Source organism: Helianthus annuus, chromosome 13 (assembly GCF_002127325.2).
Source record: "Helianthus annuus cultivar XRQ/B chromosome 13, HanXRQr2.0-SUNRISE, whole genome shotgun sequence".
Lineage (NCBI taxonomy): Eukaryota > Viridiplantae > Streptophyta > Magnoliopsida > Asterales > Asteraceae > Helianthus > Helianthus annuus.
The window spans coordinates 85366806-85438644 of NC_035445.2; the positions used below are offsets into that span (position 1 = coordinate 85366806).

A 71839-nucleotide genomic window follows, 5' to 3' on the forward strand; every position below is an offset into this window, starting at 1 on the left:
TTAAAACTTTTTGTTTTCAAGATTATGATCCCAGAATGATGGATACGAAAACAGAACTGATTTATCAACACATGCTCTGATACCACATGTTGATCAGTTCTGTTTAAACATAATGGAAAACATGAATAACATAACTGTTACAGCATAGAATCCAGTCAGAGATGCAGCCATTGAGTTCGACATACTTGTCAGGATGATCTGGTTCCTCCTTAGGGTGTAAAGTTATGATGGTGATGAACCAAAACAAGGGATGGTTTCGGTTATGGAGAGAGAGCCGAGAATGATGTTATGAGGGTTGTGTAAAAGTCTAATCGTCTAACCCTTAAACTCTATAATAATCTTCTTATATATACACCCAAGAGGAAACCTAATTAGTTAATAAGGGTAATATGGTCCATCAACAATTACCAACTAATTATTAATAGGTTATTAATATATTTTGATCTATATAATATAAATGATTATAATGGCTACAAGATTAAATATTATAACAATAATATATTTAATCTCACATCGATGCATGCTCAAATTCGTGATCATCTAAGCTTACCAATCAAGAGGTATGTTGTAAAATTTGAGTTGATGAATTTCATGTGAAGAGGAACTTGGAGGTAATAACCTTGAGTTCAATATTATTGTTAGTTTGGTGAAATGGGTAATATATGGATGTTCACACTAACATACTTGCTAGAATATGTGAAAAACTTAAACTATTTATATATTTAAGTATATACTCATTCATAAAGTAGGTTTTTGTGATATGATGAAATTTGTATTGTTTTGATGTCCATGATTATCTTACTTGCTTGTATGTGTAAGATACTTGAACAAATTAGATATTCGAGTAAATGTTCAAATATGTCATGAAGTAAGTTTTGATGTCATGATATTGATATGATCATCATGTTTACTAGTTATGTGAGAAACTGAATAGTTCGGATGTTAGGATGAATGTCCAGTTGTATGATGAAATGGGTTTTTGCATAAGAGATGAAAACCCAAATTTTAGTATGATTGTTTGATGAATTAGCATACGATGACTAAAAACTGTGTTAAGATGATGTTAATAATCATATGAACTTGTTGAAATGAAAGAAAATAGATGAACTGGTTGAGGAATTTAGTTAAAATGGTGTCCTAAATATGATGCCCACCAAATGTTTGATAAAGTGCCTAAATGGGGTTTATTGATCTTGTTAATGCAAATACGTGTCAATTGGCAGTATAATAGATTCGAATGTGAAATATGGTATCAAAGTCCATAAGGATGATAGTCATGGGATTCATGACTAATCTAACCATCTTGTAGATATTGTATTATAGTTTGACTCTTGACAAGCTAGGTAGAAGCTTGTAATGGAATGGGTCAAGCAGAACAAATGCGCGAGAAAGGATGAACGGACACAAAGTAAGTAAAGCTTACACCTCTTAAATATAATCTTTACTTGTGTAATCAGTTAAGAACAATATGAACTTTTGAAATAAGATGTTCTGACACGAACCGATGCGGGTCGAATGAATAAAATGGGAAGTTTCCATATATTGATGGTAAAAATGAATTTTTGGTAATAAACACTTCGTGATGCGAGCCAAAACGTGTCAAACAAGAAAAAAATGAGTTTTGGTGAAAAACACTTGCTGACGCGAACCAAAACGGGTCAAACAAGAAAAAAAAATGAGTTATGGGCATGCGGGTCAAATGGTGATCACCATTTGAACCCGATATTTAATGCTTTGTTTGTTAAGTTTCATGCTTACAGGTTAGATGTATGGCCATGATTTACCACAAGTTAGAAAATAGAATCGCAAGTATTGCTAACGGGTCATTGCTTTGACCCGCGCTAAGTTTGTGTAGTGGTCATGCTCTCTGTGAGGGCTTGCGATACGACTAAAGTTGGTTGAGTCAAGGGTGGAGATTAGATCACCTCAAGTGAGGTATGTCTAGTATTTGGGTTAAACGACCATTAAAGCCAAGACATGTTCATGATGCGAAAATACGACTAAATGACTTAAAAACACTAGACTATTGGAAAAGTTTTATGTTCTAAGAGACATAATAAATTTAAATGGGTTAAGTGCCCACTAGTTTTAAAAATAAGCTTTTAATAGCCCTTCGGTTGTAAAAAGACTAAATTTGACTAAGACGCCCCCGAATGATAAATTGGGAAAAATATCTTTAAGGGTAGATTAAAAATGAGTCTTATATTTGGGTTGATTTTTCTTGTAACGTAAAAGTGGGAGGCGCAAGTTTTTTGGCTTAAAGCCTCCTAAAGGGTCGTTTTGCGTAAAATGCTATACCGGAAGATAATAATGAGATGTTAAGGTTTTCCTAGTGTAACCAGCTATAATTAAAGTTGTTGTTGATATAAATGATGAAAATATTTATAAGAAAGCAGGAGGCATGATTTAGAATGCGAAATGCCTTCTAACGGGTTGGTTGGGTAAATAACTACTAACCAAACGAATGATTTAAAAAGCTAAAGGATCTGGGTTCGGGTCATGGGTTTGAACCTATATTTATGGGGGGAAGTTCTAAACGTGATAAACTTGAAGTTGGGTCAAGTTCGGTGTAAAAATGGTGAAATTTTGGCAAAAATCTGTGCAGGGGTCAAAACTGCGAGTTCTGGAAACATGCTGGAAACAGCTCCTCTTCGCGCCACACGTAGGGACATGTGTGCTCCATCGCGTGGCGCGATGGAGCCCTGTTTCCACAAACTTGTTTCTCTTCGTTGTTTTAAATCGCGTTGACCTTTTAACTTAAACACTAATGGTTTTTAGTGTTTATGATAGGTTTTCTCTAAGGCGGGAACGAGATAGAAGGACGACCAAGCATGCGAAGAACCGAACACTCCGAAACGGCCATTTCCGCAGGAGCGTCTTTCGGGAAAGCTTAAGCTATGATCACGTGTGACAAAGTTTTATGTGTTGAAACCTTATTGTTTTTGGCAGTAACTTATTTGTGTAATAACCCGTTAAGTTGGTTTGTCCGGGTTATACACGATTACGGATTAGAGTGTTACATTTAGAGTATCTATCATGTCATCAATAAATTACCACCAGTTTACAAATACAAAAAAATTACAGAGAATTCACGCATGCGTTGAATTTTTCCGTTAAACAAACATTTTATTAATCATACGCGATTAAAATGTGATAACCGCCCTCTACCATTGGGTCTAATATAAGGTGATACATGACACATTAGTCGTGCAACAATGGACTATATCGATTTTTTTCTCCAAAATACCATAAGGCTATATGGTGTGGATTTGTGTCCACTTCCACATCAATGCTTTGGCTGCTTGCGCACTGTCTCGGGGGCGCCAAAGGGGGGAGGGCATAGTTAAATCCGTTAAAGCCTTAACATGCACTATAGGCATATGTATATAGAGAGAGAGAAGAGGGTGAGATAGATATAGATATAGATATAGAGAGAATGATTTTATTTTTTAACCAATCATGTGGTGCCATCTCAACACCTCCGTATTTATTAAAAGTGGATTAATGAGGACCTCACTGCCTACGTAACTGTGACGTGACGCTTTAACTCGCGCTACAAGCTATAACATTGATGCTAGTATCTTAATTCTTGTTATGTATTTTTTTTCTTAACTAAAGTATACCGTTTAAATCTAGGGTTTCTCTCCATCACTTTCTCAACATGCTTGCTTCCCCATTCCAACTATAAATACGACTTTCTCCTTCTCACAAACCCTCTGCCTCCTCACTATCTCATCACCTCAAACTTCAAAGCTTCAAAGTTTGCAGAAATGGCCGTTACTTTCTCCGATCTGCACACCGAGGCCGGCCTCAAGTCTCTCGAATCCTTCCTCTCCGGAAAAACCTACATCTCCGGGTCTGTATCTATCGTTTTGTTCAATACTCGATGTGTTTTGGACCTTTGGTTTGAATCTGGTTTTAATATTGTGTTTTGTGTTGCAGAAATCAAATTACGAAGGATGATGTGAAGGTTTACGCTGCTGTATCTGAGAAACCTAGTGCAGATCTCTATCCTTCTGCTAGCAAGTGGTACGATTGCGTTGCAGAGAAGCTTTCATCAAGGTTTGTGCCAATTGATGTTGTTCGTATTTTGATTTGAGAGTTATTTGTGTTATAATGCGATTTGTATATACTTTTGTGTGATTAGTGTAATATTAACGGCATTTATATAGTTATATAGCTGTTTTATTATTATTATTTGTATGTTATTGGTATAAGGTTTAGTTTGGGCATTGATATAGTTTTGCTAGAATTAGTAAATCCTGATGTGTGGTGAGTCTTAAATTGGTGATCTTACCTACGGCTTTTAGTCAAAATTGGCTTATTATTGTAGAAGGTTTTTGGTAGCACGAATTGCTTGTTTGAAACACTGTGGTGAGGATAGGGGGTTTGGGGCCAAGAAGTAGTTATTCTGAAATATTAGGCATAGTTGTCAATAGCGATCGCTATAGTGCGCTATGTAGCGTATAGGTATAGTGTCGCTATTGGGATTGTATCGATGGATAGCGAGAATAGCGACACCTTGTTTTTTATTTTAATAGGACCTATATGGATCTGATAAAATTCAAACGCAGAAACAGGGATATGAATCTAATCAATGTATATGATTTAGTCAAGATCCTTATAATTGAGATGAATAAAAAAGGGTTTTCAGATTCAAGGGTTTTAAATGATGAATTGATGATCAATTGACTTGACTCAAATCAGACAAAAACTTTACCTTGCCGACTAAGAAAACCTTCAAGATTGATAAAGAATATGATGGTGGTTGAGCGCAAATCTGATTTCATGTCTGCTGTAGAGGCAGATGAACCTAAACGCGCCGCCGGACTTCCTCTTGTCGTCGTCTTCTTCAGCCTCAGGAATCGCCCCAGCCGTCTCCTTTCCTCTTCGTCTACACCAAAGACACACTGTCTCTCGGTCGCGTGAATCCTCTGGCCAATCTCATCAATGAATGCGCTTTGCCCTTTCCATCACCACGGTGGTCTGGCGGTGGATGATTGTGTTGAAGCCGTCTGAGTGTTTTGATGAGAGAGAAAGCAGGGTTTAAGGTTTTATACGGTAGACAATATCAACATAGTAACGACGTTACCGTTAAGTAACTATTCATCAGTTATGTGTTGAATTAATATATATATATGAATAGCAATTAAATATAGCTATAAAATAGCTGGATTTTAGGTTTTTGTTAAATATACATGTAAAATAGCATATATACCAGGGTATTTTGATATAATATACATATATATTTTAAATTTTTTTTTTCTAGTGTGCCGCTATTTATAAAATAGTTGTCCGCTATTTATCGCTAGTAGCATATAGGTACCTTAGGGGAGGGGGGGGGGTGGTCACTAGTGATAGAATTCTATCACTCCCAATATCCAATCAACTCATGCCATGTCATCACCCAATATTCTATCACTAGTGATAGAATTGTAGTGGGGGTGGTATCACTAGTGATGGGATTCCAATCTACAAGTATTAATACACAATGTACAAGTCATACACATTCATTCATCAATATGTTCAACGCGTGATAATATCAACGCGTCAAAACTATCACTCGTGATATGGGTGGTGGCGGCGGTGTTAGTGATACATCAACAAGTGATGGGGAGTCCATAACGGACCGCCCCCTCCCTCCTTATTGCTATTTGTCACTTCCCCATTAAGAAGTATGCGGTGAAGTCATGTAACTAATTCGATATCTATTGCAAACTGTGAGATAATCACGTGTAGCATAATGTTGTATAGTTGTGATGCATTATGGAGTTATCTTGGTTTTAAAAAGCGTGAGGCGCTCTGAGATGTTAAGACCTTGAAAATGTGAGGTGCACGCTTTATGTACGCGAGGCAATAGATAAACTTAATGTACAACAAAAGTCTGTATCTTTTTAATTTTTTTACATATCAGCCTTTTTATCAAGTAAATCACTTGTATTCTCTTCACCTCTTTGATTGTTTCTACACATCATCCTTCTACAGACCCCAATTTTGACCATTGAAAAATTTTGACGTGCTGCTCCACGGCCCTGAGGTGTTTTCCCGAGCGCCTCAAGCCTGAGAAGCGAGCCCTTTTTTAAAACCAAGCGTTTTATACAGTTTGAAACCAAGGAGTTCTTTTTGGATTTCTTTATTGGTTCCATCAATTGAGACGGTTTTATTTATATTAGACAGAACAGAAAAGATATCCTTTTTCTTATCTTTTGATTATTAATGTAGTTTTCCTGGTAAAGCAACTGGAGTTGGAATTTCTGCTCAAGCTCCATCAGCAGAAGCTGCTCCTGTTAAGGAAACTGCGAAGGTGTGTATGGATGTTTGCCATTTCTGTTTTTTTCTTTTGTAATTCGGGTTATAACATAGGGTTTCTATAGTTTGTTTTAAATGTTATTAATAAGGCAAAAGTGAAAGTGCACCAATTTTAACGTTATTTTACTAATTTCGTGAAAATAATGTTAAAAGAGGGGGATGGTTAATCATGCATCATGTGGTGGTGTTGATAGCCGAAAGACAAGGGAGTACATGCACTAATTGGCCTTTGTCTTAATTTCCGATTGTTATGTGCCTTATGTCCAAAGTCTGATACAAAACTACCATCGAGCCGGGGGGTCTCACTGGAAGCAGCCTCTCTATTCCTACGGGGTAGAGGTAAGGCTGTCTACATCTTACCCTCCTCAGATCCTACCTTAGCTTTGCTATTGGTGGGATTTACTGAGTATGATGATTATGATTTTTATAGTTTATTTTTAAATTCAACTTACTGAACTCTATCTAGCATGGGGGTGTTTTGTCAACTTTTTAGTGTTCTTAAACTTCTCTTTATTATCTCAGGAAGCTGATGCTGCTGACGATGATGACGACCTTGATCTCTTTGGTGATGAGACAGAGGAGGAAAAGAAGGCAGCCGAAGAACGCGATCAAGCAAAAGCATCAGCAAAGAAGAAAGAAAGTGAGTTTATTGCATATATCATAGTATCACTCAAGTTTAATGATCTGAAATTGCTGCGTGATAATTAACAGCCATGTGATTTTGATTTACTTTTTAGGTGGCAAGTCATCGGTTCTTATGGACGTAAAGCCATGGGATGATGAAACCGACATGAAGAAACTGGAGGAGGCTGTCCGCAGTGTCGAAATGCCCGGCCTTTTGTGGGGTGCATGTACGGTTTTATCTTTTAACCTCGTATTTTTTTAATTTAGTTCTTTTGTGACCAATGATTGATGTCATTGTTGGTACTGTTATTTTACAGCAAAACTTGTTCCAGTCGGTTATGGGATCAAGAAATTGACGATCATGCTGACAATTGTGGATGATCTTGTTTCTGTGGATTCTCTCATAGAGGAGCGTCTTACTGTCGAGCCCATTAACGAATACGTTCAGAGCTGTGACATTGTTGCCTTCAACAAAATCTAGAGGTTTTGTTTATCTTGTTCGAATCGGCAAATTTTACTTGGATGTGGTGGTGGTGGTGGTTGATCATTTTGTTTTGGCTTTTGTTTGTTTTATGGTCGTAACTCAGTACTAATATATTCATCAATCACAAAGCTTTCATGGCTTGTTTTTGAGATGTTGAGTTACTTGGTTAGATTGGGTAGATTGAAATTCACTTTTTGGGGTGGAAGGGGTGCTCAAACACATGGGTAGTGTTAAATTCTTCACCTAGCCAATCAATAGCCAATCAATACATGTGATGTCAACTCCCCTCTTCACTCTCATTTTATAGTTAAACACTAGGGAGTCAATTTCCTTTTTTTCTTTTGTATTTCTATAAATTATGCATTAATAAATAAAACATATTTTAAACAAAATAAAATTACATTTGATTGATTAAAGAAAGACATTAAATTAAAATAAAATGACATTAAGATATAAAAAGACATTCTAAAACTAAAAGTAATTTAACTATTTGCAGTCGGAATCCCAAAAAGTATGGTAAATCTTGTTCTCGAAGATGCTCCACGAGATCATATTTTAGGGGGTGTTTGTTTTTTTGTAAAAAGCTCTTCAGAACCTTTTATGTTTGCTCCACACAGACCACGCGTAGACTTTTGAGTCTACAGTGTGTTTGTTTTCTCGAAGACCTTTCATTAAAAATGGTCTGCGAGACCTCTTCTTGGGGCAAATATTGACTCCCCTCTTCAAGCCTCTTCTCCTCTCCTGTTCCATTTCATAACACAAATCCTCAACCCTAACATCTTCTCCTCCACCCCTTCCTCCTCTCATCCGTCACCACCACATCTCTGCCACCACCACGTTGCCGTCGTCACCTCCCAGCCATCTTATTCACGGTGCTGCCCTTTCCCCCCAATTTTGTTACCCACAACAGCTTCCCCAACTCGAATCTTGTCATCCTTCTTTCCAAATATCGGTTACACGAGTCTAAACAAGCAACTGCAGCTTAATCGGTTGTGGGTTTTTAGTATTCGTTTAAAGATCACCGGTGCACACCAGGTGTTTGTGAAATGTCCCCTGTGAAGTCGCCTGGAGAGTTTTGTGATCTGGGTGTTGGGAAACAAGATAAGGTGAGTCTCTTTAATAGGTTGCTTGAAAGCCCCAAATTTGTTGATGAAATTAGGGTTTATCTTTAGTAGTTTTTGTTGGTTAAATTGAGGAATCCTAAATCTTGTTGATAAAATTTGGGTATGTATTATCAATTTAATATTTATAATAGCCTGCAAGAAAACCTTGAATCTTGTTGTTCAAATTGAGGAGTTTAGTTGGTCATATGTGAATGATTTGAGTTAAAATCTTGAAGATGAAAAAATAAACAGTCTTCTACTTATAGACTGTAGAGGTTTGGTCCACCTCTTCTCGTGCAGATGTTTGCAGATGTGGTCCGCAGACTGCAGACCTTTTGCATCTGAAAAAACAAACACCACCTTAGTCTCCAATGCGTATCTTCATCAATGAGCTCGTTATAAACAATATCATCGAAAACGGGCTCCACTGGATGATCCCGAATATGTACCGGTGCAATCGCGTTTCCGTCGTCTTTTAAAATCATGTTATGTATTATGCACGTGTTTACACTCATAGCACACATTGGTCGATTACATATGCCCCATTTTGACTTTAAAACACCAAAAACCCGTTCCACGTTTTTTTTGCCGCCTTGTGTTGCCTCTTAAACTTCTTTTCTTTCACAATGTGAGGATACGAAAATGATTTCACAAACACGGACCAAGTAGGGTAGATTCCATCGTTAAGATAGTATCCACGCTTGTACAAGTGATTGTTCACGTAAAATATCTATTTTGGTGCAGTTCCATTTCGTTGAGTAAGAAATAACGAAGATTGTTGGAGCACGTTGATGTCCTTCTGTGAACCTGGTGGACCACAAAACGCATGTTAAATCCACAAATCTTGAGAGGCCACCGCTTCGAGCATAATTGTCGGGTACTTGTGACCCACCTCATATATTGGTCCCGCAACTCTGTTGGACACATTCTCTAAACAAAATGTGTACAATCAAGACTACCCAACATCTTAGGAAGGTGATGTTTCTCCTCATGATCTTGGTACAAAAGCGCAACATCGTGACTTGTTGGTATACGTAAGAACTCGGAAGCGTATAAATTACATACTGTTTCACAAAAATATTCTAGACAGTCACGGGAAGTCCTTTCGGCCATATTTCAATACTCGTCATTCTCGTCTGGAGGGTTACCGGTTGCAAGTTGTTTTATCGCCGATGTAACTTTTTGCAACGGTGTAAAACTCTTCCTCATTCTTCCATCCACGTCCTTTTGAAACCAATCTTTTTGACATACGAAACCTATGGCGAAAAACTTCTTCATTGAATTTGGGCTCCTCGACAAAATAAGGGTCTCGTGGCCTTTCTCTCGATCTCGACAGGCAACTTTCTTTTTCTAGATGTGTCTGTGTCTTCTAGTGCGACTGCTTCATCAATAAGATTTTGGAAAAAAATTAAGCTGCTATCGCTTGAGGAAGAATCATCGTCTTCACCAATATTGAATGGAATGAATAGTGGTATTTCATCCGCCATATTTTAGAAAATAGGGTTAGATTTTTGGAATGTAAAAGAAAGGATTTGGTTGATAGACGTTTGAATTGAGAAGTGAAGTGAAAAATGGTGTTGTTATAAAGAAAAGTTGTAATTTTTTTATTTAAATGATATAACGGCTAGTTTGCAATGGTTTTTTTTCACTCGATGACTAGTCACAGTGCGACCCATTCACCAATCACCGAAGGTCCATTTGACAATGTTCCGTCGTACCAAATGACTAAATCCTAGTGACGTGCGACTAGCCGGACACAAAAGCACTCCCACAGGGTCTTGGGGACCAGGAGTGGAGTTTGCCCACACTTAATAGATCTATCCAATTGTTCCACGGTCTGTAATGTGACTAATGGCTACTAATGTATACACTTATTCGCACAAGATCTAGTTGATTTCACTCCATAACTATCATACCATTGTATAAACATGTATCCCCCCCCCCCCCCGAATTTTAAAAACAAAATATTTAAAAGAGGGGTCGTGAAACTCACAGTTTGCGTTTCGTGCAATTATTCTAGCAATCTACTTTGTTTCCCTGAATTGTCTCTGACCTACAAGTGTCCTAATTCGTTAAGACACCTAGGTCAAATCGTTTGTTTCATGTACAAGTCTTTCACCAAATCCTTGTCAAGACTTAACCTTGTTTCGTTTGTTTAAAAACCCTTGTTTGTTTCAACACGTTGGTGGCTGATTATCCGAATGATCATATAAGTATATTATTACATATCTACACATATGCTAATATATACTTCTTCAACAACATCTAGGCGACGTTGAGGGGCTGTTGGTTCAGGATGCAGTAAAGGCAAGTGAGCTCCTGAAGATTAACAACACCCTCGATATCTCTCCTCTGACACATTGTACCGCTTAGGACCCGATGTGTGGCACCCGAGCAAAATCCGCAGCAATCTTGATTTTCTCACTTCACTCCTCTGTGCTTACTTATCAAATTTCAGGACGAAATTTATTTCAAGTTGGGGATGATGTGACAACCCGAACTTTCAAGGTTAGTAACGTTAGTCTTGTGATTCTAACTTCTCGTTATTTAATTCTCTTCAATGCGTTGCGTTGAACTTTCGGTGTGGTATTAACTTGGTTATTCTAACATGCTAGTATATTGGGCCAACACACACACATACTTGGGCCGGCTACAACCAAACACACGTATTTACCCAAATGATAGCTGGGTCGGCTACCATTATTAGTGTATAATGAGCCCACTTCTTATGGACTTTGCATATGTGGATTACCTAAACTTGTGTTATTTATTGGCCCGGTCTCACAAGCCCATACCGAACCAAGTCCACCTTAAAACCTGATTAAATTCTTGTTTACGTACAAGTTGTATAAGAATATTTGAATGTTTGCAAACCCTAACCAACCTCACGTCCCTCTTCCCTGATTGCGACGAGCAGTAGCAGAAACCCCCCCCCCCCGGTTCGAGATAGCACTTTGATCAGTCAAGTTCTGGTTAGTGATTCCGAATTATCGAATTTCATATTTGTGTGATAGTGTTTATGTGTGACAGTAAATGATTAGGGTAGGGTATGTTGTGTTCTTGCATGATAAACAATGTTTAAGGTTCATGACTTTGATTATGTATGCTGTAATGGATTAGATTATATATGTGTAAATTTATGATGTTATCTATGATTAATGAACATAGTCTTGAAATAGATAATTATGGCTGATAATTGGGTTACGCAAATTGTGGATTAGGGAATTGATTATAACGACACACTATATGGGTATGATGATCATGTGTGAGTAATATGTGAGTAATATTTGATTGATTATTATGTTTGGGTCAAATGGGTATGAGCCGAGAGATCCCTTCTGTTGTGATAATTTCATATGTATACGGTAGCATAGTTAATGAATAATGATGAATAATTATTGTGATCTGATCATACAAAGCAAACAAATGGCGAGTGTGACTTGATTATGTAATTGAACTAATAAACTCATGTAATTTGGTTTGGCCAATGTGATAGAAAGTTGCTGTTTGGGGATCTCGTGAGTGGGCTGGGAAAGACTGGGCCGGATAGTTAAGTGGCCGCATTAAACTTTACAAAACAAAATAGGTGGATTATATGAACATAAGTGTTTGAATGTATGTGTAGTTGATTGGGCCGAGGAGGGTTGCTTAGCAGCCACGAATAGAATGGGAGGGGGGTGACATGTTTGTGAATAACATCTATGTGATAGGTAGATTGTGAAGCACCCCGACTGTTATGTTATTTCATATTGCAACTATAGTTTGAAAGATTATTATGTGAATACCATTAGGTTGCATGTATAGCTAGGATGTAAATCACTAGTGTAGAGGCCTTTATGTTACATGAACAACTGTCAATACATGTATGAAACTAAGTGAGTGCCATTTGTGTGATAAATATATGTATATACACGGAACACTTAAGTAAGGGTTTACAAAACTAATTGTTATCGGTAACTACGATAAGGTTTGGTAGACCAACTTGGGATACGTGATTTAATCTACCGAGCAAATCTAAGGTGAGTTCATCTCTTGAGCATGCGTCCCGGTGGTTGGGACAGTCTTTGGGTATCCCTGAGAGGGATGGGTTTTTGGGTAAATCACTGGGTATTCCTGAGAGGAATACAACTATTGATTAATACGTGAATGTTAGATAATACACCTTTTCCTATCACTTTAAGTCCCATCTTATACCGAATAGTTACCGGGGAGGTAACGGGGTGTTAGCTGGTAGCGCTATTAGGCTTGGCAACCTCACACCGTACCTGCGAGGACAGGCGTGAACTAATGACCTTAAAACATGACCATTGCTCAGATAGGGGGCAATGGGGACGGGCAAAACAAACTGGTAGCCATCTTGTATGGTACTCGGGTTATTATCAACATTACATGCAATAAACTGAACTAAACACTTGGTAACTAACGTTTTCACAAACTATGAACTCACCAGCCTTGTCTGATACACTTGTTGCATGCTCGCAAGTCCTTAGATGTTTTGGATCTGGAACTTGCTGTCTGGAGTAGCTGGAGTGGTCATGGGTCGACCGAAGGGATTCATGTGATTGATTTCTTGATACTATACATTGGTTTTGAAACTGTTTAACTTTGGTATATCATTTGCTTCCGCTGAACATGTTGGTTTTCATTTAAACTTGTTGATGGTATTTTCATTAATAATGGGGATTTTCTTTATAAACTTGTATGGGTTCAATGTAATTAGTGGCTCGTTATTGGTACGTCACACGCCTAGCAGGGATATTTCCTAGGTGGTCTTTTGGGGGTGTGACACGATGAATGTAGCGAATGAGCGGGTCCCGTATTTTGGTACTCTTTTCGGCATCTCGATAATGCTATCATTGAAGATGGGCTCGCCAACCTCTTCTTTGATGTAGATCCCACATCTACACCGAATTGAGCCACCGAAATACCATACCAAGTACCACCACATCTGAATATAACCGCTTCATTATCGAACATGTCATTGATATCTTTCTTGAGGGCAAATGTGCTCAAGAATTCAAGGTCGAACTCATGAACCGATTGAAGTGGTGCCTCAAGAAAGACACAAGGGGTCCCGTCACTAGATTGTCATAGCGTTCCCTCTGCCCCACGGTATCCAAGGTGTTATAGCAAACTTGTCTTGGCAACTCTTCGTTGCGTGCTTTGAGTATTTCCATTCGCTTTTCGCACTATGCATGTTCTGTTTTGAATCTGAGTCATTTGTAGGGGGCCATTTTCATGTAAAGAACGATCATTTTAAACAGTCAAGTATCGTAAAAACTGAGAAAAATTGAGAAACAGAGGTCTGCACATGGCCTCGTGCCTCAAAGGCACGACCCTGCGTTGCATAATTTTCAGGGGGCACGACCCCGTGCCTCAGACGCACGTCCCCAAGTAAAGCTACTATTTTGCCAAAACTCCAACTCTTTCGAGCCGGCTTCGAAAAGTCCAAAAGTTTGGTCCCCTTTGTGCGGTATACCCTGAAAACAAACTTCAAGCATCAATTTCAAGTTACCAACCCTTTTTACCCTTTAATTTTAGTTTTTCGGTTAAGAACAAGGGTTTACTTAAAATCGGTTGAAAATTTCTGATTTTTACACAATGGTTTGATGATTTACTCCTTAAAACACTTATATTAACTACTACTAACAAGATTTAAGGAAAAAAATTCGGATTGACACGGGTTAAGTTCAAGAACCCTAGATTTTTGTGTTTTTAGTCCATTGCGTTTTAGAAAAAAAAAAAACACTTCCTTTTAGGTTTTTGTCTATCGCGTTTAAGAAAAACACATTTTTATGTATTTTTTTGGTCCAATGCGTTTCAGAAAAATACATTTTGAAATGTTTTTAGTCCATTGCATTTTAGGTAAAGCACATTTTTTTTAGTCCATTGCGTTTTAGAAAAAAAACCACTTGTTTGTGTTTTTTTTTCTATTGCGTTTTATGAAAAACACATTTTATGTGTTTTTTTGGTCTAATGCGTTTCAGAAAAACACATTTTGAAGTGTTTTTAGTCCATTGCGTTTTAGATAAAGCACATTTTGATTTTTTTAGTCCATTGCGTTTTAGAAAAAAAAAACACTTTTTTGTGTTTTTTTCTATTGCGTTTTAGGAAAACAATTTTTTATGTATTTTTTGGTCCAATGCGTTTTAGAAAAACACATTTTGAAGTGTTTTTAGTCCATTGTGTTTTAGGTAAAACACATTTTTAGTGTTTTTAATCTATTGCATTTTAGTAAAAACACTTTCTTTTGTGTTTTTTGTTTATTGCGTTTCAGGAAAAACACATAAAAATGCGTTTTTTGGTCTATTGCGTTTTAGAAAAACTCATTTTGAAGTGTTTTTAGCCTATTGCGTTTTAGGTAAAACACTTTTTTATTAGTTTTTAGTATATTGCATTTTAGAAAAAAACACTTACTTTTGTGTTTTTAGTCCATTGCGTTTTAGAAAAAAATATTTTTTTGTTTTTTTTGTCCATTTCGTTTTACGCATTTGGGTTATCGAAAACTTTTATTTCAAAAGTATAACAAGAGTGTACTTGTTTTAAAGATAAAAAAAAACTTGTTTTAAAGATAAAAAAACGTTCGTTTCATGGTGCAATTTTTATAAAAAAAATAATGTCGTATGAAAAAGCTATTAACGTTTTAAAAACAAGGAGAACTGGAGAAAAGAGAAACAATTGATTTGAATGGACTAGAACACCCTTAGAATAACCCATGTGTCTTTTTTTTGTTCAAGATTATTTCCTATCTTCTTACATAAAACGTACTTTCTATTATATTGTGACCTTAGTTATTATTAAATTATTTTATAAGAAGATGATTAATCACTCGGATGCCAATGAAAAAATTAAAGGGTCGTTTGGCAACATCTGAATGGTTTAAGTGGTGAACCAGTAAGAGGTCTGAACCATTAAGAGCCTATATAATGCTAACCGTTCAGAGGCAAATGTTTGACCAATTTAGATTAGAGGTCTTAACCATTCAGACTCTGTATAAATTTTAACCATTCAGATGCAAATGTCTGAAACATCTGCTCGTGAAACAAACAGTCTGAACCATTAAGTGCTGAACCAGTAAAAATTCTAAACCATTAAGAGCCTCATTAAGAGGTAAACAAAGAGCCCCTAATTATTGATTAATAGCATATGTTAAATGGGTTGAGATCCTGTACAAACAGTGCTAATTATAAGAACCGTAAGAACAGATCTGAACCATTGTTAATTTAAATCAAGGGTTGATATTGATTATAAATAAAACTCTTATAATTAAAAATTACTACTAACAAATTAGGGGTAATTTTGTAAAATTGCTAGTCATTTGACCATTTTCTATTAAATACAAATTCCACCAAGGTTTTTTAAACTAAAATAACTTTTATATACTTCATTATTTTTTTTAAAAATATATACCATAAAATCAAGTATTTTTTTATCTTTAATATGAGTACCATATTGCTATACCTTTTTGTATTTATAAAAGTGTTTTTTAAAAAAAGTTAACAAAAGGTGTTTTATATTTGTGCTAATAAGGTGCTGATTATGTGTTAATTACAAAATAATACAAACAAACACCAAAAGTAGATATAATCAGCACATCTGGTGTGCTGATAATGGAGAACGATTGAAGATGTTGTGCTAATGTCGTTTATGTTGATAATGGAGAACGATTCGAGGACGATGTGCTGATAATGAAGAACGATTAATGATGTTGTGCTAATTATATAGTGTTGTGCTGATTATATTTTTTGTAATTATTTTTAATTAGTTATAAATAAATATGGTCAAAAAGTCTAAATTACCCCTAAACTAATTTTTTATTGATGGACACTTGTCAATTATGTATTGGTTCTTATGGTTCTTACAAACTTAAGTGTTTGTATTTGATCCCATTCCTATGTTAAATTATCTAATAACAAAGAATTAGTTTTTTTTTAGAACACGAATAAAGAATTAGTCAATATCTAGAATAGTAAATATAGTTGATTCGGCATGTTTAATATTTAAACCGTTTGTTTTTTTATACTTAGTTGATATTTAAAAGCAAGTTCTGGTTGTGAAGAAAATGTACTCTAGCTACTAATAGCACAACTCTTCATATAAACTTCAAAACATTATTGATAGTACCGATATTAATATTATCGAAATTGTTATTGATATTTGTTTTTATGGTTTTCAATTGTCGTAAAAAACGTACCACCATTCTCAAGGCCATATCACAAATTTAATTTTTAGGTCTACTCATTTGGTTGCTAAATCAAGTATCGGTACTAGATCCATAATATAGTGAACCACTCCCAACTGAATTCCCGTCGCAATGCGCGGGGGAATTTACCTATATATATACACAAGAATTTAAAGTTTTGATGAATAGTGTTTTTAATTTTTAGTAATATTTTATATGCTATTTAATTTTGTTAATTTTGAAAAAAAATCTGAATCCCCGTCTTTGTTTGTTTGTTTGTTTTTTTTTAAACATTTTGCGGGCATTTGATCAGTATCGATACGGTTCGTTACAGCAGTGGTACAATACATGTACTAGGTATAGAAATCAACACGTATTTTACATCGACTGAAAACGATAAAAATGAACACTGGTAGAGCGACATTGATGTTGTTCGAACGGCATCGATTGGTTCAGATTGTCACGGTACATGTAGCAATATTCATTTATCATCACATACGAAGTTGTATAAATGAATAATTCTCAAAACCGGAAACCATAAAAAAGAGTATCGGTATTGATGTTGTACGGTACGGTATTGTATGATAGCGATACGATGCCAATTTATCGAAAGAAACAGTAAAAATAAATGTTGGTAGCGAACCAATATTGTTCGTTTGGTTTTGTTTCGGTTCACTTTGGTAGCGATACGATACCAATGTTGTTCAGTTTGACACGGTATGGTAGCGATACGGTGTCAGTTTATCGAAAATAAAAACAATATTTATTTTTATTGTTTTTGCTTTTGATAAACTAACAACATATCACTACCATACCGTCCATACCCTACCGAACAACATTGGTACTAATACATGTATTCATTTTAATACACTCTGTATGTGATGTGATGATAAACGAATATCACTACCTATATCGTGACGATTTGAACTGATCGTACCGTTCGAACACCATCGGCTCCGATATCAGTGATCATTTTTATCGTTTTTGATCGACATGTTATTTTTACTGTAATGAACGAAACCGATACCGATCAAATATATTAGAAAGAAACCGAAGATGACACTACTCGCATATAATTCATGTGTTGCACCGTGTAAAACACCTTGCAGAAAGTAGTCTCTCGCTCTACCACACCGGCGAAACCAAAACCCAATCCGTACCAAGAGAAACCTGAAAACCCTAGGTCACGGAAAACCGTCGCAAAATCGCAAATGAAGAAAGCCGGAGCCGAGAAGAAGCGGGCCCGGCGATCCTCCGCCGCCGTAAAAACTGCTGCCGGTCGAGATCCGGCCACCGATACTCCGCCTAGGGTAATACCTTTTCAAATTTCAGATCCTATTATATACGATTCACATTATTCTATAGTTATTTGTGTTTATCGGCTTTTGTTAGATCTGTATGGAAAAGTTCACATTAATTTTTACGGTTACGTGTTCGTGATTGGAAGCGTTACGTTGCGATCATGATTTGGTGATTTGTACTTGATATAGTACGTATAGGTGTGATTTTGATGCAATTTATGCACTGTGATTAGTTTGTGTTTTGTAAACCGCTTGTTTGCTTTTAGATTGTTGAGAAAATGTGTGTTAATTGTATGAAAGTTTGCAAACTTAGGATGTATGTTTTGCTTAGGGTTTTAAGAATTGTTATTGCTTATTTGTTTTGTTTGTAAAATTTTGTGACTCAGTTTCTAATTTTTTTCTAAATGTAAAGTTTGATACAATTTTTAATGTTATGTGACTTTTCATGGTTTTAGGAGTTGTTGATTGCAACATAGCAGGCGGATCCTGCATATGTTTCGCTGTAGTTTTACGTTAAGTGGTTAATTTTGTAGGATTAAAATTGTTGTTTGTTTCACTATTGTAGAGTGCATCATATGTGTGTAGGTTTGGGAATTGGGATAGAATCGATGAATTGAAAAGGAGAAAGTGATCAAAGTTAGGTCTGAAGTCTCTGTAATCTGTGGCCATCTGGAAAGTTGCTACGTTTTGTTTTATTTATACATTTATTGTTTCTAAGTGTGTAAGTTGGGTAGCATTTGGAATACCCTTAATTAGGGAGACGTTTTTATGCTATATGTGATGTAGATTATGTGTTGTTGGGCATATCATACGGAGATAGACGGTAGGTGCTTGTGTGAGTCCACTTTCTTTCATTTCATCATACACAAGGGTTCTTTCTTGGTGTATTTATGTTCTTTCGGAGAGTACAGATATACTTGGTCTAAGGGTAGGATTCTCTTAACAGCAGAAGGGAAAGGGACTCGGGGAGACTTCCTTTTAGTTGCATAGTTTTTAGACTTCATAATTTCAAATATTGTGTCATACTATACGTTTTTCTTGTGCTGTAGTTATTGTATGTTCATTTTATTACGCACATTGTTGGGATAAATGGAAATTAATCAATTGCAGAAGTGGCACTAAAACTGTTTATTTCGGACGTGTCTGTTATCAGTCTTTTAGTCAGTATTAATATCTGTTTGTTAGTTATCTGTATTCTTCTTGATCGCCTAGAAATTTGTCGTTACTAGTAGTACTCTCATAATTCTTTTTTCGCGGGCATTATAAGGTTGCACATTTGATCTGAAAACGAAATATGTTACTGCATTGGTCTTTAGACTTCACTTTTTCATATCAACTGTCTGATTAACTTTACTTTATTTCTTCTTTGAATCCAGAAACAAGGGAACAAGAAAGACGTATTCCAATTATTTGCTGAGAAAGTGAGAGATCATAAAGACTTGGTCTCCAGGTGGGCCGTGTTACAGGAAACCCGTGTTGAGTACTTTAGGGGAAAGGATTTTGTTTCGTTTTTGAAAAATCATCCAGAGCTCAAAGACATCTTAGAATCAGATAGGCATCTAGAAGTAGATGATATTGTCAATGTACTGCTGAGCAAGAACCTTCTAGTTCGTTGTGACCGCGTGGTGAAAACAGTACGTCCTGGAAAAAGAAAATTGTCAACATGGCCAGCTCATTTAGAAATATTTCCTGTAAGTTTATTTTATTTTATTTTTGTCTTATTTTGGTTCAAAACTATCTTGAATTAACTCGCTGTGTTTGCTCTCATTGTATTGCTCACATAAAAGTTAAAGTCATATAGTGCAATTTGTATGCATTTTTACATTTTTATGATGAATATATCATTGACAAATAGGGCTGCAAACGAACCGAACGATTCGTTTGTTAAGAAATATACGTGTTTACGAACTGTTCATTACACTTACCGAACGAGATTTCATGTTCGTGTTGGTTTGTTAAGGAAATGAACTTGTTCGTGTTCATTTGTTTTAATTTTAGGCAACACATGTTTATGAACACAAATGGAAACAAACGATCACAAAGAAGCATTCATGAACAGTATATAATATATTGACACTTATTAAGTATTTATTTGTCGGAATTTTGAAGTATTTAAATAAAATATAAAAGCTAAAAACACTAATGAACTATCGAACACAATCGAATGTTAAGGAACACATTACCGAACTTTTTTGAACATAAATGAACGAATGCGGCCTCTGTTCATGTTCGTTCATTTTACTAAACGAACAAAATTTCTTGTTCATGTTCGTTTGTCTAATAAATGAACGAACACAAACAAACTTCCCGCCAAACGGTTCTGTTTGCTGAACGTTTGGTTTATATGTGGCCCTACAGACAAATGAACTGGTTTTGAGGTCTATTTTTTGTTGTATGTTGTCTACAGGAGCAGGAGTTTTCTGATAATGATGCATTTTTTGCATGGACTTTTGTGAACAAGCGGCCACTATGGCAAACACTTTTATCATTATCTTGGCCTGTTTTGACTCTTGCAATCTGCTTGTTCCCTGTGTATCCTCACCAGGCGAAACTTCTCATACTCTACTCGTGTGCTGGGGTACTTCTCCTTATTCTTTGCCTGCTTTTGGGTAAGTTTATTATACTGTTATCCATATTTATTCTAATTGTACTGTTAGTGTGGAATTGTTACTGTTTTATACTATTAGATTTTAGAGTAAAGTACATGGATGGTCCCAGTGTTTTACCAAAATATTGGATTTGGTCCCTAGCTTTTCAAAAGTACAAAGATGGTTCCTGTGATTTGCACTTTGTAACGCGTTTAGTCCCCGGCTTTTTTCAAAAGTACATTGATGGTCCCTGTGGTTTGTACTTTGTAACGCATTTAGTCTGTAACCTAGACATGCTAAAACCTTTAGATTTGTTAGCTGTGGTTAAATGCGTTACAAAGTGCAAACCATAGGGACCATCCGTGTACTTTTGGAAAGCTAGGGACCAAATCCAAATCACAGGGACCATCCGTGTACTTCACTCTAGATTTTAATTGCTTTGTAACTATAGTGCTAGCCGTACATGCAATGAAGTTGTGTATGCCTGTGATTAGCTTAGGTTAATGCCATCTTTATTCTTTAACGATGTTTGGACTTTGGAAGTATTATCGTCATCATCATACTCGGTAAATCCCACCAATAGCCAAGCTAAGGTAGGGTCTGAGAGGAGGGTAAGATGTAGACAGCCTTACCTCTACCCCGTAGGAATAGAGAGGCTGCTTCCAGTGAGACTCCCGGCTCCATAGTAGTTTTGCATCAAGCCTTGGACATAAGGCGCATAACTCTCGGCAAAAAGGCCAATTAGTGCATTTTGGAAGTACTATCTTAGTTACTTGTTTTAAAAGGTTAACTTATCGGTTACATGAATGGTTGATGGATATATATGGCCGGAGGCCTGGAGTAATTTGTAATGGGCTTATACCAATCAACTTCCCCTGTTTATGAATTATGAACCATCTTTTATACAATTTTTGTGAATATATAAAGTTAATTTTGGCAGTGAGAGCCCTGATATTTGGTGCATCATGGATTTTACTTGGGAAACGTATCTGGATTTTCCCAAACATACTTGCTGAAGAAGCAACACTCAGAGAACTTTTCCGTTTTTGGCCCCAAAAAGACGAGGAGGAGAAACCCAAGTTAACAGCAAGGTTGTTTTATGCAATTGTGGCTGTTTTAGCCATACTACTTTTGAGGCATCATGCTCCTGATGAGGCTGCTAGGGCCAGGTAATTATCAATTTAAGAAGCAATAAATATTTGCAACCTTGGTTTTAAGAAGTGCATATCACGCATTTTAAAACCAGGATTGCAACAATTTCTTTCTTAGAAGTTCTCATTTTAAAAATTTCCTAATTGTCATTACATGAAAGTTTATGGATTGATTTAAATATCCTTATACTAAAAACAGCATCTGTGTGTCGAATTCTGCAAAACTGATTTCACTGCTTTTTCTAAATAGACAATTACATTGGTTGGGATTGAAATGTAGGGGTGCTAAACGGGTTGTGTTCGCGGTTCAACCCGACCCGAACCGGAACATTATAGACGAATCCGAACACGACCTGAACCCGAAAATTGTTTCATACATATGAACCCGAACACGACGGAACATTAAACAGGTCAACCCGCCAACTTGACCGGGTTGACACTAACTGGACCTGTTTAGCTAAATGTGTCGTGTTTGGTTCGTGCCAGAAATTCACAATCCTATTGAAATGGGCCACCTTGGGCAGGGTTAACCCTCAAACAACTGTCATATCTTTAAAATATTTAACGCTTAGGTACCGTATGACTACAGATCATCTGATTTCTTAGAAGAATGGTTTAGGGCGACTGTAAACATTAAAAATATGCTTTGGGTGACTGTCAACCCGTTTGGCCCATGTTTTTTAGCCCACTAGGATTTCATTCATAAGTTCTTGGGTCAAATTTGTCAGATTTAGTATCAAATAAACTGATCCACTCTAATGTTCTGAATCTCGAGCATGAGTTAATCATAAATTATCTACATGTGTTGCTATTTATGTCATGCAGGTATCAGAAGCGGGTTTCCAACATTATAGACGATGTTCTTGAGTGGGACCCACGGTTGGCTTTGTCGGGCATGATGGATAGCATGCAGTCAGAAGTTAACGGTACTGAAACTAACAACAATGTTACTGATGGCGGAGGCAGTGAAAAGGCAGCGTCCCCTGACTATGTGGAACATGAGCATGATGAAAGTACAGAAGACAAAGATCTGTACGATGAAAAAATATAGGAAAATGTAAACAGATTAAAAGGTATTAAAAAGGGAATATTATTATGTATTTGCTTTTATATTGTTTTGAGTGTTAGAATCTGTGATTGAACTTTGAAAATAAATCTAAGTGGCTAGAGAAAGATAGCACCACTTGGTCTTGCAGTTGAAGGGTTTTGTAGCTTGTGCTTCTATCATTTTAACTAACCTCAGGGGTGGTAAAACTAGAGAATGACTCGAAATGTTTTTAGTAGAGAATCTATTTTGAATTTTACAAATTTTATTTTAAATCTGTTTGTAAAAACGAAAGTGTTAGCTCTTGTATCTGTGTAAACATTGGACAAACTTCATATTGGTTTGTGAATGTAAAAGATGCAAGAATTGTTTGACCTCAAATGCTACCAGCATGTTTTGGTCGAAGGTTTAATTCAACTGCAAATTTAGAGGCTGTTTTGCAACTTCTGAGAGATCTGAACCATTAAGAGCCAGTATAATGTTAACCATTTAGAGGCAAACGTCTAACCAATTCAGATTAGAGGTCTTGGGGCATGTTTGGCTAAGCTTTTTGAAACAACTTATTGACTTATTAGCTTTTTGGAAAAGTTGAGTGACTTATTTACTTATGGCTTTTTCCCCTCACATACACCTTTGTTGCCAAACATCATTTTGAAGCTTATGACTTTTCAAAAAGCCAATAAGTCAATAAGTTGTTTCAAAAAGCTTAGCCAAACATGCCCTTAATCATTCAGACTTGCTATAATGCTTAACCATTCAGAGGCAAATGTCTGAACCATTCAAACATCTACTCACGAAACAAACAGTCTGAATCATTAAGTGCTAAACCAGTAAGAGGTCTGAACCACTGAGAGCCCCATTAAGAGGTAAACAAACAACCCCTTAGTCGATTTATTTTTATCTATCAATATTCCTTTTGATGTGTAAATCAGTGTATGGATTTATCATTTTTCTCCTTGAATTAAACAGATTTATTACTTTGCTCCTAATTTTATTATGGTTGCAAATAATAATAAAGAAAAAGGTAGAACTATTTCAACCTGTTTTAAAAATTAATTTGAACTAGTTAAATTTTCGTCCGCGCGCTGCGGCGGGGACCTAATGATTGCAAACGCGTGTCAATAACGGCAAGCAGATACCGAATATTAAAACATAAATAAAAAAGTCGTGAAAAAGATAGTCAATCCGTCCTAAAAAAGCGATTTTAAATAACCTAATATATAATAATAGGACCCACACGTCCTACACGTTGGAAATTCGGTTGTTTTCAGTTCAGTTATTACGGTGCTAACACGTTAAAATATGGATGAGCTCGGTACCTGTAACGGCACCGAAAGTGCCCGATCCGGAAAATCATCGAAATTAGGTACCGGTACCGAAAATGCTCGGTACAATACGGTATGGTATTTGAAGGTAAAAATCAATAAATATAGGTATGGTGCTAGACCGGTGTCGAACCGAAAGTAACGATTCTGAAAACGCCAAAAGGTGGGTACCAAATTGGTACCGAAAATGATTTGGTATAGTAGATTTGGTACCGATACGATACCGGTTTGATTACAGGATTTGATACGATTTACTCATAAATAATCTAAATATCCAAGTTAATTTTACATGCTACAATTCATTTATTATGTAAAAAGACAAAAAATAAAGCAAAATAAGTTGTGTATATAAAACCTCATTCAAACGAAATATAGTTTCCTTACTGTGTGTATGAAAAGTAATCTAAACTGTGCAATTACTTGCATTGGTACGTTGCTACAGGATTTGATAAGCTCGGTACCAACCGGTACCGAAAATACCTTTTCCGAAATCCCCCAAAATGGGTACCGTTATCGAATATACCTGGTACAGTACGGCTTGATACGGTCGGTACTGGTACGGCACCGGTATATGAGGGTAAAAGCCGATGAATACTGGTGCCGAACGGATACCGTAAATACACCCAGTTTGATAAATTTGATACCGATACTATACTATTCATTTACTTTTCATTCAATGCTCTTTAATATATAGGGTAATTTTAATATTTATTTATGTTTACTGTTCATTTGATTGAGAAATTAATATATAGGGTAATTGTATCTCACCTCTAACTAGTTAAACTTGAAAGGTAATGATAAATCTAAAACTAGTTGAATAAAAACACATACCTCTAACGAGTTAAATTAGAAAGGTAACAATAAATCTAAAGGTACTTGAATAAAAACACACAGACGAATCTATGGCTGACATTGTTTCATGTATCATGTTACTTTAAGTTATTTCCTCTTTATTAATCAGTGTTGTAAGAATAGCTAGGAGCTAGTCGGGCGGTGGGGTACCGACTAGCGATTAATCAGAATTAATAGTGATTAATCGGAATTAATCGGATTGAGACTTTTATATGTAATTTTTAGTTACATATTATGTAGTTTTTTAAAGTAGACATGTTTTAACCACTCATTAACCCGTTTTTTAAAGTAACTGGAAGGAATTTATATGGTTTGGTCAAAATTTGGCCGGCATCTAACCAATATTTGGTCAGAATAGGACCGCCATTGACTGTCTAGCTATTAATTGGTGAATCGACGATTAGTGATTAATCGGCGACTAATCAGAAACTAATCGGAATTTTTAAAACCATGCTATTAATTAACACAATTTATTCCCGTCACAATTTTACTGATCAACTTTTAAGGGTTTTCATTGGTATATCACTCCACCAATCTAATTGTTTTTTGTCCATCAACTCTTTCTCTCTGTGTGTTGTCTCTTTCTTTCTTTTTTTATTAACTGAAAATTTAGATTATTGACGAACTACTGTAGTATCATTGTGCCACCAGCAGAACCACCCAATCATATCCATCTCCACTAGTCTATAATGTCTATACACTAATTCAGGAGGAAACCCAATAAATCAGAGAAAACCCCTTGCAAGAATCAAACTCAGAACCTCATAATTTCTAAACCTTATCCCACCTCTAAAATGTCACGATATAATACCATTTACTTGTTTCTTATCTCTGTCTTTCATCCTCTCTTTATCTCAAGATGTTAGGGTGATAATTTCAATTTAATTAATAGTATTAAAAGAAGCAACTTTAATTTCTGTAGTTCTGTTACTTTTTTTTTTCTTAAAAAACGTTAAATTTACATTTTCTGTACATCTTATATACATTTTCTTTCCATGCTAAAACTTTAAATGCTACAATAATAATATAGATATATTATAATTTATATAAAATGGGTTTTTTTGGAAATAATTGATCGAGGTTCACTTTACAAAATGCGTACGTGATTTAACGTTTTTACGTATATTTTTTGTTTGATTTAACGATCTCACCGCAACACACAGAGTCCAAAATACTAGTTATTAATAAAGGAAAAGTATCTTACACAAGTAAAATTATAAATGTGACTTTCCTATCATGACTGAATATTTACCATGCAACAAAGCAAACATTTTTTTTCAGTATCGGTACCGGTACCGGTACCATATCGGTTCGGTACTCTCTTCATCCCTAAGCATAACACACGCTTTTGAGTACTACTATGAGGGTGTTTGGGATTCCTTCTCTTTTCTTCTTTAACTTCTCCTTTTCAACTTTTTTGAGAAGTCACAAAAACTAACTTCTTCTTTTCAACTTCTCAACACATAAAAACCAATGTTTTAAAAACCGGTTTTTAAATCGTACCGAGTTAGGCTTAGAACTGGTTTAATCGGCTTGTACCAGGCGGTTCAACCGAATTGACTAATTAACCCTATAAATCCATAAAATACAATTTTAACTCAAAAAATTATCCAAAACTACATCATTTCATAATAAAAATATTACAAAAGTTACTCCACAATCAAAAAAATAATCCAAAAATTCACTATCGGTACCTTTTTAGGCGGTAGGTTTTACTAAGAAGGTAAATCGTCACCTTTTTTAAACCGGTATAACCCAATTTAACGGCGGTACAACTTCTTTGCCCTTCTCTCAGTTTACCGGTATGTTTCGTGCTGGCCAAACTTTCGACATCCGGTTTAACCGATTCAACCGGCCGGTTTAAACCGGTTTTTAAAACATTGATAAAAACTCCTTTTCAACTTGTTATCCAAACACTATAAAAGCAACTTATTAACTTTTACAAGTCAATAAGTTAAAAGCAAACTTATTAACTTTTATAAATTAAAACCTAACCCAAACACCCTCTGTAATTTCATATCAGGTAAATTTCCCCCAAAACTTTTGTGAAATAAGAGCCTTGGGCCCTTGGTCATAAGTCTATAACTAAGGGGTCTTAAAAGTCAAAATTTGTTGTTCCAATTCCAAACAAAACATCCCCACAAGTGAAAGTGAAAGTGAGCCGGCGGCGATGAGAAGCAAGCCGAACATACTGGTGACCGGTACACCGGGGACAGGGAAGACTACGACGTCGTCTGCGTTGGCAGAGGCAACTCACCTGCGACATATTAACATCGGAGACCTTGTTAAGGATAAAAAGTTGCACGATGGTTGGGACGACCACCTCCAATGTTACATCATCAACGAAGATCTCGTAATAATTCTCTCTTCACTCGTTTGTTTAATTTGTTATGACTTACTCATGACTTGTTTTTTTTTTTTTTTTTAACCATTTGATTACTGGTATTCTACATGTTTGGGGATTAGGTTTGATTGAATATGTGACATTTTAGTTACTTAATTTAACATATATTAACAAATTCGTTTGATGGGTTTTTTCTAATGTATATAACCTACTTATGTGTATGTAAGAAGCACACAATTTAAAAATATGAACCATTGATGAGTTTTTTTTAGTCTTTTGCAGTGTTGTAAAAATCGCGACTAGTCTGTGATTAATCGCTAGTCGGCCAGTAACCGAGTAATTTTTCGTTAATCAGTCCATTAATCGCTAGTCCGACCTAGTCGGACCAGCCAAAAATTTGTGATCCCGGCCAGATTACGGCAAAAAACCTGTATATTCCGGCCAGTTTCCAACTAAACCATGTGAATTCCAACAATTAATCTTGTATACTTAAAAATTATGAGTTGAGTAAGAGTTAAAACCTATGCAGTTAATATCCCGATATATCAACTTATATATCAGTGATATATCGGTTATCAGTCCCCTGCCGAGATAGCGGTACAAAATATTGGTCAGAATATCAGTACCGATAATATCAACGATATTGTCCTATATTTGACCGATATAGGACCGATATTTGATCGATAAATCACCGATTTTCCCGATATCAATATCATTCTTCTTATTTCTACCATTCATTTTTCTTCTTATTGCTGTTGTTAGTGTTTTAAGTCTTAATTGTTAGTTGTTACTGTTAAATGTTAGTGTTTTAAGTCTTAGTCAGTTCTTACTTGTTACAATTGTTAGTGTTAAATTGCTATATATTTAAAATTATCATGATATTAAAATTACCGATATCTCAAATATCGGTCCTTGACCGATATCCGATATTTTACCGCATTAACTACTTAGGTTAAAACCTAGCTACTTAAAATATTTACCTAAAAATGTGTATATGTACACATAAAACTGAAAATTACATATAAAAAAACCGATCCGATTAATCCCAAGTAATCCCGAGTAGTCGCTAGTCCCCACCTCACCGGCCGACTAGCGACTAGCGAGTTCTCCAACCTTGGTGTTTTGTAATAATTCTCACCCTATATATATATATTGTATATCATTTACAGGTTTGTGATGAACTTGAGGATATAATGGAAGAGGGAGGGATCATCGTGGACTATCACGGATGCGATTTCTTTCCAGAACGATGGTTTGACCGTGTGGTTGTGCTCCGAACAGAAACCTCCGTTCTTTATGACCGTTTGAGCAAACGGTGTGTTCTTTTCTTCATGCTAGTTCGCTTTATCTTGATTAAAGTCATGTTGTAATATGTGATTAAACCTGTTTGGTTTTGTAGGGGTTACGCGGGTGCAAAGCTTACCAACAATATTGAATGCGAGATCTTTCAAGAGCTGCTGGAGGAAGCGAAAGAGAGTTACAAAGAGGAGATCGTTCTGGCGATGAAAAGCGACACTGTTGAGGACATGAATAGGAACGTAAGCGAGATAACCGAGTGGGTTTCGAGCTGGAGCTCCACCACCTGATCCGTTTAACGGGTAGAGGTACTTTTGTGGAGTATACAGTATGTGACTTTTTCTTCCGGACACATATTTCTTTTTGTGAAATTTAGGGGCTTTCTTATCATATTGTGTTGAAATATGTCTTGTTTAAAGATGTTTTTATTAGTAAAATTGTTGAGTGATCGACATCCTTATTATTCGATCATTTTCAACCTTATACAGTTCTTATTCTATGTTGAAATATGTCGTGTTCGAAGATGTTTTTAGTAATATATCACTACAGTTTTTTTCTTTAAGCAAAGTTAAATGATGTTTATGCAACGAATTAGGTTTTATCACCATTTTAAATTTTAATCAGGGCCGTTCCAACGTTTTTGCAAACCCTAAGCGGACTACGAAATGGAGGCCCTTTTGCAAAACATATAGAGATTAATAGAAAAATTAGCTGTTAAAGTTAACCTACGTTTAGTAATTAGCCCTAATTTTGCCCATAAATTCTCCTCCAATCCTGACAGACCCGACGCCATGAGTGATTACTGTTAGTGATAGCCGATAACCTAGAAAATCGAACGAGCAGGTTGCAATAGGAGGTAAGAACGATGACTGCGACTCAATTTTAGGGATTTTTGGTGCTGATTCACGGAATTCGGATGAGGTCGAGTGGTATATGGTTGCAACAGACTGCAGTTATGTCTGTGGTTTAATTTCGAAACTGGGTCTTGAATGTGGACCTTTTTTTCCTAAACAATTTTTATCTGTATAGCTTTATTAAAAAAATATGGTTTAGTTTTGCTTTTTATTTGAGCCTAATACACATACAATATATAAAACTTTACTAAAAATTGGAGGCCTTTGATTTTGGGTGGCCCTAGACCCGTGCCTAGATTGGTAAGCCTAACGGGCCGGCCCTGATTTTAATCTTATCAAATTTTCGGTTCCAGTTCAACTCGTTTTGTACAGTTGCACAACTTTTGCTGTACACACGGCTGAGTGGAACTGCATTACGCTGCTGATACTGAAAGGTGGTTTGATCTCTACACGAGTAGCATTCCCCTGCAACACCAATTCAGGTATCTTTTGACCATCAATGGACCTGGGTTGGGTTCCATTGCAGCTAGTGCAGTCACGAACATGGACCCGTTGGTCCTCAGAACAACCGTAATTAGCAACGTGGGTTACATCATTCCTTCAGGCTGTTCTCAATGTTCTTTTTCTCCAACAACGTTCGCTTTGGGTTGTTCTTAGATATCTGTTCACACAGACAAAAAAATAGATGTATAAAAAGCGTTCTTGTAAACACAAAATGTAATTACAGAAAATGACATGAAATCATGAAACTTAATCTGTAAAAAGCATGTCATAGCAATCTTTATATTCGTAAATCTGATGGAAAAAAGTAACCAACTTAAAAAATAAAACCTTAAGAAACGTAATCTAAGGTAATCTTTAATGTTGTCAAAAGTGAAAAAAAAAAAAAGGAAGTTAAAACGGCTAAATGTCTATGGGTAGATGTCAAATGCTAGTTGAATGGAGATGGAGAGGGTTGGTTATATATTGAATTTCATTGCAAACGGTGTCATGGATCATAATTTAGCATATAACACAGTTAAATCAACTTGTATAAATATTCATATTATTCTTGTAATTTATCAATTAAAATTGATAGTATATTTAATAATCTTTCTCCACATATAATAGTAAATAGAATATAGATAGAACCCATAGGACTCTGGATAACTAGGGGAAATGTATTCAAATAACCTCATAGAGTTATTTTTCTTAATATTAGAACATGTGTTATGGGGTTTAATTGGGCGTCATTGGTGTCATATCACCCCTGATTGGCACGCAAACATCTTTACAGGGTGGGAGCATGGTGGAACCGCTGTCGTGAACAAGGAGAAAAAGAGACGCCACATTGTACGAGAAAGCGTGAAGGAGGCGCTAGGGGCATGGTATTGGTAACCACAACAGTGGCACATGATTCAAAGACGAAAAATGATGGTTGCTTACATGACGTCTATGTGGCTCCACTTTTCTTCCTAGCTGTAACAGGTTATTGATCAACTTGTGTGGTGAATTGAGGTATTTTTCGTTTGTTACATGTAAAACCAGGAATCAAATAGTATAAGACTATGTGTTATAGGACGTTTTATTTGGGCTCTACTTTTCTTCCCAATGGAGCCCAAGTAAAACACTATAACACATAGTCTTATACTATTTGATTCCTGGTTTTACATGCAACATACGAAAAATACCTCAATTCACTACACAAGTTGATTATAACCCGTTACAAAAACTATAAGAGTCTTCACTGATCACTAATTAGAGACCGAACCCGTTATTAACCAAACCGGTTTTTTTTTCGTGGCCTACATTTTGTTTGAACGGCAAATTTGAATCACTAACGGACCACTGAAGTATCATCGTTCCACCAGCAAAACCACCCGATCATATCCATCACCACAAAACAATAATGCCTATAAACTAATTCAGAAGGTAAACTAATAAATCTGAGAAAACCCTTAGGAATCAAACTCAGAACCAGAATCAAACCAAAGACCTACTACTGATCAGTGATCACTAAACCATATCCCACATCCCAAAACACCCTACCGTTGACATACATCAAAATGCCATAATAAACCCATGGTTCACTTGGTGAAGCTCTTCCAGTTTCCATCCATGGCCACTTATTATCATTGCTTAACCTCAATCTCATTACAACATTCTTCTTCCTCACTATCAGTCTCTAAATCCAAATCCAATCCCACATATCCCTTAATTTACAGAACCAAATTATCTTCTTCGTCTTCCTCTTTTATCCAATGCCCCCAAAACCCTGCAACTAAACCACAGATCTTCACCGTTTCAGCACTTGTTGAAGGTGAACAGCAACAGTATTATTCTTCTGGAAATGGGTACAGCTTGCAAGAGGATTCTAATTTCAGGAACTCTTTTAAACCCTATGAACTCTACGTCTGTAATCTCCCCAGAAGCTGTGACATCCCCGAGCTCCATAATAAGTTCAAAACCTATGGTACAGTTCAGTCTGTTGAGGTACTCAGTTGGTCAATTGTTGTTTCTTCAGTTTTTATAAGATGCTCACCAAGTGTTCGATGAAATGCCCCAACCAGACATAATGTGGTTTTTATTAAAACTAAATTATCTTTGATGCAGTTCTTGTTGTAGATTAATACTGATCAACTTTAAAGTGACTCCAATTTTTTCCTAAATTAAAAGGGATAACCTAAAATTATAAAAGAGTGGTTGCCTGGTTGGTTCTCTATGTGTTCGATGAAATTCCTCAACCAGACATGTTATGAATTTTGTTGGAGGAAGACTATACCTGCTCTGGCCTATATAAATACCCTTTTAGTTTTGATCTCATTCCAAGTTTCAAACACTAGTTCTCAAGTACCGAATTGCAGTTATCGTAACGGTGTTTTTTAGCTCAAACCGTCAACGAATATTCTCGTTGTGGGTTAATACTGATTAACTTTCAAGTGATCCCATGTTTTCCGGAACTTGACAGAATTGTATTATATTGTTGCTAAATTACTAGTAATAATAACTTCATATCTTTATTTAATAGGAAGTAGGAAGGTAATAGGTTTGACTTCTGAATGTGCGAGTCAGTCTTCTTGGGTGTATTTTTTCGGGTTTTCACCGAGTTAATGATATTTAGGCTATACTTGACATCATTGTTATTACTCTTTTGCTCATAGTATAGTTTTAAGGAAAAATTACAAGTTTTGTCCTTTATCTTTATACCACTTTTCAGGCGGTGTCCTTTTTAACGAATGATGACAGGCGGTGTCCTTTACTAGGTATTTTGTTGCAAGCTTAGTCCTTTACACCCAACCCAGTTAAAAAACTCTGTTAATTGTTGGGTGTAAAGGACTAAACTTGCAACAAAATACCTAGGTAAAGGACTAAACTTGCAACAAAATACCTAGTAAAGGACACCGTCTGTCAACAATTAACAGGGTTTTTTAACTGGGTTGGGTGTAAAGGACTAAACTTGCAACAAAATACCTAGTAAAGGACACCGCCTGTCAACATTCGTTAAAAAGGACACCGCCTGAAAAGTGGTATAAAGATAAAGGACAAAACTTGTAATTTTTCCTAGTTTTAATACGTCGTTTCGTGAATTATTTAAGGTCCCCAGAAACGCAGAGACTGGGATAAGCCGGGGTTGCGGGTACGTGACCATGAGCTCACTCGAAGAAGCCAAAGCTGCAATCGCTGCTCTAGATGGTTCCGTAAGTTTTAGAAATCTTTATATTACACCATAGATTTATCAACTGCATTGTTATTCAGCTCTATAATATATAACCTAAAATCGGTTATTCTTAAAAGGATGTTGGTGGGCGAGAGATGCGAGTCAGGTTGTCAGTTGACATGAATAGTAAACGGGGAAGCACGATATCTAGTTCCCAACCTCAGAAGAATTTGGTATCTGAGTCACTGATATCAAGTTCCCGACCTCAAAAGAATTTGGTATTTGAGTCGCCTTTCAAAATGTACGTTGGTAATCTTGCGTGGAGTGTTAAACCAGAGGATTTGAGAAATCACTTTAGCCAGTTTGGTAATGTGATTAGCACAAAGGTTTTGCATGATCGTAAAGGCGGAAAGAATCGCGTATACGGGTTTCTTTCATTCTCAACATCTGCAGAACTTGAAGCTGCTATGTCTTTAGATGACACAGTTTAGTCTACTTTCCCTTTATTTTTTTAGAGTAACATGTCATTTACGTCTCTGAGGTTTGGCCAGTTTTGCGACTTTCGTCCAAAGGTTTTTTTTTTCCACATCTGGATCCAAAAGGTTTGAAATCTTGCCGTTTCCATCCAACTCATTAACTCCATCCATTTTTTCCATTAAGTGAGGGGCATTTTCGTCTTTTTAGACACTTTTGTGATGATTAAGGGTTCTGGTGGGGAGAAAGTTAAGAGAGGTGGGTCTTTATTTCTTATAGTGTTTTTTATTTTAATAAAATGTCTAAAAAGACAGAAATGCCCCTCATTCAACGGAGAAAAAGGGATGAAGTTAACAAGTTGGATGGAAATGGCAAGATTTCAAACCTTTTGGATCTAGATGCGGAAAAACAAACCTTTTGACGAAAGTCACAAAAGTAGCCAAACCTCTGGGACGAAAATGACAGTTTACTCTTTTTGTTTTGCTTTACATGTTTCCCACTTCATTAAACATATTCAATTACTTTTTTTCTCTCTGTATCTTTTGCAGGAATTTTATGGTAGAACAATAAAGCTTCGAGAAGTTGTAAAATGGCCCGAGCCAGAGCCTTGAGTGGAGTTTCATGAATATAAAAGGGCGTGACATCATAGAGATACCATACAAGTATTGATCTTCTTTTGTTCAGATGTATCATGTTGCAAAATCACATAGGTTTGACAAAAAAATGTTTACAAGCCTGTATGTTTTACATCAATATATGACTTGATAAACATACTATTAGATGATATTTTAATTATTAGAGAAATAGATAGATAATATTGTGTTATCATAGAATTTTGAGAGTGAATTTCAGAGAGAAGAAACTGGTCAAATTTCAATGCCACTTTCTTATCCCACAGGTGATTAAGTATGGTGCTTAACAACTAATCGTAAATTAGTTAACCTTTTAACCTTTAATTTACAGAACACACCTTTAACTATCAACATTGACTATTTAGCTGTTGTTCTAATTGAAATGTAGCAGTATTTTCCCCTTCACGACCTGCCTATTTGATGTAGCGTGTGTTATGATAACGAAGAGCCAAACACGTTGATTCTGCGAATACCCGTGTTGATCTTTCTCAACCCCCAAAATTCAACCCAAAGGCACAAAATTTGAAGTGAAATTTGAGTAAATTCGAAATTCAAGTCTCATCTTTCAAGTTACAAGAGAAAGATATAAGTAAGAACAGAAATTCGAAATGGGCCCCAAAAAGGCCATGGGCCAAATACAAGCCCAAAAACAAAATGCCCAAAACACTTCAAAAAACATAAAAACGTAAATAACTAATAGAAATAAGCGTTTTTTGGCCCGGACGATGACCCAAACCGTCGTAGGTAGTTTGCAACAAGATGGAGTTCGTTCTCACGATCGTTTCGCCTGGTCGCACGCCCAAAACGGACCCCCGTAGCCCAAGTTAGAGTCATTTTAGTGAAACCCCTTTTGTTACAAGATCTTGGGCCTCCAAATACAAGATGACCCGCTCCTCCACACTTGGACCCACATCACTATCCCAATTTTCCGAGTGTACCTTTGCAATAGCATGTATAGAATGTTGTGGCTCATGTTCATAGAATGGTTCTGTTGCTGTTGTTATGGTATCAATTGATACCTGCTGGTTCTGTGACCCAGTTGAAGTCAGATTGGATACCTGTTGAAGCCTAGTTAAAGAATACGCGTACCTTAAAGTTCTTGGCGTAAACATATTAATTGGGCATCTTATATCGAGTTTCAATCCAATACTTACAACATACTCTTCACAAATTGTGACGACCTTATTGAATAAGACATCAAATGGTAGACAATAATATTTGAGTGAAGCTGTTTGGAGTCTTCTAGCAGCGAATTTGTGAACCACCCGTGATAGCCCTTACATACTCGGTCCATGATCATTTTGTGATCGTCGCTCCCCTTGTCTTCATGTAGGTTTTTATTATTTTCGTTTTTGCGCTTGTTTTGTTAAGAAATAATGTATATGGAGCCATCAAACAATTAACTAGAACCCGTTATCCAACTGACCCAACCCGCCCGTTCGTCAACCCCTCTGGTAATACCAATCCAAATAACAGCAAAAACAAGTTAACACCACAAAGTTTCCCCATTCATGAAGAGTAAGGGATGGAAAGCATAATATTTTAACAAACCGAACCGAAAAAACCAAGGAAGAGTATTACATCAAATGTAAAGATCTAAATCCTTTCCCGGTTCCTCAAATACCGATGACAAAAAAAAAAAAAAAAAAAAACCAAATTTGGTCAGTCTTTTATTATAGGTTTCACAGAAGCTGTCAATCTGCATTTTAAGTTCAGGGTATATTTCAGTAACACCAATGAGCAAGTTCGTTATAAAGCTTCATTAGCAATAAACTAATGACAGAACACTCATCTATCATAGTTACCAAGAAACTGCACCTGCCAGAAGTTTATCTTCTTTTGTTAATCCCTTGCAACACTTAATACTCGATTCTTGAATGATTTGAAGCCTCGCAGGATCAGAACGCTTTCCACATTATCGCAATCACAAGTTTCTAAATTTCAAATACAGCCAGAATTCCAAATTTCGGTTCTGCGAAACGTACCCCCTTCAAACCTTTTCTCTTCTAGATCCAAATTTTGCATTCGCTCGACCCTTTTTAACTAAATACTCTTGTAAATCAACACCTGCGTCTATTATTCTCGTATAAGGCGCTATTTCAACCTTCAATACTTCCTCTAGTCTCCCAATTTCCACCTCACAAATCCTACTAATTACATCCATCCAAGTATCAACATGCGGAGCTTCTCCACTTTTCAACATACCCTCCAAAACCGAACACGCTGCATCAACCTTCCCAACACCACATAACCCGTTGACCAACACATGCCAAACCGACACATGAGGAGAAAACCCTTTCGACACCATTAAATCCAAATAACTTTTAGCCTCATCATACAAACCCTGACTGCATAAACCACCGACTAGAGTCTGATACGACACCAAATTCGGCAAACAACCATTCGCATCCATGTCTTCAAGAACCTTACACGCATCATGTGCGCGATTTTCCCTACAGAAACCTAAGATAACCGTATTGTAATGCACAATATCCGGGTCACACCCTTTGACTTTCATCCGACATAACACCTTATACGCCTCCCGAAACTTCTTCTTCCTACACAAACTATTCAACACTGTTGTGTAAATCAACCCATCCGGTACAAACCCTTTGTTCAACATATCCTCCAACAACTCCACAGCCCGATTCACCTGACTCTTCCTACACAAACCCTGCATCAGAATCCGATACGACTCCACATTCGGCATTACATCTCTCTTAGACATTTCACCAAACAGCTGGTACGCAACACTAAGATCACCATTCAAACAAAACGCCCGCATCAAAACATTATACGATTCGACATTCGGACACACACCATACCGATTCACCGACTTAAACAAGTCAAACGCAGGCCGAAGATACTGCCTTTCCGACACCAAAATCTCAAGAATCACATTCAATTGCTTTGGCCGTGGCTTGACGTCAAACTCGAGCATTGTGTAGAACGTTTTGAGGGCTTTTTCGGGCGAATTGGCTTCGCCGTAGATGCGAATAATGTGGGTGAAGAGGGAGGGGGTGAGGGTGTAGCGGCGATCATGTTTTAACGAAGAGAGAAGGGAATTCATGAGGGAGAAATGGCGGGAATGGGCGAGTTTGAGGATGAGGGTTTGAATGGTGGAGTAGGAATGGTGGAAATTGGGGTGGGTTTTGGAAGATAAGTGGAAGATTTCATAGGCTACAAGTGGGTCTGATTGAGAAGCAATGAGTTTGTGGATTCGTGATGGGGATGGAAGAGTGGTGGGTTGTTGATGATTGTGGGTTGAGAAGAAGCGTATGGGTTTTGGAATTAGGGTTTTGATGGTGAAATGAGAAGGGATCATTTGGAAATTTGATTGTTGGATTATGGAAATTGAATGACGACGACGTTAGAGATTGAATTCCAGAGAAGATAGCTACGACGTCGGAGCCTCAAGTATTATTCTTCACTCACTGACTCGCTTCAGTTAGTTGGAGAGGGGGTTACTTATCACTTTATTATTATTATTTTTTTTTTGAAGGGTGTAATTCACAACAGACGGTTAATACACACCAACAAGACGCAGGCCTGCCCCATTTCTGTCCCAAGGACTATGTTGTCTTAACGGGGCCCACGCCTCGGTAGAAATGGGACATAGCTTTCCCCGAGAAAATTTCCGACCCCCTGCCACTTGACAGGAGTTGCACCCTCCACACGAATCGACCGCCTGTTGTGACAGAGCAGCCCACTGGAGTAAATGCGCCGTAATAGAAAACTCGGGTTCCATCAGGCTTGAACCGTAGTCCTTGCCATCCTTGGGTTGGGATAACCCCAATGCCTCACCTTTTGATGGAGGTGGGGATCGAACCTAAGACCACTCGCATGGCCCAAGTCCTTTCCACCACTCCACCAAAGGATCATTGGCATCACTTCATTTTGTTATGGTACGTTAGAATAATGATGCTCGTTATAACAACAGAAAAAGGAAAAAATAAAATAAGATTGTGATATAATAAAAAAAATATCAACATGTGATCTACATTGATTGAAAACAATTGTTTGATAAGAATCTGTTTGTCAGGATACCACCATGATACTGGCATGCACTCATATATAAAAAAACAAAATGTATACTCTATTTTGAATGCAACTATGTTTTCAACAAAATTTGCAACGAAATGCCTGAAAAATTAAGTAAAGTTACGAATTTAGTTTTCTTTTTAAGTTAACAAACGCGAGTTATTGGAGAAAAATTATATAGCATAAATAAAAAACAATAAAAAAGAAGTTGACATGTGGCAACTTCTTAATGGGCCAAACACTATTCATTAGTTTGATACCGACTTTTGGCATTTTCTGTACCAGGCTGGTACCTGTTTTTACCTTCAGGTTCCGATACCGAACAGGACCGTACTGGTATTTTTTATACCAGTACTGGTTCGGTAACGGTTGACACCAAGCTTATTCCAACTCGTGATACCAAGAAAATCATTAAAGTTAAGAAAAAGAGAAAATTTCACTTTTTATTCTTTATGTTTGCACTGAATTTTGAAACATGCCCTTTAAAACTTTTAGTTTCAATTTATGTCCAAAACACACATGTTTTGTATCACTTTATGTCCTTTACACTAAACTGAGTTAATTTACTCAGTTAGGTTTATTTAATGCAAGGGTATAATTGTTATTTGAAGTTTATACTTTATTCATCGCCCCTATTTAACCCCTGTATGCATCTTCTTCCTCAATCAGTTTAGGGTTTCATAAACTCTCTTTATCATCTGCGTTGATAATGGTGTTTTGTGGGTGTGGAAAGGAAGCAGCGATTCGAACATCAAAAACCTCCAAAAATCCAGGCCGTAAGTTCTATGGATGCCACGACAAGGTAAGTGTTCAAAAATTTGGTTTTTTTTATGTACTGAACTTGTAAGAACAAGCATGAAGATAAGTGGGTTTTTTTTGTTTCATTTCTTTGTTTCAGAATAGAAAATGTGGGTTTTTTATGTGGATTGAACCACCAAAAATGTGTCAAACTTGCATGGATATCATACCCGATTTGTTGAAGTTCAAGAACGAATATGAAGAAGAAAGAAGAAGACTAGAAGAAAAAGCAAGAAGTTGGAAGAAATACCTGATTTGCAGCTGGGTCTTCTTTTGTGTCTATGTTTTTGTATTCCGTCAATGAAATCAACTGTTGTAGCTATAATGTACTGACTTTTGTTTAGTAATGGAAGTGTAATGACTTTTGTTTAGTAATGGCAATGTAATGAAATGGTCTTGTAGATTATGTTGCGGCTGATTGTTGTCTGTTGTAATGTAGATTATGAAATGGTTTTGGCCAAATGCACAATATGCACAATGGCCAAAAGCACAAACTATTGTAGCTAATGACCTGTACGATACCAATATGAAAACAAAACGACCAAATGCACAAACTGCTGTAGCTAATGACCTGCACAATGGCCAAATGCACAAACCGTTGAAGCTAATGACTTGTACGATACCAATATGAAAACAAAACAACCAAAATGATCAAAACCCTTAACATAAGCAATACCAAAATGGCCATTTAAGGCTGATAATACATAAGTGTCAGTTCCATGTTCAAATTCTTCACAAAAACAGGTTCCATGGTTATAAACATAACTGCATACATACTACTAATACATAAATGTCTCCTACACCTTATTGCCTTGACAAGTTCTACTGTTATGACCTATCCCCTTACACTTTCGACAAGCCTTCTGCTTTTGGACATCCTTCTTCCCTTTCAGACCTTCGCTACTTCCAGCATAATGCTTTTTCCCTTTTTGCCCTTTTGTTGATCCAACACCAAGTTTACTGGACTTAGCACTAGTTTGCTGAGTTGGGACAGCCTCTGACCTACCATTACAGGACCTGCTGTTGTGCACTGTATTACCACACTTGCCACAAGTACCTGATGTACCAACCTTCCTTAGTCTCCGACCCTCTGTGATGTCCTCTAACTCTGAGGTTGTTTTCCTCCTTGCTTTTTTTGGCCACCCAACAGACTTATGGTAATATGGTGGTGTGATTGTTGTTGGCAGTAGAGATCTTGGCCACATTGACTTACCATTAATTGGATACACCTTGAATGTGTAAACTTGCTTCCACCTATCCATCCTGTAAACATGATGGACAAAGCTTTCTGGTAAGCCCACTTGCCCATGTGAAGCTCTGTTCCAGATGGCTGCCACATCATGTCTGCAAGGTATGCCATTGAGTTCCCATCTTCTGCAACTTCATGTCTTCTGTTCCATGTTCACCACATACTGATTAACACCACCAGTTACTTGATAGTGCCCTTCACCATTCCAAATTATAGTGTAGGTGTCAATGTAGTGTTTAATACATATCACAAATCAAATAACATGTTATTTATAACCATGAAAGAAATACAAACCTGGTAGCATCCTTCTTAATTTCCTCAAACAACTCAGTAACATATGGTGTTAGTAAACCATCACTCCTCTCAATCAACTAAAGAACATTAATAATTCTTCTCATGCAGTACTCTCTAATGAATTCTAACATTGCAATGATGGGCTTGTCCCTTCCTTCAAGTATATTTGAATTGAACACCTCACACATGTTGTTGAGCAACATATCAGATGTTGCCCTTCCTATAATACACAAGGTTAAACAGTATATTAATGCCCTATTTAACAAATAACAGAATTTTATACTTGTAAAGACTGTTTATATTACCAGAAAAATGAGACCTTGACCAATGTTTAGGAGGTATGTTAGATAACCACAAGTGACACTCACTGTTGAAACTTTTTAAAGCATCCATCTCCTTTTCAAATTCAAAAACAGTTGTTGCTATTGCACATTTCCACAAAAGGTCTTTGAAGGCCCTTCCTTTGAATTGTAATCTCATGTTTTCATAGATGTGTCTTAGGCAAAATCTATGCTCAGCAAATGGGAAGACCTTCATAATTGCTGGAATAATGCCCTAAATAGGCCATAAAGAGATGAAGACTGTTAATAAGAACATATACATGAAGAATAATGTAACAATACATGAAGAATAATGTAAGAATAATGGATGAAGACTGACCTTTTTCCTGTCACTTAAGAATGTAAAGTTTGAATTGGCTTCCAAATCCAAATCATCACCTAAGCATTCTAGAAACCAAGTCCAAGAGTCTAGTGTTTCAGCCTCTACTATAGCATATGAGACAGGGTAAATGTCATTATTACCCCTGCCACCACTGTTTTTGCTTTTTGGTCCTTCAGGTTGTCTAGAACTGCTAGAACCCCCAACTTCTTTATTTTTCGCATTATGTCCTTTTTCAACTTGTGGATTAGTACATGTCCTGCTATTATGTCCAGTACCCCTACACCTTCCACACACTCCTTTAACTTTTAAACCTTGTGTCATACTAATCCCAACACTGTTTTGTATGCTACCATCTTCAGCAAACTGTGGGATATCACCCCAACAAACAGCCTTTACCCTCTACATGTCATCCTTGATAATCCTAATTTGCCTCCTAGTTTCAACTGCATGTGTCTTGATCAGTTTTTTGGCTTCTTCTTTGGTTCCAAACACTTGCCCAAGATACAAAGTATTTTTTCCTTCACCATCCTTTCTCATGGTCTTTAAAGCCCTTTTCCTAAAGCTTGTATCATTGTCACCAGACTCTGAACCACTATGGAAATTTTCATTGTCTATAGCATCTTCTCCTAACTCATCACCATTAGTGTCAACCATATGATCAATAACACTATCATCAACATAGTCAGTAAAAAACTTGTGATTCCTTATATCAATTTCAACATCATTTATGTTGTTTCCATCATCTGCTATGAAATCACTATCATCATCCTCACTGGTATTATGTTCCCTATCATGCTCACTTTCATTCACATCCCCCTCATGCTCACTTTCATTTACATCCCCCTCATGCTCACTTTCATTCACAGACACATCATTCAACTTATGTTGCACACTATCTGTAACACCTCGTAAAATCATACCCAATAAAATAAAGACACGTGTCATGTAGGGTAAACGTGTTATAAACCCGGATCAAGTTAAAGATGCACGGTAGGATTTAAAAGTGTCGACATGTTAATTAATACCTTTGAGCGACCTATTTATAAATCCCAAACCTTAATGTATATTATAAACATCTGATATATATCCGGTTATCCTTAGTGATAATTAATTTAAATCTCATAAGAATGGATTCCAAGAGTTTTACGACAAATCCTTAATTCAAAAATCATCTTCAATAAAGTCCAAATGGTGTAAGTGCATGGCAACACTCTCAAGGACATGCAAGATCAGATTCATGGTCCCCTCCTGCTGATAAATGACTGAAGATTCGAATCATAAAAGGTTGCATGGTCAAGGCTTAAAAATTCCCAAGTTTTTGTCTTCTGGCCACGCTTACGGACCGCAAGGGTACCACCTTACGGACCGTAAGGTGGCGGAGCTGGGCGAGCATGTTTAAAAAGCGGATACGGAGCTCAAAGCCAAAGGCTAACGGTCCGTAAGACCTATAACTGGGCAAAATTTTGGACAGCTGCGAGTTCAGCAGGTTACACCGACTTATAAAGATGGTTTTCGAATTCAGGGGCATTACAACTGGTTTTTAACCTATAGGGACACCTGGAAATCATCAGAGATCACTAGTAGGCTTTGTTGTAATGATCCTATAGAATTCCAAGTCCTATATAAGAAACTCAATGTTGCAACTTTTCCTTGCTCATTTGCAACTCACTTCTAGCTGATATCTGGAGCTTCTCTGGTCTTCAACAGGTCTTCTAAGGGTCATTAGTCGTGCTTAGGACTTCAGTAAGCTTCCTTAACCTCTCTTAATTCAGTTTTATTAGTTTAATGGCCTAAAGTCAAACCCGTCGTAATTAAGGTTTGACTTAGTGATTAATCACTAATGGTCCAGTCAATTCTCGAATTAAAAGTAGCTTTGAGTTGGTAATTATGTGGGTAATAAACCCTTAAAAGGGTACCCTCTGATTCCCACTCTAACTAGGTTAATTGTCGGCTCAAACTTGATTATAAAAAGTCAACAGAAAGCTAATTTTCATATAAACGCATAATTAACAATGTAGAAGCCATGCAACCTGTTTTATAACTCATATAACTTGGTAATTAATGTAAGAACATGTCTAAACATGTTCAACCCGACAATTTTCAGTTTAAGCTCGGTTCGGAACCGAAGGTCGCAAAAGTAGACTTTTGCTTTGACTTTCAGTTCTGACCCAAATGTAGCATATTTTAGAAATGCCTTAGAGCTCTATTAGGACCAGGTTATAGGTTAGCATAACCTTCTGAGGTTATACAACTTGGTTCCCTAGTTATCCGATTCGTATGCATGTTTCCGTTATATGCCTAAATGTTGACTATTATGCCCTTATGATCTTAAAACGAGATTTTTGAAAATGTGAAAGAATAGAAACCTTTATTACTGATTTATAAACTTGCCCTAAAAATTTGACATCAGCTTGAGGTCTAGATTAGGAGTTATGCTCAATAGCGTAAATTAGAAGCTTTTTATTTATTAAACGGCATAATTAGTGTTATCTAAACCCAAATTTTGATACCAAACTTTTTACCTACTGATATAAAATAATATTTTTGGATTTTAAATATTTTTATTTATTTTTAGACTGAGCATAACATAGGGTTCTAGCTTTGATTCGGTTATTGTCGGTTTTGCCCTTTTGGCCTATAAAATGAGTTTTTACAAATCATTTTGATACCAAACCTTTTTCTACTGATTTTATATGATACATAAAATATTTTAAGCCTTCTGGAATAATAAAAATATCAGTTTTTCTTATAAAACCCGGAAATCGCTTAAAACCGCCTTTTTACGCGTTTTAAGCGCATAGTATGTATTAAAACTATTTTTATCATATAAGACTTGATACCTACTGATATTTTTAGTAAATTTTTATACTTTAACAGTAAGCAAAGGTTTTAAACTCAGATTTCCAGATTTGACCTTATAAGCTTATGTGAAATTACCAAAATGCCCCTTCGGTGCATAGTTTGTTTATAAATGATAAATTTCACATATATGTAATATCCTACTGATATAACTTATTAAATTAAGTATTTTTAGTGATTATATCAGACCTGAATCTCAGATTAATATATAAACTCTTTTATAACCTTTTAAATGACCAAAATACCCCTACGGGGCATAATTTGAGTTTAAATCCAATTTGGGAATAATGGAAGGTATCTTACTGATATTACAACATATTTAAGGCATATTAACTTAGGAAACCTGTATATGACTCTTTTGGTTACCCGTTATGCACTTTTCGCATTTGGATCGATTTATGTAACTAGTTTGCATAAATTGACCGAAACGGGCCAAACCTTATCATTTTCAACTCAAATTCCAAAATGTGTTTAGTTTACCCATATTATACAAGTCTTCAAACTTTTCGGGTCTAAATCACATTCTATCCCGGTCTTCGCTTAAATTGTGCGTTTGTACCGTATATCTTCCTTTAAAACTAACCGGTCTAAGTTTAGGCTTAATTAAGACCTGTTAGGAATCTAATAGGTTATTAAAAACCTTCATTCCAGATTAGGAGCCCAGTAAAAGCTACTTGCACTCGCTGATTTTGATATATACTTGCTCAGGTAAATACTTTTAACTTATTTTCCCTTATACGGGCTTGGGGTACCGTATATAAAATACCGCTTGGTCGAGCATTGAATTTTTAATTGTATGAAGGTTAATTTATTAAAACGACCCGTTTAAATTGTTTTGTTTGCTTAAAGTATTTGGGGGGTTAATGACCATGTCCCGGATATCCTTGGCATCATTTATAGAAATGGCCACGACCTTAGCACGGGGTGTAGGCATACACCTGCCAGTGCATGTATATATAAAAAAAGGTATAACCGTCGGTTCGAGAATAATCTCGCCGTGGGATTATATCATTTGGTGTGTCTATTAATCTTTAACCCGATATTAAACCCGGGCTACTGAACATATAACGAACATGTAGTTCTTTTACAAGTTTATATATAAATAATTATCTCAAGTTATAAAATATTTTGTGCCTTGTGCATTCAAATCAATTTTCCTAAACCTTTTCAAAATGAGTCAGTTAATTGTATTTACCAGTGTAAACTGGTGTATTTTCCAAAAAGGCTAAGTGCAGGTACTAATCGGAATAGGCTGGCCTCTCCTAGCATCAATAAAAGAGTCTTGCAAGCTTAGATGCCTTTAAATCTGTTGAACAATATTTATTTTAATTTTGATCCGCCTGTGGATCTTTTTCAGCCATTTTGTCACACCCTGGCTTTGCGGAAGCATGGTTAATTTGGTGTGACTTCTTAATACCATAGCTTAATCATAACAAAGCTATATGAATTAAAAACATGCAAGAATCATCCATTAAATTTTAAAACCAAACATAGTATCATTGTTTAATCGGACCAACACTCTAATAACCATAACATTGTTTCCCAATCAAAACAACTTAAACATAACATAAACACAGTTTAAGGTCTGTGACTTGTCCAGGAAAGAGTCACATTCCCTAAACCCCGGATGACCTTGGAAACTAGTGCAGCGGGAAAACGTGCCATACCGTGCCAGATCTTTTAATTCCCTGAAATACATGTAAGTTGAAAAATCAACAATAATGTTGAGCGAGTTCATGTGTAAGTGAGTAAATAAACCTTTGTATTTATCAAAATCCTGGTATGTAGCAAATAAGGAAAAAGAGATTACCAATGGTTTGCAAGGCCATTGATATGTGTGAAATGCAAGTAGGAAGGCTCAAACCTAGCAGATTTATGCGTCGGGTACAAAGTCATCCCGAGGTCCGTTATGCTGGGCCTGGGACTAGGCTCGCTACACCCCAATAGATCTATCGCTCCTGCCCCTCGGTCCTACCCTGAGGATTAATGACCTCAAGTTTCCGCCTACCCATTCACATGATCTAAAAAGTAACCCTCCTTACGCTAACCATACCATGTATAAAGTAATCATAAACATTGTAACATGTATTTCACCCCCGCAGTTTAGAAAACTGAAAACAGTTAAGAGAAAAGAGGGACATGAACTCACAGTCAGTGCGTCTCTACCAAGTACTCCGAATATCTGCTGTGCGACGACCTACATGTACTAATTCTATTAGACGGATGGCCGTGCCTTAGCTTTATAGTTTAGATTTTCGGGAAATAGTTAGACAACTATTTCGTGTTTATATCTTGCATGTACTTGGTAGTTTAATCTCCTTCCCAAGGATGGGGGATTTAATACATGTGCGTTCAATTTATAATATTAAGTCTCACTTAATATATTTTCATTTCTAATTCCAAATATAAATATTTTTCTCAAAAATATTATATTTCTATTTCACATAATTTTTCCCCAAAAATAATACGTTGATAAAATATACGTTCATAATCATTTCCGTATAATGCGTAAGTTACGTTTTTGTAGTCGTGTGGTAATAATAATTACCGTTGTAACTTATATGTTTATCGTGAAAGCGTTTGTATTATTTTGGATTTGTCAACGTTTGCAAATATTATTTTTACTCTAAAAATAATATTTGTGTATTTTCACAAAATAATCATAAACAGTGTTGTGAAAAATTATATTTACCAAATATATATTTATCACGTTTAATTTTGTGAAAATCCCACCTCCGAATATTTGTAAATAAAGTCATGGCGAAATATATTTTGAAAACTTATCAAAAATAATTCTAACACTTGTAAATAATTCTAAGTGTTAGGTTTTAGAAAAATTTCGTCAGAGTTTCCTCTGTAACTGGAGGTGGCCACGCCTTCAAGTGTATCATTTTCTTTTACAAAATCATTTCAACAACTTCTTGATTCAACCAAACAATTTCTGACACATCAAACTAGTCGACAAGTATGTAAATCGCATAATCACATGAACTTGTAGTTTTTCCGAAAACTATAGTGTAGATCCCGTTATAGTTTGTGGATCTATGTATAAAGTAACTCAATCTTGTAAAAACCTCGTTTTTAGAATAAAACCATCTTTACAACTTCTTGTCAACTTGTACAAAGGTCGTTATTTTGTCGAAACTTTTCATTTCACAAGTGTTTATACACTTGTGGTTTGTAAAAATCATGCTTGTTAGTGTGTTATCCGACTTTTTAGAAAACATGATTTTCTCGACACTTGGTCCTTTGAAAATACCACTTGCAGATACGTAGATCCGATAGTTTTAAACACTATTTTACAAGTAAAAATACTTTTACACAAGTTCATGTTTCTCATGTGGTAGAGTTTCACCTTTTAACCCTTGTACCGATAGAAACAAGCTTATGTCAAGATCTATGATCTTAACAAAGTCGGGTTAAACGATGATCCGAGCTACCACAACGTAGATCGGGCCTCAATATTCACAACTTTCAAATACTACAACTTTTACACAAGTATTAAGTTTTTATCCAACAATATTCATGTTTCAGTAGACTTTAAAGATTCAAAAGATAAGTTTTCGCATTTTGACCGTCACAAATCTTATTAACCACCTTAGATTAGTTCGAGAGGGTGTTTTAAGTGTTATACCTCTAGCTCGGGGCTAGGGAAGAATCTATGCGAAAATGTGGTGGATAAAAGCAAGATAACGAGGTCCTTCGCCTTCCGTTAGCTCCAAGACTCCTTATGCGAGATCCTTAACACTTGTGTGATGTTGGAATGGAATGAACAAGAGCCGAAAATGGTGGTAGTGAGGGAGGGGGTTTCGGCCGAGAGGAAGCAAGGAGGGAGAGAGTGTGTTTGTGTAGTGTTGTTGTTGTGAATGAACTCTTGTGTAAACTCAAGGTATTTATAGATAAACTCAAGTGATAATCCCTTGGATTTTATGTCTAGTTGATACTAGACATGTTTATTTAAATAATCAACAAATGGTACATGTGTGTCCCCCTAGTTAGGCCGATTACATGAGGGGGGGGGGGTCTTCTAGTTCAATTCCAATCAAATGGTTAGAGTTTAGTTAAGTTAAACCAAGTTAGATTTAGGGTTAACTCGGTTAGTTGTATGATGTGTTCTATAGCGGGTGTTAGGGTATTCAGGGACCCTAACTGGCTCAGAAAAAGACCAATAATATTATTGTCAATATTTTTATGTTCCGGGTATAGTCCGGTTGTTCGGTTGGATAGTAATCCGTTAAAGTGCTTAAGTAAGCTTTTAAGTGTCGTAAATAATATTTTTAGTGACACATCTTATTTCCCAAAGTGTCAGGAATATTTTCCTCATGTTTTGGCACTTTATTAGTTAGCCAGAAGCTGGTATGTTAATTAAAGTGTTGTGGCCTGTGCTTAGGGTACGTTTTAGGCACATCCAGTCATTATATCTTAATCCTAGAGACGCAGTTCTACAACCCTTGTATCCCTACACTCACTATGGGTGTAGTAAAATATTTCTGGCTCATACAGGCCCTTAGAGGCAGTGTCTGCCTGATGCTGGCTTTATCAGCATGTTCAATAGGTTATCCGTTCAAATGCTACTGTGCTTTAGTGCATCATGTTTGTCACTAAGGTTCAACGTGTAAATAATGTAGTGACGGAAATCAAAGTATGATGCAGGAGTATACAAGTACTAGAATTCAAGTAGCAGTTTGTCAGCAATTTCAGTTAAGCACAGTAATTAAGCAGCAATTAATTATTAATTAAAGCGTACGGATACCTGGTTTAGTGAGGGTTGTCACATTCTCCCCCCGTTAAAGAAATTTCGTCCCGAAATTTTAAGTTCTGCTTGTAGAAGCAGGGTTCTCAGGAAATAAGTGGGGGTATTTCTCTTTCATTCGGTCCTCACGCTCCCAGGTGAATTCAGGACCATGTCTAGCATTCCAACGAACTTTGACGAGCTTGACACTGCTCCGGCGGGTCTTGTTTACTTTCCAATCCGTGACCTCAACAGGTTCTTCAACGAGATGGAGCGTGTCGTCAACATGAATTTCGTCGGTAGGAATGGCAACGGTATCTTGAGTTAGACTTCTCTTCAGATTGGATACATGGAATGTATCGTGAACACCATTCAGTTCGGCAGGTAAATCCAACTTGTAAGCTACTAACCCGATTCTCTCCAAGATCTTGAATGGTCCAATATACCTCGGGTTCAACTTTCCACGTTTCCCAAAGCGTGCCACACCCTTCCAAGGTGATACCTTCAACAAAACCATCTCACCAACCTCAAACTCTAGAGGTTTCCTGCTTCGATCCGCGTAGGCTTTCTGCCTGTCACGAGCCGCACTGATGCGGTCTCATATCTGTGCGATCTTATCTGTGGTTTCCTGTACCATTTAAGGACCAACCAATTGTCTATCACCTGCGTCAGCCCAACAAAGCGGTGATCTGCACTTGCGCCCATATAAAGCTTCGAATGGCGCGGCACCAATACTGGTGTGGTAGCTGTTGTTGTATGAGAACTCAACCAAAGGCAAATGCTTATCCCAGCTACCGCCCAAATCCATCACACATGCTCTCAGCATATCTTCTAGTGTCTGTATCGTCCGCTCGCTTTGACCGTCGATCTGTGGGTGGAACGCAGTGCTCAGATTCAACTTTGAGCCAAAAGCTTCCTGGAAGGATTGCCATATCCTTGACACGAACCTTCCGTCTCTATCAGAGATAATCGAGAGAGGTACTCCATGGCGTGTAACAATCTCTCTCATGTAAATTTCGGCCAGTTTGCTCGTATTATCCTTCTCTCGGATAGGTAGGAAGTGTGCTGACTTCGTTAAGCGATCCACTATTACCCAAATAGTGTCATGGCCTCTTGGCGTTCTTGGCAACTTCGTAATAAAATCCATAGAGATTTGTTCCCACTTCCACTTGGGAATCTCTGGTTGCTGCAGAAGTCCCGAAGGCTTCTGGTATTCCGCCTTAACTTTGGCGCAAGTTAAACATTTGCTCACATAAACAGCCACATCGCCTTTCATCCTAGGCCACCAATAGTAATCTTTAAGATCCTGGTACATCTTATCCGCTCCAGGGTGGATAGAGTACCGCGACTTGTGAGCTTCATCGAAAATAACCTTCCTTAAACCTCCAAACAAAGGAACCCAAATCCTTTTCTCAAAACATAATGTTCCTTCCCTGTTTGGTACCAATAGCTTCTCCATCCCATGGAGATATTCTTCTTCAAGGTTTCTTTCCTTGAGAGCGTCTTTTTGCGCGGCACGAATGCGCAAGGAAAGATCGGTCTGAATAATCATCTCTAAAGCCCTAACCCTTATGGGCTTGATCCTCTCCTTTCGACTTAGGGCATCGGCGACCACATTCGCCTTCCCTGGATGATACTTAATCTCGCAGTCGTAATCATTCAACAGTTCTACCCATCGTCTTTGCCTCATGTTCAACTCCTTCTGGTTGAATATATGTTGGAGGCTCTTGTGATCTGTGAAGATTGTGCACTTCGTACCATAAAGGTAGTGTCTCCAGATCTTTAAAGCAAAAACTATTGCGCCTAGCTCCAAATCGTGTGTGGTATAGTTCTTTTCGTGTACCTTCAGTTGGCGAGACGCGTAGGCAATAACCTTTTGACGTTGCATCAACACACAACCCAACCCTTGACGCGATGCGTCGCAGTATACCACAAAATCATCAGTACCTTCCGGTAGTGCTAAGATTGGCGCTTTGCAGAGCTTATCTTTCAATATCTGGAATGCTTCCTCCTGTTTGATTCCCCAATCAAACTTCTTGTCCTTCTGAGTGAGGAGCGTCAATGGTTGAGCGATCTTTGAAAAATTCTCAATGAACCTTCGATAATAGCCAGCCAAACCCAAGAATTGCCGAATCTCGGTTGGCGTCTTTGGCGTTTCCCAATCTTTGATCGCCTCGATCTTGGTTGGATCCACGTGGATTCCATCTCCATTCACCACGTGCCCAAGGAATTGCACTTCTCTTAGCCAAAACTCGCACTTAGAGAACTTGGCGTACAACTGTTCCTTCTTTAGCAGCTCCAGAACGGCTCTTAAATGCTGCTCGTGCTCAGCCTTCGTCTTTGAATAAATCAAAATATCATCGATGAACACAATCACGAACTTATCCAAGTACGGCTTACAAACTCGATTCATCAAATCCATGAATACTGCAGGTGCGTTTGTCAAACCAAATGGCATAACGAGAAACTCGGAGTGTCCATATCGAGTTCTGAAGGCTGTCTTTGGGATACTCTCCTCCTGTATCCGTAACTGATAGTATCCAGATCGAAGATCGATCTTTGAATAAAAGCTTGAACCTTGTAGTTGGTCAAACAGATCATCGATTCTTGGCAGAGGATACCTATTCTTGATCGTCAGCTTGTTCAACTCTCGGTAGTCAATACACATACGGAAACTACCGTCCTTCTTCTTGACAAACAAAACTGGAGCTCCCCAAGGCGAGAAGCTTGGTCGGATGAATCCCTTGTCTAACAACTCTTGAAGTTGTGTCGACAGTTCCTGCATCTCGGACGGGGCAAGTCTGTAGGGTGCCTTAGCCACATGCGCGGCGCCTGGAACTAAGTCAATGCGAAACTCCACTTGCCTTTGAGGCGGCAAGCCAGACAAATCTTCTGGGAAGACTTCTGGGTACTCCCTCACGACAGGGATGTCTTCGATCTTTGGCTCAGCAGCCTTCTTATCTACAATGTGTGCCAGAAAGGCAGCACATCCCTTCTGCAAACACTTTCTTGCCTTCAGGCAGCTAATAATCCTCAACGGCGTCTCACGCTTCTCTCCGTGAACAACAATGGTCTCACCATCATCGGTCGGGATACGAACGACCTTCTCATGACAAACTATCTCGGCCTTGTTACTCGATAACCAATCCATTCCTACTACCACATCGAAGCTTCCCAACTGGACTGGTAGTAGATCTGTAGCGAACTCGCGCTCTCCCAACTCGATTATGCAACCTCAAATCACCTCATTAGCTTCTACTAACTTCCCATTCGCTAATTCGATCGAGTACGGAGTATCTAACTTACTAGCGGCTAAACCAAGCATATTCTTAAATTCTAACGATACGAAGCTATAATCGGCGCCAGTATCAAATAAAACGGATGCATAGCGTTGGTTTACAAGGAACGTACCAGTGACAACATTGGGATCCTGGCGCGCTTCCCTTGCTTCTATGTTGAAAACCCTTCCGCGGGCTTGGTTCAATTCCGGGCAATTCCTCTTGTAATGCCCAACATCACCGCAGTTGAAACATCCGGGCCTCTGCCCGTTCCCACCATTGTTTCCCGCTTGGTTGTTTCTCTGATTACGATTCATGGCGCCCGCTTGGTTTGCGTTGTTGACTCGGTTTCCATCACCTCCATTGTTCCCTTGGGGGCGGTTCCCAGTACCACCACGGTTATTTCTATTCCCAAATCCTCTCTGGCCTCCCTGGCCAGCAGTAGCCCAACAAGTCTCCTTCAGGTGGCCAGTCTTTCCACATGCTTCACAAACTTTCAACCCACAACGGCCAGAATGATGGCGCTGGCAGTTATTACACCTGGGCTGGGCGCCCATGTATCCCTTTCCTTTCTTCCTACTACCAGCTGTATCTTGCGCTGGCGCATTTGATTCCCCTTTCTTAACCACCACCCCGGTGCCCTGCTTGAAGTTTGAAAACTTCCGCTTGTTCCCTCCAGATGACTCCACATGAGTCTCCTTCTTCTTTGGCTCCGCTTCATCAAACTTGTTCAAACGAATTGCCTCCTCCGTAAGAGCCACGCTCAAATCAATGGCTTCAGTGATAGTCGCAGGTTTGGAGGAGGTCACCATGCTGATGATTTGAGGAGCTAATCCCCAAATGAAACGTTCAATTCTCTTGAACTCAGGTGTGACCATGTAGGGTACCACATGCGACAAGTCGTGGAACCTCTGAACGTACTCAGCTATCTTCGACCCTTCCATTTTCAGGTGCCAGAACTCGGTCTCCAATCTCTGGATTTCGGCGCGAGAACAGTACTTTTTGCGCATGAGTTCTTTCAGCTCGGTCCAGGTCAGTGCGTAAGCAGCAGCTTCGCCAAGTGTTTGTACTTGCAAGTTCCACCAGGATAGGGCTCCATCCAAAAATAGGCCAGAGATGTAAATGACTTGTTGATCCAATGCGCATTTGCTCATGCGAAGAACGGATTCTGTTTTCTCAGCCCAGCGGACAAAAGCGACAGCACCTCCTGTGCCATCAAAGTTTACGGGCTTGCAGTCCAAGAACTGTTTGTAGGTGCACCCTGCACATACATTATAACGCATGATTGGCATTAGCATTCTTGCTAAGGAAATCCATTTAGGTCATGGTTTGTCTTAACGACTTAGGGTTACCATGAGGCGGATTGTTATTGTTGCCAGTGTTGCCAGAGTTGCTTCCACTCATTCCTCCTTGAGAGGCAGCATATTGAGCAATAGCTGCAGCAATGACTTGCTGTAGTTCGGCCTGGGTCGTAGGCATTTGCTGCTGTTGACGTCTTGGCGGCATCTTCTAAAGATGTGTTTACGTCGGTTAGGCCATAGTAACGCGTACGTATATAGTAATAGTAATAACATCTCATGTTATCAATACTTCATAAATACTAATCACACAACATCCCATGTCACAAATATTATACACACAACATCCCATGTCATAAAAATATACACACAACATCCCATGTTATAATAATGTAAATAAGCAATCAAGCGAATCAAATATGATGAGAATACTGCGATTGCCATATATATCGAGACCACAACGTAAGTGTATCAGTACATCACTGTGTCATACAATCATCAATCAACTAGGGGCTACATCACCCCTGTCCAAAAGCTATATCAAATCAGTGTCAAATACATCAAATACATCAAGTATGTGTCAAAAGTCAGTATCATCATGTAGTCTCCAAAATGCTATGCAACCAAAAGCAATCGCGGTCCTCTCACCAACGTCTACACAAGCAGTACTGATGAGCTCTATACAGATGGCGGCCGATAGAAACAAGCTTATGTCAAGATCTATGATCTTAACAAAGTCGGGTTAAACGATGATCCGAGCTACCACAACGTAGATCGGGCCTCAATATTCACAACTTTCAAATACTACAACTTTTACACAAGTATTAAGTTTGTATCCAACAATATTCATGTTTCAGTAGACTTTAAAGATTCAAAAGATAAGTTTTCGCATTTTGACCGTCACAAATCTTATTAACCACCTTAGATTAGTTCGAGAGGGTGTTTTAAGTGTTATACCTCTAGCTCGGGGCTAGGGAAGAATCTATGCGAAAATGTGGTGGATAAAAGCAAGATAACGAGGTCCTTCGCCTTCCGTTAGCTCCAAGACTCCTTATGCGAGATCCTTAACACTTGTGTGATGTTGGAATGGAATGAACAAGAGCCGAAAATGGTGGTAGTGAGGGAGGGGGTTTCGGCCGAGAGGAAGCAAGGAGGGAGAGAGTGTGTTTGTGTAGTGTTGTTGTTGTGAATGAACTCTTGTGTAAACTCAAGGTATTTATAGATAAACTCAAGTGATAATCCCTTGGATTTTATGTCTAGTTGATACTAGACATGTTTATTTAAATAATCAACAAATGGTACATGTGTGTCCCCCTAGTTAGGCCGATTACATGAGGGGGGGGGGGGTCTTCTAGTTCAATTCCAATCAAATGGTTAGAGTTTAGTTAAGTTAAACCAAGTTAGATTTAGGGTTAACTCGGTTAGTTGTATGATGTGTTCTATAGCGGGTGTTAGGGTATTCAGGGACCCTAACTGGCTCAGAAAAAGACCAATAATATTATTGTCAATATTTTTAAGTTCCGGGTATAGTCCAGTTGTTCGGTTGGATAGTAATCCATTAAAGTGCTTAAGTAAGCATTTAAGTGTCGTAAATAATATTTTTAGTGACACATCTTATTTCCCAAAGTGTCAGGAATATTTTCCTCATGTTTTGGCACTTTATTAGTTAGCCAGAAGCTGGTATGTTAATTAAAGTGCTGTGGCCGGTGCTTAGGGTACGTTTTAGGCACATCCAGTCATTATATCTTATTCCTAGAGACGCAGTTCTACAACCCTTGTATCCCTACACTCACTATGGGTGTAGTAAAATATTTCTGGCTCATACAGGCCCTTAGAGGCAGTGTCTGCCTGATGCTGGCTTTATTAGCATGTTCAATAGGTTATTCGTTCAAATGCTACTGTGCTTTAGTGCATCATGTTTGTCACTAAGGTTCAATGTGTAAATAATGTAGTGACGGAAATCAAAGTATGATGCAGGAGTATACAAGTACTAGAATTCAAGTAGCAGTTTGTCAGCAATTTCAGTTAAGCACAGTAATTAAGCAGCAATTAATTATTAATTAAATCGTATGGATACCTGGTTTAGTGAGGGTTGTCACACATTTTGTAATACTTGATATTACTCTTTATTCGTTTGAAATATATCTATCTTTTGCTTCCGCTGTGCATTTAAATTGTGTTGTTTGACTATGACGATATCAACTACGTCACAATACTCCCCACCGGGGCCCACCGGCAATACGTGGAAATATCGGGGTGTGACACTATCATTTTCATTCACAGCCACATCATTCAACTTATGCTGTACACTATCACTTTGATTCACAGGATTCTCACCAAAGAATGGGTCAAAATCAAGATCATCCATTGTAATATCAATTTCATAATGCACACTACTTTGTCCTACTTCATGCCCAACACTAATATGCCCTGTTTCTAGTTGAACACTACTCTGACCTACATCATTTTCAACACTACCATTCCATTCTAACAATAACCTATTCTTACTAGCATTGATGTTTTCCATCGCCATGATCTCCTCATCAGTTATTTCTTGCTCCCTAAACTTGGTTATTTCTTGCACCCTAAACTTGGTTGGGGAGCAGAAATAAGTATACACAGTTGTTATAGCATACTCACAATACACATTCATCACCCTAGACTGAGGAATAACTTTGATAAAATCTAAAACATCTGCATCACTTCCTAAAGCCCTTAGCCCAAAATCAAGATTCTCACCAGGAACAAGAAAGTGATAATACCTTTCAATATCGCTTGGAAGGCCAAACTTGTCCACGATACAATCCATTTCATGCACAGAGAACTTATCTTCATCTAACAAGTCAATAAAATTGCACTCTCCTTCAACATAAGCCCTATCGGGAAATCGGGTGAATATGCCACTGTGATAAAGCTTAATGGTGAACAGACTTAGGAACCCCACTGCATTATGCAATGATCGATTAGTATTATTCATAATTTCAACAAACGAAACTCAAAACCCTAAAAATTACTGTAGAAGGCATCGACTTCAGATTGGGATAAGTGTTGTCGGATCATAAATTGTCTTCCATTTTTGTTTGAATTAGGGTTCATCGTCGAAGTTTGATTGCAGAAATTAGGAGGATGATTGAGATCGATGAGTGAAATTGGAAGGATAATTATGCGTTGTGAAGAATATAAAGGGACACAACTGCAATCAAACTTCAAATGACAATTATACCCTTGCATTAAATAAACCTAACTGAGTAAATTCAGTTTGGTGTAAAGGACATAAAGTGATACAAAACATGTGTTTTTTGGACATAAATTGAAACTAAAAGTTTTAAAGGGCACGTTTCAAAATTCAGTGCAAACATAAAGGACAAGAAGTGAAATTTTCTCTTAGAAAAATCTAAAAATATATGAAAATTGATTAGTATTATAATATTAAAATAATAAAAAAATAAAAAAAAGCTATATATATATATATATAATTATAATATAAAAAGCACTATTCATAAGTTTATGTTATTAATACATCTGGATTTGGATTTGGATTGGATTGGATAATGGATAAGGGATAAAGGATAAGAAAATTAAAATGCATGGTTCATTTGTGTAAATTTCTTAAAGAGTTAAATGCCTGGTTGGTCTCTGTAATTTGCAAATATTGCAGACTTGATTCCAATACTTTAATACTACAGAGTTGGTCTCAGTTGTATTTTTTTTGCACTTAGTTGATCCTTATTACTAACAAATGTTAAGTTTTCCAGTTAACTGAAAAAAATAGTCTCTCAAATAGCATTCTGGTTATTTTACCAATTTTAAAAAAATAACAATAGTCAGTCAGCCTTTATACCCAAAAGTATTACAAAATGAAAATCATAGAAACTTAACATGTTTCTCAAAAACCTTAATAAACAAATCAAATCAAATGTCCTTTTAATTCAACAGATTAAAGAGGCTAGGGATGGGAGCTTTCAGCCAAGATCGAACAACTCAAGGCACTCGAGCTCTTAGCCGAGTCTCGTAACCTGTCGGATCAAGAGCTTGAAGCTAGGGCGGGATGTAACGATTTTATTATTAAAGAAAACAAGCTAAAGAGTATGGGTGGGTGTTTGGGGTTCCTTATTTTGTACCAACTTTTAACTTATTGACTTCTTAGAAGTTAAAAGGAATTCCAAATGGCTAAAAGGAATCCCAAACACTATCTAAGGACTTTTTAGAAGTGATAAGTCATAAGTTAAAAGGAATCCCAAACACCTTCTGGAATTACAACAAAGGGCGAGGGTTAGATAGGCGACGGACGGGGATGAGAATACAAGATATTCTGGGAAGACTTCTGGGTACTCCCTCACGACTGGGATGTCTTCGATCTTTGGCTCAGCAGCCTTCTTATCTACAATGTGTGCCAGAAAGGCAGCACATCCCTTCTGCAAACACTTTCTTGCCTTCAGGCAGCTAATAATCCTCAACGGCGTCTCACGCTTCTCTCCGTGAACAACAATGGTCTCACCATCATCGGTCGGGATACGAACGACCTTCTCATGACAAACTATCTCGGCCTTGTTACTCGATAACCAATCCATTCCTACTACCACGTCGAAGCTTCCCAACTGGACTGGTAGTAGATCTATAGTGAACTCGCGCTCTCCCAACTCGATTATGCAACCTCGAATCACCTCATTAGCTTCTACTAACTTCCCATTCGCTAATTCGATCGAGTACGGTGTATCTAACTTACTAGCGGCTAAACCAAGCATATTCTTAAATTCTAACGATACGAAGCTATAATCGGTGCCAGTATCAAATAAAACGGATGCATAGCGTTGGTTTACAAGGAACGTACCAGTGACAACATTGGGATCCTGGCGCGCTTCCCTTGCTTCTATGTTGAAAACCCTTCCGCGGGCTTGGTTCAATTCCGGGCAATTCCTCTTGTAATGCCCAACATCACCGCAGTTGAAACATCCGGGCCTCTGCCCGTTCCCACCATTGTTTCCCGCTTGGTTGTTTCTCTGATTACGATTCATGGCGCCCGCTTGGTTTGCGTTGTTGACTCGGTTTCCATCACCTCCATTGTTCCCTTGGGGGCGGTTCCCAGTACCACCACGGTTATTTCTATTCCCAAATCCTCTCTGGCCTCCCTGGCCAGCAGTCGCCCAACAAGTCTCCTTCAGGTGGCCAGTCTTTCCACATGCTTCACAAACTTTCAACCCACAACGGCCAGAATGATGGCGCTGGCAGCTATTACACCTGGGCTGGGCGCCCATGTATCCCTTTCCTTTCTTCCTACTACCAGCTGTATCTTGCGCTGGCGCATTTGATTCCCCTTTCTTAACCACCACCTCGGTGCCCTGCTTGAAGTTTGAAAACTTCCGCTTGTTCCCTCCAGATGACTCCACATGAGTCTCCTTCTTCTTTGGCTCCGCTTCATCAAACTTGTTCAAACGAATTGCCTCCTCCGTAAGAGCCACGCTCAAATCAATGGCTTCAGTGATAGTCGCAGGTTTGGAGGAGGTCACCATGCTGATGATTTGAGGAGCTAATCCCCAAATGAAACGTTCAATTCTCTTGAACTCAGGTGTGACCATGTAGGGTACCACATGCGACAAGTCGTGGAACCTCTGAACGTACTCAGCTATCTTCGACCCTTCCATTTTCAGGTGCCAGAACTCGGTCTCCAATCTCTGGATTTCGGCGCGAGAACAGTACTTTTTGCGCATGAATTCTTTCAGCTCGGTCCAGGTCAGTGCGTAAGCAGCAGCTTCGCCAAGTGTTTGTACTTGCAAGTTCCACCAGGATAGGGCTCCATCCAAAAATAGCCCAGAGATGTAAGTGACTTGCTGATCCAATGCGCATTTGCTCATGCGAAGAACGGATTCTGTTTTCTCAGCCCAGCGGACAAAAGCGACAGCACCTCCTGTGCCATCAAAGTTTACGGGCTTGCAGTCCAAGAACTGTTTGTAGGTGCACCCTGCACATACATTATAACGCATGATTGGCATTAGCATTCTTGCTAAGGAAATCCATTTAGGTCATGGTATGTCTTAACGACTTAAGGGTTACCATGAGGCGGATTGTTATTGTTGCCAGTGTTGCCAGAGTTGCTTCCACTCATTCCTCCTTGAGAGGCAGCATATTGAGCAATAGCTGCAGCAATGACTTGCTGTAGTTCGGCCTGGGTCGTAGGCATTTGCTGCTGTTGACGTCTTGGCGGCATCTTCTAAAGATGTGTTTACGTCGGTTAGGCCATAGTAACGCGTACGTATATAGTAATAGTAATAACATCTCATGTTATCAATACTTCATAAATACTAATCACACAACATCCCATGTCACAAATATTATACACACAACATCCCATGTCATAAAAATATACACACAACATCCCATGTTATAATAATTTAAATAAGCAATCAAGCGAATCAAATATGATGAGAATACTGCGATTGCCATATATATCGAGACCACAACGTAAGTGTATCAGTACATCACTGTGTCATACAATCATCAATCAACTAGGGGCTACATCACCCCTGTCCAAAAGCTATATCAAATCAGTGTCAAATACATCAAATACATCAAGTATGTGTCAAAAGTCAGTATCATCATGTAGTCTCCAAAATGCTATGCAACCAAAAGCAATCGCGGTCCTCTCACCAACGTCTACACAAGCAGTACTGATGAGCTCTATACAGATGGCGGTGGAGGAGGGGGAAAGTAAGTGTAAAGCAAGCGACGTAACTGGAGCCAGTCCTCCTCCATAGCTTGCTGAGTACGGATGACAGAAGCAACCTGCTGCTCTAGTGTAAAGAGGCGAGCAGCATAATCTGGGGGTAATGATCGACATGGCTGAAGAGGAGAGTGTATCTGTCCATGGCATGAACATGGTGGCAGCTGAGCTCTCTCAAGCTCCTGGAGACGCTGCGTGTGTGACTCGTGCTGATGAACGAAGGACATCAAAACGTCCTCTATAGTGTGTCCCACATGAAACGGATGGTATGGATCAGTCGGTGGCATGACGGGCGGTGTCGACCAGAGTAAAGGCTCACTGGTGGGGTCAAATGGTGCCACATGAAACGGTGAAGTAGAGGGTGGAACAGATGACATCTGGGGCATGAAGGGGCTAGACATCGGTACGTGCCCAAAAGGATGGGCTGAAGAACCCTCTCCAGGCCTCGCTGGAGGTACAAACTGAGGAACCTGAAAAGTGAAATCAACAGGTCGTGTAACAGGAATCTGAGGGGGCAAAGGTGGAACGTCCTCATCAGCAGGTATCCAACCGTGCTGTGCATGCTCATCCGGTGGATCCATGTGGTCTACAAACAGTGCGTGCTCAGGCTCAAGTGGAACGGGATCAAATGGGGGAGCAACGACAGGGTGAACCGGTGCAATGTGATCAACAGGATGGTCAACTGGTATATCAGCAACAAAAGGTGGAGGAACAACAGGATCGACAGCAACAACGACATGATCTCCCTCCAAATGATCATCGACGGGCGGGACAGCTAGAACAGGCTCAACTGGGATGCTAGCATGTACGGGGTCATGCTCGGGCATAGGATCTAGAGCAGCTGCCTGCTCAGGAGCCAAGGCAGGCTCATGGTCATCAAAAGCCATCTCGAAATCAAAATCGGGATCAATAGGATCGACTGGATCAGCGGGATCCTCCATGGGCTGGTCCATCGGGATAAACTCAATATCATGATCCGGGTCGAATCCCGGAGGAAAAATGGGATCAGAATCCTCTATCTCGTCATGCTCAAATGCAAAACTCGGGATAGGTGTAGCAGAGGATGCCTGGTCAGGGTCCGAGTCGTGTGCAAAGTGTTGTGCGCTCACCTCGTGAGAAGGTGCGGATGCCACAGACTCAAAGGAGTCTGGGACCGGTGAATGTGCGGGTGAGTCCTCGGCAGGGGCATCAGCGATCATCAGAAGATCGCCAGCAGGAAGTAGGGCTGCGTCCGGGATCTCATCCTCTATAGGCTCATCCTCAAACAGATCGATATCGCCGTCAGCCTCGGCGTCAAGTAGTAAGTCATATGCGGGATAAACGGCCAAAGGTATAGGAGCCGGAATCACAACTAGAGGTAGGTACTCAGCAGGGGGGCCATCCGCAGGCTCATCAGCACCCTCGGGTAGTGCGAAGGGCTGGAAATCGTCGTCGTCCGTGCTGGTGGAATCAGATGTATGCACCTCGTGCTCCGAAGATGGGAGGTCATCAGATACGATAGGTAGGGGTCCGGTGGTGTCCGAGTCACCTGTGCCTGGTGAGTCCATGTGTCTGTAACACAAACACAAATATGCACAAATAATCAGTCATACAATCAGGTAATCACATAAGTCACCAAGTAAAAATCACATAATTCTCCTAGTCCCACTAGCCTCCCAGCCTCCCAGACTATTTTTCCTAGTCCCACTAGCCAATTCTCCCAGCCTCCCAGACTGCTCTTCCTAGTCCCACTAGCCTCCCAGTCTCTTAGGCTGACTCCCTAGTCCCACTAGTCAATTCTCCCAGCCTCCTAGACTGACTCCCTAGTCCCACTAGTCAATTCTCCCAGCCTCCTAGACTGACTCCCTAGTCCCACTAGACAACTACCTCGATCCATTGGATCGAGCCTCGGCCTCCCAGACCGAGCCTCAGCCTCCCAGACTGAGCCTAAAAATAATAAATAAAATGCGCTCAACATTTGTTTATAAAAAGGTTTTGGATCTGGACTTAGGTGGTATGCAGTAAAAATGTTTTTGTGAGAGCCCTAGTGATCATAGTCTAGACTCGAGAAGGAATCCTAGTTCGCTATGATCAGAGCTCTGATACCAAGCTGTCACACCCTGGCTTTGCGGAAGCGTGGTTAATTTGGTGTGACTTCTTAATACCATAGCTTAATCATAACAAAGCTATATGAATTAAAAACATGCAAGAATCATCCATTAAATTTTAAAACCAAACATAGTATCATTGTTTAATTGGACCAACACTCTAATAACCATAACATTGTTTCCCAATCAAAACAACTTAAACATAACATAAACACAGTTTAAGGTCTGTGACTTGTCCAGGAAAGAGTCACATTCCCTAAACCCCGGATGACCTTGGAAACTAGTGCAGCGGGAAAACGTGCCATACCGTGCCAGATCTTTTAATTCCCTGAAATACATGTAAGTTGAAAAATCAACAATAATGTTGAGCGAGTTCATGTGTAAGTGAGTAAATAAACCTTTGTATTTATCAAAATCCTGGTATGTAGCAAATAAGGAAAAAGAGATCACCAATGGTTTGCAAGGCCATTGATATGTGTGAAATGCAAGTAGGAAGGCTCAAACCTAGCAGATTTATGCGTCGGGTACAAAGTCATCCCGAGGTCCGTTATGCTGGGCCTGGGACTGGGCTCGCTACACCCAAATAGATCTATCGCTCCTGCCCCTCGGTCCTACCCTGAGGATTAATGACCTCAAGTTTCCGCCTACCCATTCACATGATCTAAAAAGTAACCCTCCTTACGCTAACCATACCATGTATAAAGTAATCATAAACATTGTAACATGTATTTCACCCCCGCAGTTTAGAAAACTGAAAACAATTAAGAGAAAAGGGGGACATGAACTCACAGTCAGTGCGTCTCTACCAAGTACTCCGAATATCTGCTGTGCGACGACCTACATGTACTAATTCTATTAGACGGATGGCCGTGCCTTAGCTTTATAGTTTAGATTTTCGGGAAATAGTTAGACAACTATTTCGTGTTTATATCTTGCATGTACTTGGTAGTTTAATCTCCTTCCCAAGGATGGGGGATTTAATACATGTGCGTTCAATTTATAATATTAAGTCTCACTTAATATATTTTCATTTCTAATTCCAAATATAAATATTTTTCTCAAAAATATTATATTTCTATTTCACATAATTTTTCCCCAAAAATAATACGTTGATAAAATATACGTTCATAATCATTTTCGTATAATGCGTAAGTTACGTTTTTGTAGTCGTGTGGTAATAATAATTACCGTTGTAACTTATATGTTTATCGTGAAAGCGTTTGTATTATTTTGGATTTGTCAACGTTTGCAAATATTATTTTTACTTTAAAAATAATATTTGTGTATTTTCACAAAATAATCATAAACAGTGTTGTGAAAAATTATATTTACCAAATATATATTTATCACGTTTAATTTTGTGAAAATCCCACCTCCGAATATTTGTAAATAAAGTCATGGCGAAATATATTTTGAAAACTTATCAAAAATAATTCTAACACTTGTAAATAATTCTAAGTGTTAGGTTTTAGAAAAATTTCGCCAGAGTTTCCTCTGTAACTGGAGGTGGCCACGCCTTCAAGCGTATCATTTTCTTTTACAAAATCATTTCAACAACTTCTTGATTCAACCAAACAATTTCTGACACATCAAACTAGTCGACAAGTATGTAAATCGCATAATCACATGAACTTGTAGTTTTTCCGAAAACTATAGTGTAGATCCCGTTATAGTTTGTGGATCTATGTATAAAGTAACTCAATCTTGTAAAAACCTCATTTTTAGAATAAAACCATCTTTACAACTTCTTGTCAACTTTTACAAAGGTCGTTATTTTGTCGAAACTTTTCATTTCACAAGTGTTTATACACTTGTGGTTTGTAAAAATCATGCTTGTTAGTGTGTTATCCGACTTTTTAGAAAACATGATTTTCTCGACACTTGGTCCTTTGAAAATACCACTTGCAGATACGTAGATCCGCTAGTTTTAAACACTATTTTACAAGTAAAAATACTTTTACACAAGTTCATGTTTCTCATGTGGTAGAGTTTCACCTTTTAACCCTTGTACCGATAGAAACAAGCTTATGTCAAGATCTATGATCTTAACAAAGTCGGGTTAAACGATGATCCGAGCTACCACAACGTAGATCGGGCCTCAATATTCACAACTTTCAAATACTACAACTTTTACACAAGTATTAAGTTTTTATCCAACAATATTCATGTTTCAGTAGACTTTAAAGATTCAAAAGATAAGTTTTCGCATTTTGACCGTCACAAATCTTATTAAGCACCTTAGATTAGTTCGAGAGGGTTTTTTAAGTGTTATACCTCTAGCTCGGGGCTAGGGAAGAATCTATGCGAAAATGTGGTGGATAAAAGCAAGATAACGAGGTCCTTCGCCTTCCGTTAGCTCCAAGACTCCTTATGCGAGATCCTTAACACTTGTATGATGTTGGAATGGAATGAACAAGAGCCGAAAATGGTGGTAGTGAGGGAGGGGGTTTCGGCCGAGAGGAAGCAAGGAGGGAGAGAGTGTGTTTGTGTAGTGTTGTTGTTGTGAATGAACTCTTGTGTAAACTCAAGGTATTTATAGATAAACTCAAGTGATAATCCCTTGGATTTTATGTCTAGTTGATACTAGACATGTTTATTTAAATAATCAACAAATGGTACATGTGTGTCCCCCTAGTTAGGCCGATTACATGAGGGGGGGGGGTCTTCTAGTTCAATTCCAATCAAATGGTTAGAGTTTAGTTAAGTTAAACCAAGTTAGATTTAGGGTTAACTCGGTTAGTTGTATGATGTGTTCTATAGCGGGTGTTAGGGTATTCAGGGACCCTAACTGGCTCAGAAAAAGACCAATAATATTATTGTCAATATTTTTATATTCCGGGTATAGTCCGGTTGTTCGGTTGGATAGTAATCCGTTAAAGTGCTTAAGTAAGCTTTTAAGTGTCGTAAATAATATTTTTAGTGACACATCTTATTTCCCAAAGTGTCAGGAATATTTTCCTCATGTTTTGGCACTTTATTAGTTAGCCAGAAGCTGGTATGTTAATTAAAGTGTTGTGGCTTGTGCTTAGGGTACGTTTTAGGCACATCCAGTCATTATATCTTATTCCTAGAGACGCAGTTCTACAACCATTGTATCCCTACACTCACTATGGGTGTAGTAAAATATTTCTGGCTCATACAGGCCCTTAGAGGCAGTGTCTGCCTGATGCTGGCTTTATCAGCATGTTCAATAGGTTATCCGTTCAAATGCTACTGTGCTTTAGTGCATCATGTTTGTCACTAAGGTTCAACGTGTAAATAATGTAGTGACGGAAATCAAAGTATGATGCAGGAGTATACAAGTACTAGAATTCAAGTAGCAGTTTGTCAGCAATTTCAGTTAAGCACAGTAATTAAGCAGCAATTAATTATTAATTAAATCGTACGGATACCTGGTTTAGTGAGGGTTGTCACATTCTCCCCCCGTTAAAGAAATTTCGTCCCGAAATTTTAAGTTCTGCTTGTAGAAGCAGGGTTCTCAGGAAATAAGTGGGGGTATTTCTCTTTCATTCGGTCCTCACGCTCCCAGGTGAATTCAGGACCATGTCTAGCATTCCAACGAACTTTGACGAGCTTGACACTGCTCCGGCGGGTCTTGTTTACTTTCCAATCCGTGACCTCAACAGGTTCTTCAACGAGATGGAGCGTGTCGTCAACATGAATTTCGTCGGTAGGAATGGCAACGGTATCTTGAGTTGGACTTCTCTTCAGATTGGATACATGGAATGTATCGTGAACACCATTCAGTTCGACAGGTAAATCCAACTTGTAAGCTACTAACCCGATTCTCTCCAAGATCTTGAATGGTCCAATATACCTCGGGTTCAACTTTCCACGTTTCCCAAAGCGTGCCACACCCTTCCAAGGTGATACCTTCAACAAAACCATCTCACCAACCTCAAACTCTAGAGGTTTCCTGCTTCGATCCGCGTAGGCTTTCTGCCTGTCACGAGCCGCACTGATGCGGTCTCGTATCTGTGCGATCTTATCTGTGGTTTCCTGTACCATTTCAGGACCAACCAATTGTCTATCACCTGCGTCAGCCCAACAAAGCGGTGATCTGCACTTGCGCCCATATAAAGCTTCGAATGGCGCGGCACCAATACTGGTGTGGTAGCTGTTGTTGTATGAGAACTCAACCAAAGGCAAATGCTTATCCCAGCTACCGCCCAAATCCATCACACATGCTCTCAGCATATCTTCTAGTGTCTGTATCGTCCGCTCGCTTTGACCGTCGATCTGTGGGTGGAACGCAGTGCTCAGATTCAACTTTGAGCCAAAAGCTTCCTGGAAGGATTGCCATATCCTTGACACGAACCTTCCGTCTCTATCAGAGATAATCGAGAGAGGTACTCCATGGCGTGTAACAATCTCTCTCATGTAAATTTCGGCCAGTTTGCTCGTATTATCCTTCTCTCGGATAGGTAGGAAGTGTGCTGACTTCGTTAAGCGATCCACTATTACCCAAATAGTGTCATGGCCTCTTGGCGTTCTTGGCAACTTCGTAATAAAATCCATAGAGATTTGTTCCCACTTCCACTTGGGAATCTCTGGTTGCTGCAGAAGTCCCGAAGGCTTCTGGTATTCCGCCTTAACTTTGGCGCAAGTTAAACATTTGCTCACATAAACAGCCACATCGCCTTTCATCCTAGGCCACCAATAGTAATCTTTAAGATCCTGGTACATCTTATCCGCTCCAGGGTGGATAGAGTACCGCGACTTGTGAGCTTCATCGAAAATAACCTTCCTTAAACCTCCAAACAAAGGAACCCAAATCCTTTTCTCAAAACATAATGTTCCTTCCCTATTTGGTACCAATAGCTTCTCCATCCCACGGAGATATTCTTCTTCAAGGTTTCTTTCCTTGAGAGCGTCTTTTTGCGCGGCACGAATGCGCAAGGAAAGATCGGTCTGAATAATCATCTCTAAAGCCCTAACCCTTATGGGCTTGATCCTCTCCTTTCGACTTAGGGCATCGGCGACCACATTCGCCTTCCCTGGATGATACTTAATCTCGCAGTCGTAATCATTCAACAGTTCTACCCATCGTCTTTGCCTCATGTTCAACTCCTTCTGGATGAATATATGTTGGAGGCTCTTGTGATCTGTGAAGATTGTGCACTTCGTACCGTAAAGGTAGTGTCTCCAGACCTTTAAAGCAAAAACTATTGCGCCTAGCTCCAAATCGTGTGTGGTATAGTTCTTTTCGTGTACCTTCAGTTGGCGTGACGCGTAGGCAATAACCTTTTGACGTTGCATCAACACACAACCCAACCCTTGACGTGATGCGTCGCAGTATACCACAAAATCATCAGTACCTTCCGGTAGTGCTAAGATTGGCGCGTTGCAGAGCTTATCTTTCAATATCTGGAATGCTTCCTCCTGTTTGATTCCCCAATCAAACTTCTTGTCCTTCTGAGTGAGGAGCGTCAATGGTTGAGCGATCTTTGAAAAATTCTCAATGAACCTTCGATAATAGCCAGCCAAACCCAAGAATTGCCGAATCTCGGTTGGCGTCTTTGGCGTTTCCCAATCTTTGATCGCCTCGATCTTGGTTGGATCCACGTGGATTCCATCTCCATTCACCACGTGCCCAAGGAATTGCACTTCTCTTAGCCAAAACTCGCACTTAGAGAACTTGGCGTACAACTGTTCCTTCTTTAGCAGCTCCAGAACGGCTCTTAAATGCTGCTCGTGCTCAGCCTTCGTCTTTGAATAAATCAAAATATCATCGATGAACACAATCACGAACTTATCCAAGTACGACTTACAAACTCGATTCATCAAATCCATGAATACTGCAGGTGCGTTTGTCAAACCAAATGGCATAACGAGAAACTCGTAGTGTCCATATCGAGTTCTGAAGGCTGTCTTTGGGATACTCTCCTCCTGTATCCGTAACTGATGGTATCCAGATCGAAGATCGATCTTTGAATAAAAGCTTGAACCTTGTAGTTGGTCAAACAGATCATCGATTCTTGGCAGAGGATACCTATTCTTGATCGTCAGCTTGTTCAACTCTCGGTAGTCAATACACATACGGAAACTACCGTCCTTCTTCTTGACAAACAAAACTGGAGCTCCCCAAGGCGAGAAGCTCGGTCGGATGAATCCCTTGTCTAACAACTCTTGAAGTTGTGTCGACAGTTCCTGCATCTCGGACGGGGCAAGTCTGTAGGGTGCCTTAGCCACAGGCGCGGCACCTGGAACTAAGTCAATGCGAAACTCCACTTGCCTTTGAGGCGGCAAGCCAGGCAAATCTTCTGGGAAGACTTCTGGGTACTCCCTCACGACAGGGATGTCTTCGATCTTTGGCTCAGCAGCCTTCTTATCTACAATGTGTGCCAGAAAGGCAGCACATCCCTTCTGCAAACACTTTCTTGCCTTCAGGCAGCTAATAATCCTCAACGGCGTCTCACGCTTCTCTCCGTGAACAACAATGGTCTCACCATCATCGGTTGGGATACGAACGACCTTCTCATGACAAACTATCTCGGCCTTGTTACTCGATAACCAATCCATTCCTACTACCACATCGAAGCTTCCCAACTGGACTGGTAGTAGATCTATAGCGAACTCGCGCTCTCCCAACTCGATTATGCAACCTCGAATCACCTCATTAGCTTCTACTAACTTCCCATTCGCTAATTCGATCGAGTACGGAGTATCTAACTTACTAGCGGCTAAACCAAGCATATTCTTAAATTCTAACGATACGAAGCTATAATCGGCGCCAGTATCAAATAAAACGGATGCATAGCGTTGGTTTACAAGGAACGTACCAGTGACAACATTGGGATCCTGGCGCGCTTCCCTTGCTTCTATGTTGAAAACCCTTCCGCGGGCTTGGTTCAATTCCGGGCAATTCCTCTTGTAATGCCCAACATCACCGTAGTTGAAACATCCGGGCCTCTGCCCGTTCCCACCATTGTTTCCCGCTTGGTTGTTTCTCTGATTACGATTCATGGCGCCCGCTTGGTTTGCGTTGTTGACTCGGTTTCCATCACCTCCATTGTTCCCTTGGGGGCGGTTCCCAGTACCACCACGGTTATTTCTATTCCCAAATCCTCTCTGGCCTCCCTGGCCAGCAGTAGCCCAACAAGTCTCCTTCAGGTGGCCAGTCTTTCCACATGCTTCACAAACTTTCAACCCACAACGGCCAGAATGATGGCGCTGGCAGCTATTACACCTGGGCTGGGCGCCCATGTATCCCTTTCCTTTCTTCCTACTACCAGCTGTATCTTGCGCTGGCGCATTTGATTCCCCTTTCTTAACCACCACCCCGGTGCCCTGCTTGAAGTTTGAAAACTTCCGCTTGTTCCCTCCAGATGACTCCACATGAGTCTCCTTCTTCTTTGGCTCCGCTTCATCAAACTTGTTCAAACGAATTGCCTCCTCCGTAAGAGCCACGCTCAAATCAATGGCTTCAGTGATAGTCGCAGGTTTGGAGGAGGTCACCATGCTGATGATTTGAGGAGCTAATCCCCAAATGAAACGTTCAATTCTCTTGAACTCAGGTGTGACCATGTAGGGTACCACATGCGACAAGTCGTGGAACCTCTGAACGTACTCAGCTATCTTCGACCCTTCCATTTTCAGGTGCCAGAACTCAGTCTCCAATCTCTGGATTTCGGCGCGAGAACAGTACTTTTTGCGCATGAGTTCTTTCAGCTCGGTCCAGGTCAGTGCGTAAGCAGCAGCTTCGCCAAGTGTTTGTACTTGCAAGTTCCACCAGGATAGGGCTCCATCCAAAAATAGCCCAGAGATGTAAGTGACTTGCTGATCCAATGCGCATTTGCTCATGCGAAGAACGGATTCTGTTTTCTCAGCCCAGCGGACAAAAGCGACAGCACCTCCTGTGCCATCAAAGTTTACGGGCTTGCAGTCCAAGAACTGTTTGTAGGTGCACCCTGCACATACATTATAACGCATGATTGGCATTAGCATTCTTGCTAAGGAAATCCTTTTAGGTCATGGTATGTCTTAACGACTTAGGGTTACCATGAGGCGGATTGTTATTGTTGCCAGTGTTGCCAGAGTTGCTTCCACTCATTCCTCCTTGAGAGGCAGCATATTGAGCAATAGCTGCAGCAATGACTTGCTGTAGTTCGGCCTGGGTCGTAGGCATTTGCTGCTGTTGACGTCTTGGCGGCATCTTCTAAAGATGTGTTTACGTCGGTTAGGCCATAGTAACGCGTACGTATATAGTAATAGTAATAACATCTCATGTTATCAATACTTCATAAATACTAATCACACAACATCCCATGTCACAAATATTATACACACAACATCCCATGTCATAAAAATATACACACAACATCCCATGTTATAATAATGTAAATAAGCAATCAAGCGAATCAAATATGATGAGAATACTGCGATTGCCATATATATCGAGACCACAACGTAAGTGTATCAGTACATCACTGTGTCATACAATCATCAATCAACTAGGGGCTACATCACCCCTGTCCAAAAGCTATATCAAATCAGTGTCAAATACATCAAATACATCAAGTATGTGTCAAAAGTCAGTATCATCATGTAGTCTCCAAAATGCTATGCAACCAAAAGCAATCGCGGTCCTCTCACCAACGTCTACACAAGCAGTACTGATGAGCTCTATACAGATGGCGGCCGATAGAAACAAGCTTATGTCAAGATCTATGATCTTAACAAAGTCGGGTTAAACGATGATCCGAGCTACCACAACGTAGATCGGGCCTCAATATTCACAACTTTCAAATACTACAACTTTTACACAAGTATTAAGTTTTTATCCAACAATATTCATGTTTCAGTAGACTTTAGAGATTCAAAAGATAAGTTTTCGTATTTTGACAGTCACAAATCTTATTAACCACCTTAGATTAGTTCGAGAGGGTGTTTTAAGTGTTATACCTCTAGCTCGGGGCTAGGGAAGAATCTATGCGAAAATGTGGTGGATAAAAGCAAGATAACGAGGTCCTTCGCCTTCCGTTAGCTCCAAGACTCCTTATGCGAGATCCTTAACACTTGTGTGATGTTGGAATGGAATGAACAAGAGCCGAAAATGGTGGTAGTGAGGGAGGGGGTTTCGGCCGAGAGGAAGCAAGGAGGGAGAGAGTGTGTTTGTGTAGTGTTGTTGTTGTGAATGAACTCTTGTGTAAACTCAAGGTATTTATAGATAAACTCAAGTGATAATCCCTTGGATTTTATGTCTAGTTGATACTAGACATGTTTATTTAAATAATCAACAAATGGTACATGTGTGTCCCCCTAGTTAGGCCGATTACATGAGGGGGGGGGTCTTCTAGTTCAATTCCAATCAAATGGTTAGAGTTTAGTTAAGTTAAACCAAGTTAGATTTAGGGTTAACTCGGTTAGTTGTATGATGTGTTCTATAGCGGGTGTTAGGGTATTCAGGGACCCTAACTGGCTCAGAAAAAGACCAATAATATTATTGTCAATATTTTTATGTTCCGGGTATAGTCCGGTTGTTCGGTTGGATAGTAATCCATTAAAGTGCTTAAGTAAGCATTTAAGTGTCGTAAATAATATTTTTAGTGACACATCTTATTTCCCAAAGTGTCAGGAATATTTTCCTCATGTTTTGGCACTTTATTAGTTAGCCAGAAG

The 71839-nt window shown here is 38.6% G+C and overlaps 6 protein-coding genes across 7 annotated transcripts; 4 read left to right on the forward strand and 2 right to left on the reverse strand.

Moving 5' to 3' along the window:
- Positions 1-3624: 3624 nt before the first annotated feature.
- On the forward strand, positions 3625-7568 carry LOC110898441 (elongation factor 1-beta). Of its 2 annotated transcripts, XM_022145227.2 has the most exons (7): positions 3625-3856; positions 3943-4062; positions 6223-6304; positions 6832-6949; positions 7047-7160; positions 7251-7430; positions 7464-7568. In XM_022145227.2, the coding sequence occupies exons 1-6, from the start codon at positions 3771-3773 to the stop codon at positions 7412-7414; spliced, it is 684 nt and encodes a 227-aa protein (XP_022000919.1). In that variant the 5' UTR covers positions 3625-3770; the 3' UTR covers positions 7415-7430; positions 7464-7568. The 2 variants fall into 2 exon arrangements, with proteins under 2 accessions (XP_022000919.1, XP_022000918.1); XM_022145226.2 differs by having other exon boundaries at positions 7251-7568.
- A 10203-nt stretch (positions 7569-17771) lies between these two features.
- Positions 17772-22943, forward strand: LOC110898442 (translocation protein SEC62). The gene is made up of 5 exons (XM_022145228.2): positions 17772-18012; positions 19380-19694; positions 20411-20612; positions 21532-21760; positions 22568-22943. Exons 1-5 carry the CDS (start codon positions 17914-17916, stop codon positions 22791-22793), a joined length of 1071 nt encoding a protein of 356 aa, XP_022000920.1. The 5' UTR covers positions 17772-17913; the 3' UTR covers positions 22794-22943.
- Positions 22944-27049: 4106 nt separating this feature from the next.
- On the forward strand, positions 27050-29166 carry LOC110901179 (adenylate kinase isoenzyme 6 homolog). The gene is made up of 3 exons (XM_022148023.2): positions 27050-27317; positions 28478-28623; positions 28708-29166. The coding sequence occupies exons 1-3, from the start codon at positions 27135-27137 to the stop codon at positions 28892-28894; spliced, it is 516 nt and encodes a 171-aa protein (XP_022003715.2). The 5' UTR covers positions 27050-27134; the 3' UTR covers positions 28895-29166.
- Positions 29167-31433: 2267 nt separating this feature from the next.
- On the forward strand, positions 31434-34394 carry LOC110898443 (28 kDa ribonucleoprotein, chloroplastic). The gene is made up of 4 exons (XM_022145229.2): positions 31434-31930; positions 33034-33135; positions 33233-33580; positions 34118-34394. The coding sequence occupies exons 1-4, from the start codon at positions 31520-31522 to the stop codon at positions 34178-34180; spliced, it is 924 nt and encodes a 307-aa protein (XP_022000921.1). The 5' UTR covers positions 31434-31519; the 3' UTR covers positions 34181-34394.
- A 1296-nt stretch (positions 34395-35690) lies between these two features.
- Positions 35691-37657, reverse strand: LOC110898444 (pentatricopeptide repeat-containing protein At4g01400, mitochondrial). Its single transcript, XM_022145230.2, has one exon. The coding sequence runs from the start codon at positions 37524-37526 to the stop codon at positions 36192-36194; it is 1335 nt and encodes a 444-aa protein (XP_022000922.1). The 5' UTR covers positions 37527-37657; the 3' UTR covers positions 35691-36191.
- Positions 37658-39837: 2180 nt separating this feature from the next.
- Positions 39838-40302, reverse strand: LOC110901180. The gene has a single exon (XM_022148024.1). The coding sequence runs from the start codon at positions 40300-40302 to the stop codon at positions 39838-39840; it is 465 nt and encodes a 154-aa protein (XP_022003716.1).
- Between the last annotated feature and the right edge of the window lie 31537 nt (positions 40303-71839).

Bases quoted from the DNA above. Each gene is read 5' to 3' on its own strand.
- LOC110898441 (XM_022145226.2), top strand. From the start codon at position 3,771: ATGGCCGTTACTTTCTCCGATCTGCACACCGAGGCCGGCCTCAAGTCT. The intron at 3,857-3,942 runs GTCTGTATCTAT...TTTGTGTTGCAG, and splicing joins GGAAAAACCTACATCTCCGG to AAATCAAATTACGAAGGATG. The intron at 6,305-6,831 runs GTGTGTATGGAT...TTATTATCTCAG, and splicing joins CTGTTAAGGAAACTGCGAAG to GAAGCTGATGCTGCTGACGA.
- LOC110898442 (XM_022145228.2), top strand. From the start codon at position 17,914: ATGAAGAAAGCCGGAGCCGAGAAGAAGCGGGCCCGGCGATCCTCCGCC. The intron at 18,013-19,379 runs GTAATACCTTTT...CTTTGAATCCAG, and splicing joins CCACCGATACTCCGCCTAGG to AAACAAGGGAACAAGAAAGA. The intron at 20,613-21,531 runs GTAAGTTTATTA...TAATTTTGGCAG, and splicing joins TATTCTTTGCCTGCTTTTGG to TGAGAGCCCTGATATTTGGT.
- LOC110901179 (XM_022148023.2), top strand. From the start codon at position 27,135: ATGAGAAGCAAGCCGAACATACTGGTGACCGGTACACCGGGGACAGGG. The intron at 27,318-28,477 runs GTAATAATTCTC...TATCATTTACAG, and splicing joins ACATCATCAACGAAGATCTC to GTTTGTGATGAACTTGAGGA. The intron at 28,624-28,707 runs GTGTGTTCTTTT...TTGGTTTTGTAG, and splicing joins TATGACCGTTTGAGCAAACG to GGGTTACGCGGGTGCAAAGC.
- LOC110898443 (XM_022145229.2), top strand. From the start codon at position 31,520: ATGGTTCACTTGGTGAAGCTCTTCCAGTTTCCATCCATGGCCACTTAT. The intron at 31,931-33,033 runs GTACTCAGTTGG...GAATTATTTAAG, and splicing joins GTACAGTTCAGTCTGTTGAG to GTCCCCAGAAACGCAGAGAC. The intron at 33,581-34,117 runs GTTTAGTCTACT...TATCTTTTGCAG, and splicing joins CTATGTCTTTAGATGACACA to GAATTTTATGGTAGAACAAT.
- LOC110898444 (XM_022145230.2), bottom strand. From the start codon at position 37,526: ATGATCCCTTCTCATTTCACCATCAAAACCCTAATTCCAAAACCCATA.
- LOC110901180 (XM_022148024.1), bottom strand. From the start codon at position 40,302: ATGGATAGGTGGAAGCAAGTTTACACATTCAAGGTGTATCCAATTAAT.